A 72,089-nucleotide genomic window follows, 5' to 3' on the forward strand; every position below is an offset into this window, starting at 1 on the left:
TCATGGGCGAAACCTTCAGATAGACACAATCATCCATTTGAAATTCAAGCTCTCTTTTCCTAACATCTGAATAAGAATTTTGATGACTTTAAGCTGTCTTCAGCCTCTCCCTTATGAGTCTCATCTTTTCCATAACATCTATTACCAAATCTGGACCAATCAAGACTATCTCACCTACTTTAAACCATCCCATCGAGGACATATATTTTCTCGCATATAAAGCTTCAAAAGGAGCTATTTGGATCCTAGAGTGATAACTATTATTATAGGCAAACTCGATCAATGGAAAACAATCATCCCAAGTTCCTTTAAAATCAATCACTCATGCTCAACATATCCTCTAAAGTTTGGATCGTTGTTTCGGCATGACCATAGGTTTGAGTATGGAAAGTGGTACTCAACTTATACTTTGTACCAGGACCCTTTTGAAACAACTTCCAAAAGTGTGAAGTGAATTGAGTACCTTGATCCGATATAATGGACAAGGGAACACCATGAAATCTTACCAATTCATGAACATACAACTTAGCATAGTCTTCGGCATCATAAAAAGTCTTTATGAATAGAAAATGAGCTGACTTAGTCATTCTATCCACAACAACCCAAATGGAATCATGTTGCTTCTTAGTATAAGGTAAACCTGTTATAAATTCCATATTCACATTTTCCAACTTTCAAGTAGGAATTTTAATGTCTTCGGCTAGACCTCCTAGTCTTTGATGTTGAACATTAATTTGTTGACAGTTAGTACATTTAGCCACAAACTCCACTATGTCCTTCTTCATGCAATTCCACCCATATACTTCCCTCAAATCACGATATATCTTGGTGGAACCTGGATGAATTGAATATTGAAAGCTATGGGCCTTATTCAATATCAACTCTCTTAACCCACCAACAGTAGGTACACATAATCGACCTTGATAATGAAGCACATCATCTCCCCATTGGGCGAAAGCCTATAAGGATTTTTCTGCAATCGACTTCTTTAAATCGACTAACACTAGATCATGGTCTTATTTTGACCTATTATTTGCCACAAGAGATGATTCTGAACCATTATGCCCAAGAATACCTCAATCATTGGAATCAACCAACCACACACCTAGACGTGCCAATCTATGAACATCTTTAACCAATTATTTCTTAACTTCTTCAACATGTACAACAACACTACTCATAGACAATCTACTTAGTGCATCAGCAACCACATTTTCTTTGCCCAGGTGGTACAATACACTCATATCATAGTCTTTCAATAATTTAAGCCATCTCCTTTGCTGAAGGTTCAAATCATTTTGTTTAAAAACATATTGTAAACTCTTATTGTTGGTGAACACATCCACATGGACACCATAAAGATAGTGTCTACAAATTTTCAAAGCAAACATAGCCACCACTAGTTCAAGATCATGGGTTGAATAATTTAGTTCATGCACCTTAAGTTGCCTAGAAGCATAGGCTATCACTTTACTATGTTGCATAAATACACAACCAAGACCAACCCTTGAAGAATCATAATAAACAACAAAACCATCAGACCCATCCAGCAAGGTCAAAATAGGAGCGGTAGTGAAACGATCTTTCAACTCTTGGAAATTCTTCTTCCAAGCTTTCGACCATTTAAACTTCACCTTCTTTTGAGTTAACTTATTCAAACATGATAAGATCTATGAGAAACCTTCCACGAACCTTCTATAGTATCCGGCTACGCCTAAGAAACTTCTAAAATCCAAAGGGGACAATAGTCTAGGCCAATTCCACTGCCTTGATTTTCATAGGATCAACTATAATCCCTTCATCAGACACAATGTAATTAAGAAAAGCTACTTCCCTTAGAAAAAAATCACACTTGTTGAACTTGGCAAATAATAGTTTTTCCCTTAGAGTTTGGAACACAATCCTCAAGTAATTAGCATGATCCTCCTCATTCTGAGAGTTAACCAATATGTAAGCAATAAACAAAATTATAAACATGTACAAATATTGTTTGAACACTCTATTCATCAAGTCCCTGATTGTTGCGGCGGCATTTGTTAAACCAAATGACAAAACTAAAAACTCATAATGACCATACCTTGTTCAAAATTCCATTTTGGGAGTATCAATCTTAGAGAAATAGCTTGCCCCTTGAAATTGGTCAAACAAATCATTTATCCTCAGAATTGGGTATTTATTCTTGATGGTTACTTTTTTCAATTGCCGGTACTCAATGCACATATGTAGTGAACCATCCTTCTTTCTAACATACAAGAGAGCAGCACCCCATGGAGATATACTTGGTCTAATGAAACCTTTATCTAACAAATCTTTCAATTGATCCTTTAACTCTTTTAATTCCATCGGAGCCATTCAGTAAGTAGGAATAGAAATAGGCTCAGTACTCGGAAGAAGATCTATACCAAATTTAATTTTCTTTTTAGGAGGAACATCGGGTAGATCATCGGGAAACACATCTGAAAACTCATTAGCAATAGGGACCGACTCTAGAGTAGGGGCTTTGGAATTTTTATCCCTAACCCTCACAAGATGGTAGATAAAGCCCTTGGAAATCATTTTCTGAACTTTAACGCACAAAATAAATTGACCTTTGAACACAGAATTACTACTCTTCAATTCTACGATCAACTCATTAGGAAATTGGAACCTAACCACTCGGGGTCTATAATCAATAGAAATATAACATGCATATAGCCAATCTATACCAAGGATAAAATCAAAATCATTTATCTCAAGCTCAACTAGATCACATAGAGTAACTTTATAGAAAACCAAAACTGGATAACTTTTATAGACTCTTTTAGCCACAATCGACTCACCTACGGAGGTATATATGGAAAAAGGTTGTAACAACATTTCGAAGCTAACATAAAATCTCATGACCACATAAGGGGTAACAAAACAAACATTTGCACCCGAATAAAGTAAGACATCAACATCATAGTGAAAGACCCTTTACCTACTGATAACAACATCGGGATTGTCCTTCACCTCTTACCTACCATGAAGAGCATAAAATTGATTGTTGCATTGGCCACCCTTTAGTTTCACTTGGGCACCTTGATCAACTTGGCATTGAGGACGACCATCTTTGACCCTACAATCTTTAGAATTATGACCTGACTTAGCATATTAGTAGCACATACTCAATCCCAATAAACACTCACCCTTGTGATTCTTGCCACACTTCTTGTATGCGAGGATCACTTGATTAATAGGAAAACCTCTTTGAGGCTTAGGGTTGGACAGTCTATCCTTGTAAAACCATTGAGTAGTGGAATTTGAGGATTTTTGGCTGGAGTACCTTTTGTGAAAATGAGGACATCCACCACCTCTAGACTTAGCAAGAGAGAAATCACCACCATCAGTCCTTGGCCTCTTGGACTCCCTAGTTTAAACCTTTAGCTTCTCACTCTCTATTTTCTCCACATAAGTCATAAGTCTAGATATATCCATTTCCCAAATCAACATGATCATCTTACATTTCTTAGAAACCATATTCGACACACCCAACACAAACTTGCTCATATGAGTTCTTTAGTCGGCACCATGAATGGAGCATATTTTGACAACTGGGTAAACTTGAGGACATACTCCCTCACACTCATTCCACCTTGCTTAAGGTTGATGAATTGTTGTACCTTGCCCTCCCTCAACTCCAATGGGAAAAAGCAATCAAGAGACACCCCTTAAAACTCATTCAAATTCACAGGATCTGCCTCTCTAGGCCTCTCACTTTTTCATTGATCAAATCAAATTTAAGCAACACCCTTCAATTGATACGTAGCCAACTTCGCCCTCTCAACCGGGCTAACCACCATAATATCCACAATCTTGTGAATGCTATCAATGAATTCTTATGGATCCTCTTCCACCTTGGAACCCCAAAATGTTGGAGGGTTCATCCTCATGAAATCACGAACTCTTGTCACCACTGTACCCATATTTGGGTTCATAGGAGAAACCTCTTGAGCATTTACTTAAAAGGCAGCTCAAAACTCGGCGTTAGAGACTTGTTCATTCAAAGGATCGTTCAGAGCTTATTGCTCCTCCTCAACCACATTCCTTCTAGCGAGGTATCTTTGGGGAGGCATTTTATGAAAATCTCCAAGAACAAACATTTGAGGGAAAGACTTAGAGACCACTCTATCATTTGACATAGATTGTAAAAGTAGTAAGATTTCCCTAATATGTTTTGTACCCTCCTATTCATAGATGTGGTGTGCTTCACACCAATAAACAAGCCTCTACTTAATGCAACATGTTAGACTCCCTAGGATTTTTGTAAATTTTGTGCTCTGATACCAAATTTGTCACGAGCCAAACTAGGGCCAAGATAAGATACTGCGATCGGGATTACGAGGGATCGCATCCAAGCCATATTTGCATACATTGTATACATAAGGTAAAGAAACATAGTAAAATAATTGGATCTAAAAAATCTAGGGAATGGGTCTAAGGGATAGAAGTACTCAATCAATGTCTGGATGGACTACATCACAACATCTTCTAAACATGCCTCTACTTTAGTCTTTGAAGGGGGCTTAGGAAAAGCTCCTAGCTCACCTGAATAATATGAAAAAAGTCAAGAAGTCAATCAAAATGACAAGTCATGTCCTCAATGGAATGAGGACTCAACAACTCTTTTATATCAAAAGCACTCTAGCCACAAATTAGATGATAGATGTCCACTCTTACATTTTGAGGCAATGGAGGCAAAATATGTGTTAGTACATAGAAGGTAATATGTGAGATATGTAATAACAAGTAAGAGGACATCAACAATATGACATGAGATGCATGACCGACATGATGAACATGAATAAGGCTTAAAAGTATTTGAAAACATATGAAAGCTCATAGTCAATGCATTATAAATCTTCATAGTATATCTCATAACTCAACATTCAACTTCTATGGGATACGACCTATAACCGACATCATAAGACATGTGAACTACAACATGAAATCTGATGTAACCCATATCGAGAAGGGGGAGGCTATCTTGGCAAGGTATAATCCGTCATGGCACTCAAGTCAACTCAACTCAACTATGTTATATGTGAATCCACTAGCTAGGCCATGAAGGTAATCCTATGCAATCAACGTAGTTTAGAACTTTAGGCTGCTACTAATATTCCCTTGAATAACTAATAGCGTTATCAGACCAAACCCCACCCAGACCAAACCCCACCTAAAAGTCCTCTCGGTACTTAGTCAATATCTCAACGAAACTCATTATAACATGATCATAACATAATAGGTAAAGATAGTAATTGTCTATCAATTCATCTTTATAAAACATATCAAGGGTAGATCATTAACTTTAGCGATTCATAAAAATCCATAAATTCAGTGGAAATTGTTCTTATAACCATCTTTAAACATGATTGTGTGAGAATTATTCTTATCAAACCATAATAACTAGCTTTGATCATAACTTGATCATCATCATAACATTTTCATAAAAAAACATAAATCATAATTTTGAATCATTGAACTTTCCTTGAAAATCATTAAACTCATAATCAACCCATGAAAATCATCTTTAACTTCATAATCATAACTTGGAAATAGCTTTATCCTTGACATTCATAATTCAGCTCAAAATTATTTAATTCAAGTAGAAACATGCTTAGAATCATCATTGATAATAATTTAAAATAAAATTGAAACATCCCAATGCAATTCATAAAAAAAACTAGGGTTTATAAACTATTGAAAATTGAATAAGACTCTAAAAATACTCTGGGTCTCCATGGGGGAAAGGAACCCATGGATCAATCCCAAAATACCTTAATTGAAATCACTTATATTTGAGAAGAAATTTTGAAGAGAATCTGAAACCCCAGCTTGTAGCTTGGAGAAGAATCCTTGAGAGAATTATGTTCTTGCCTTAGGAAATTTTGAAGAGTGATTTTAGAATGAGGGAATTTCAAAGGATTGGGTACATATTGTCTTGAACTTAGACAAAATAGTGTCAAGGTTCATTAAATCCAAAATTTGACCATACGAGTTGGTTCCTACGAATCATAGGTGGGATGACGAATCGTCAGGATGACTCATCTTGTAGGCTTTGGAAAAGACCTGAAAATCTAGTCTTTAAAGTTTGTGTACGAGTCGTATCTATAAATCTTGTTTTTGACTACGAGTTGTCGTTTGCACTCTTCCTGCAGGTTTTGAAACTTACAAACTTAGAGTTTTTGAACCTCTACATATAATCCATGATTATGGCACATCATTATGATCATGAGTCGTTATCTTGACTCATCTTGCAGGTCAAAAATCCTACAAGTTTAATAGCCTCTGAAGTTTTTTAAATGGGTCATTCTTACAACTCATCAACAGGATGATGACTCATCCTTTTGATTCGTAGAACCTCTACTGAGGGTAATTCTGGGTTAGTGTGAAAGATTCCCTCTACGACTCATCTCTACGAGTCGTGAAACCTCTATGAAAGAGTAATTCTAAACCTGAATCCAGTCCACATTTCTGAAGATTTTTCTTTGGTTCCAACTTTTCATTTCTGGGGTCTTACACGACCCAATCCATCTGGTTGTGCGGATACCTACTCTAATATCCAGATAGGATAACCCTTATATAAATAACATGCGAAAGTTTAACAGTTATTAAATAGCAACCTAAAAAGTCAGAAATACACCAAAATTGGATTTTTAAAACACGAAGATTTGTTACCAAAAACATACTAACCACCCCTAGGATACTAGTCTTAACAGGTATAAGAGTTTCTAAAGATACACAGTATAAATAAAGTAATGACACAACTCCCACCATAAGGAAGGAAGAGTAGAAGTTGTTGGATAATCATCTTCGTCTTCACCTAAGAAACATCACTAATCCTGCAACCAGGCTATACCAAATGGCATAGCAAGACTAGTATCAGTACAAACAACATGTACTGGTAGTCATCATCCATCAGTTTGATATACACTGCATAATATAAAGAACTCAACATGAAAAAAACATACTCTTAAGGAAATACACCACTAGACCTTTATGCACAAGTCTTACCATTCCCCATAACATAATTAAATTTGTTCAAGCCTAACTCTTATCCCTTCTATTTGGTCCTCTGGCAACTCTAATACAGATCAATACAATCAGTAGGAAGGACTCATAGGTGAGGTTCAGAAACTTAGAGATTTAGGGTTCAAAAAAGTTTCTAGGAGGAGGGGTCCTTACTACCTATAGAAGCATTGATGACCCATACATTGGACTCGTAGGTTGGGTCATGAGTTTTGGAATTTTAGCTAAGTGTTGGGGTATTATACGGACCATACCTATGACCTGTAACTCTTTCTCCGAACCATAGACCTAAGTCATAGGTCTAAAATACAATTTCCAGTAACTCAACTTTAGGAGCACAGACCTTATGGCCCATAGGTCCCCACTCATAGGTTAGTCCTACAGTCTTTAATGAAGGGTGTTTTGGTCTTTTTCCATTATTTTAGCTATGTACCTAGATGTTTTTGGGATATTATATTAAGCCTATAAAATCCTAAAACCTTCAAATTATCACCATTCCCATTTATTTTCTCAAAATCTTTCTAAGGAATTAAATATTCTCTCCCAAAGGACTCTTTTTTTTCATCAAGCTAGGGTTCTAAGGTTCAAGCTTCTTTTTCAAATTTCATATTTGATCTTCATCAAGGTATGTGGGTATTCATCCATGGATACTTTTCATCCATGAATTCCTAAAGATTTCTCCCAAATTCTATGTGAAATTCAATTTAATTTGTAAGACCCTGGAAGTTGGATCAAATGCCTACCAAGAGACCCTTTAGGGTATGTACTCAGCTTCAAAGCTCATTGAAAGGGTTCGTGCAGGAGTCAACAGATATGGGAATTAAGGGGAAGGATCTATAAAGGGATCAACAAACCGTGAAGCCATCTTGAACTTGACCTTTCAAGACCCCTAAGTTGGGTGAGGACCACGACCCATGTTTAGCACCATGAACCGTGGTGGCCTCCATGGGATCCACCTCTCTAACCCAATCCAATCCCTCAGGATCACGATCATCACCATGACCTATGGTGAGCTTCACAAGCTGTGGTGGCCCTTTCGTGCAGGAGCCTGACTCAGTTTAAGTTAGGGGTGTTTAGGTCTTTTTTTATTTATTCATGAATGTATTTGGATGGTTTTTGGGTTAGATCTTATTCTATTAACTACACTAAACCCTCCTAACTCTCTCATTCTTACTCTAACATCTAAATTATAAAATCCTCTCTCTAAAGTTCTCTATCAAGGGTCTTCTTCTTCCTCAAGTAAATTACAAGAGAATTTATGGTAAAGTATCCAATTCATTGTAATTAGGGCTTCAAAGTGATCAAGGTATGTGGGAATTCGTCCATGGAGTCCCAAGGTTTTCTCAAAATCTCTTTTATGAATTCTTCTTTTAAGCCCTAGTTTTCATAGATTTGCGTTAGGTCTTCTTAATTATGACTTATATTATGATTATTGATCAAATTATGCATAATTAACATTACATTGCATGATTTCAGGTTGAATTTCAGTGACCTATGCCATATGATATTTTCAAGTATGTTTTTAAGGATTTATGATCATGAATTTCAAAGGATTTCGATGAATGTTTTATGAATGTTTATCAAGGCTTATGAATGACTCATGAAAGGTTATGAATGATGTTTTAAGAAAGTATCTATAGTGTGAAGGGTAATTCTCACACACTCGTGTTATTCAGGTAAAAGGATATTCTCACCAACTCATGGATTTTTATGAATCAATCATGTTAATGAACTACTCTTATGATTATTTTATGATAAGGATTGATATATATTTTATTTTCTTTCCTAATGATATTAATGGCTATAATTTATGACTTTCTATTAGGATAATGACTAATCACCGAGATGACTTTTAGTTAGGGTTTGGTCTGGTAGCCAAAGTAGATACCGAAGAAAATCTTAGTAGCAAACCTTTAGTCCCTAACTACATTGACCGCATAGGTTTATAATGTCAATATGGCTTAGCTAGTGGATCCACGTATAGCTCATGATTTTATGATGTTCTCACGGAGTCTAACTTGGTAAACTAGCCTCTCCCTTCTCGATGTGGGAGTTACATCAAATTCAATGTTATAGCTCTCATGGTCTTAAATATTGGTTAAAGGTCCTATCCCACACCTAGGTATATGAAACGGTATGAGTTCTCGTGATGATGTTTTGATTCATTGACCATATGATTGTGCTGTTTAATTGTTTTCAAGGTGTTATTCATGTTTTAAGATATTGGTCATGCATCATATGTTCATATTGATTATGTACTATTTTTATTGTTCATGCATACATCTCACATTGAATTCCATGTACTAACGCATATTTTTGCCTACATTATATCATAATGTAAGGTCTAACATTCACGCTCATCCTCACATTCGTGGAAAGAGCTTATTACCATTTCCCTTTGTGGTGAGTCCTCAAGTTTTGAGGATATGAAAGTTTACTTTTCCTTATATTCAAATGACTCTTTACTCTCTTATATTTGGTGAGCTAGAAGTTTGTCTTATGCCCCCATCTAGACTAGTAGAGGCATGTTGGATATCATGAAGTCTATGTTGTCTTTTCATTGCTTTTATTCTCTTAATTTATTTGTTATTAAAAAAAAATTCACTTTGTAGTTCATATCATTTTAGTGGCTTTGGTTACTGATGGTGGACTAGGGTCACATCCTCAATTGGGGGTGAAGGAGAGGGGAAATATTGGTAAGAGGGAGATGATTTTTTATAAGTTGAGAGTAGGATCATGGAACATAGGGTCTCTTACAGGAAAGTCCATAGAACTAGTGAAAAATATTAAGAGGAGAAAGATTAATATAGTCTGTGTTCAGGAGACTAGATGGGTAGGTTCCAAAGCTCAAAATATGGACAGATTCAAATTATGGTACTTAGGAGGCTCAAGAGATAGGAATGGAGTAGGTATTCTAGTCGATACGGATCTTAGGGAGAGTGTGGTAGACGTTAAGAGAATAAGTGATAGGATGATATTTATTAAGCTAGTTATAGGCAGGCTTATTATGAACATTGTTAGTGCATATGCACTCCATGTGGGCCTAGATGAAGAAGTCAAAAGGCACTTTTGGGAGGATTTGGATGAAGTAGTGACAGGTATACCTAGTACCGAAAAGATTTTCATTAGTGGAGATTTCAATGGCTATATCGTTACAACCTCTAATGGTTTTGATGATGTCCATGGAGGCTTTGGTTTTGGGGAAAGGAATGGCGGCAGGGTTTCTCTCTTGGAGTTTGCCAAAGCTTTTAAGTTGGTTATTGCTAATTCATAATTTTAAAGAGAGATAATCAATTGGTCACCTTTAGTATCATGGTAGCTAGGAACCAGATTGACTACTTACTCTTCCAAAAGGATGATAGAGGCCTTTGTAAGGATCGTAAGGTTATTCCGAGTGAAAATATTACACCCAACATAAGCTTTTGGTGATGGACTTGGAGATTAAGAGGGATAGGAGAAAGAAGACCCTTTATGATCGACCGAGGATTAGATGGGGGTCTTAACTCCCACCTTTTCTTGGGAGATAGTGGAGAAGTTGAATAGTTTAGGGACCTGGAGTAGTAGGGGAGATGTGAAAAATATGTGTGACATGACAACTGATTGCATTAGAAAAGCAGCTACCAAGGTTCTTGGGGTATCTAGAGGAATCTTTGGTGGTAATCAAAGAGATTGGTTGTGGAATGGAGAAGTACAAGGCAAAGTGAAAGAAAAGAAGGTTGCCTATACAGAGTGGTTGGAGTATGTGGATAAGGAGGATAAGAATAGGCTTAAAGATATCTATAGGAAGGCAAAGAAGGAAGCGAAGTAGACAGTCACTAGTGCTAAGACCGCAGCTTTTGAATGCTTGTATGTCGAGTTAGGAGAAAAATATGGGGCTAAGAAATTGTATAGGCTCGCCAAAATAAGAGAGAGAAAAGCACGTGATCTGGATCTAGTAAAGTGCATCAAGGACAAGGAAAGTGAAGACTTAGTGGATGAAACCTCTATCAAGCAAAGATGGCAAGCTTACTTCCATAGACTCCTAAATGAAAAAGGAGACAGAGAAATTGTACTAGGTGATTTGGTGTACTCTCATAGTCTTCAAGACTTTGGGTATTACAGGTATTTTAAGGTTGAGGAGGTTAGACATGCTGTTAGCAGGATGAGGAGGGGGAGAACGACCGGGCCCGATGAGATTTCGGTGGACTTTTGGAAAAGTACTGACAAGGCAGGTTTGGAGTGGTTGACTAAGTTGTTTAATGTTATTTTAAGGATGGCTAAAATGTCTGATTAATGGAGGTGGAGTACTATGGTTCTATTGTACAAGAACAAGGGTGATATCCAAAACTGTAACAATTAAAAGGGTATTAAATGACTAAGCCACAAATTTGGGAGAGAGTGGTAGAGATGAGGGTGAGGAGAGAAGTGTCAATATCAGAGAACCAGTTTAGATTCATGTCGGGGTGTTCAACTACTGAAGCAATCTATTTTATGCGGAGACTGGTGGAGAAATTTAGAGAAAGAAAAAAAGATCTCCATATGGTGTTCATTGACCTTCAAAAGGCTTATGACAAAGTTCTGAGGGATGTTGTCTAGAGGTTTCTAGAGGCTAAAGGTGTCTCGATGGTGTATATTAGGGCGATAAAGGACTTGTATGTTGGATCCAAGACTCGGATTAGGATGGTTGGAGGTGACTCAGAGCATTTTCCTATTTAGGTGGGACTACCTCAGGGATCTATGCTGAGCCCTTTTCGTTTTGCCTTGGTGATAGATGATCTGACACGGTCTATTCAGAAGGAGGTTCCATGGTGTATACTATTTGCGAATAACATAGTTTTGATTGATAAGACTCGGGATGGAGTTAATGATAGGTTGGAGATTTGGAGACAAACGCTGGAGTCTAAAGGGTTCAGATTGAGCAGAACCAAAATAGAATACTCGGAATGCAAATTTAGTATTGTGATGGATGAAGAGAGAAAGGAAGTGAGGCTTGCCATCCAACCTATCCCAAAGACATAAAGCTTTAAATATCTTAGATCCATCATCCAGAGTAGTGGGGACATCGATGATGATGTAACACACCACATTGGGGCAGCATGGTTGAAATGGAGGCTAGCCTTTGGAGTCTTGTGTGATAAGAAAGTACCACCTAAACTTAAAGGTAAGTTCTACAAAATGGTGGTTAGACCATCATTGTTATATGGAGTAGAGGGATAGCCAGTAAAGAACTCTTATATTTAAAAGATGCATGTTGTGGAGATAAGAATGTTGAGATAGATGTGTGGACACACTAGGAGTGATAAGATTAGGAATGAGGTTATTCGGGAGAAGGTGGGAGTGGAATCTATGGTCGACAAGATGAGAGATGTGAGACTGAGATGGCTTGGGCATGTGCAGAGGAGGGGTGTCGACGCCCCAGTTAGAAGGTGCGAGCGGTTGGATTTGGGGGCTATACGGAGGGGTAGGGGTAGACCAAAAAAGTATTAGAGTGAGGTGATTAGACAAGATATGGAGCTACTCCATATCACCGAGGACATGACTTTAGATAGAAAAGAGTGGAGGTCGCGGATTAGGATAGAAGGTTAGTAGGGATAGAATAGTATCTTGCCATGTGTCGGTTTAGGGTGGTCATAGGTCGAAGCATGCCTTTATAGTTGTGTTGCTATTGCCTTTGATTATCACAGTACTTTGCTATAATTAAAGTTATAGTTATTGTTCTTGTCTTGTAAATTTTGCATTGCATTTTATTTTTATTTTTATTTATTTATATTTATTTGATTTTATTATTATTTTTATTTTTTGCATTATGCTATATAGAGTGTTTTTTTTCGTACTTAGAATTATGACTTTTGAGCCGAGGGTCTTTCGAAAACAATCTCTCTACCTCCATGAGGTAGTGGTAAGGTCTACGTATATCCTATCCTCCCCAGACCCCACTTGTGGGATTTTACTGGATATGTTGTTATTGTTGTTGAAAGTATTCTTATTGAGACTTCATTTTTGCATCTATGTATTAACTTTATTTCTTTAAACACCTTTTGTATGCTAATTTATGATATGCTAAGAGGCTAGGTTAGGATCCTTTGAGATTCTAATCATCACGTCACACCTAGGGTCTAGTTTGGATCATAACAAACTTGGAATTAGAGCACAAGATTTAAAATGTCTTAGGGAGTCCAACATACCACATCAAGTACAGTATTATTTATCAGTGTAAAGCGCACCACATCTATGAATAGGAGGCTATGAGGCGTTTAGAAAAAACTTTAGTTCTTTCATGATCTTATCATGCGATAGAGTAGCACTCTAAGGTTTCTTTCTTTAATGCTTTCTCTTTGTGATTACGAAAATATGCCTCCAAAAAAATCCCTATCGAAGGAATATTGAGGAGGAGAAACAAGCTCCAAATGACCCTTTTAATGAGAACGTCTCTCATGTGGAGTTTTAGGCCGCGTTTCAAGTTTTTGCCTAAGCCGTAGCAGCTCAAGGTAATAAGGAAGTGGTAGATCACATGAATTCAAATGTGGATACGGTAGCCAGCCGGGTTCATGTATTCACTCGGATAGCACCTTCCGAGTTCCATGGATCTAAGGTGGATGAGGATTCACAACAATATAATTGTTTGATCAAGTATGTAAGTTATGTAATCAACAAACACTAGTAACTTTAAATTTATACTTCAGCAGGTAACCTCAAAAAAAATTATCTATGAAGGCAAGTCAATGTTTAGTTGAACTTAGAGTAGATCGTGAATGAAAATAGGAATACCCAAGAAACAAAACTGAAAGAACACCCCCTGCATTTATAAAAGCGTAATGAAGATAAGAAATCCTTTGTAACCTAATAGGTTGTACAATAATTTCTAGAGGAAAGACTTAATAACACGACAAACTGCCCCGAAAAGTTTCTTCATACAGTTTAAATAAGTGGCAATAATGACTTGTGGGAAAGCCTAAATTAGAGGAAAATAGCTAACTCTAAGTTAATAGTATAGCACTGTCTCAATCATATCTTTCATCTCAAAGGAGCAAAAAAGAAAATAATGGCAGGTATGTAGTTTCAAGCACACTATAACTCAGTATATTCCTTAATCTACATCAACAGTAACACTATTATTTGATATTCGAAGTAAGCTAAGAAGATAATACAAATTACAGGTAACCTAGGGGAGGAAAAAGGCCTCCTACTACTTCTTGTGGGATATATACCATGTGAATTTTCTTGTAGAGGTGATAAGATCCCACACTCATTTATTTACATATACGGTTCCAAGAGTAAAGCATCTGCACTTTCAACAGATAATAGCCTAATGACCAATAACAATTATAAGATACGAAGAACCCTTTTAGAACTTTTTCCTTAGGAAATCAAGAAGAACCTAGAATTTCAGTTTCGACAACAAAGAAGACTTGCTCGCAGAGGGTAACATTCTATAATTATGCAACCCCTTGCTGATGATATATATTATTATCATTGATGAGTTGGTATCCAAAGGCTTTTTCAAATACTGAACTCCAAAAGCCATTCTCATAATAATAGGAGATAAAATTCACAAAAATGATCTAATTAATATGAAAAAATAAGCCTAAATAATATGGATTAAAGAAGACAACCATATTTAAAATGATATTATTGTACTCTAACAATAATAACAAAATCTGGAACGATAAGCACTGAAAGGAATTCGAAAAGAATATTGACTAAGGATATCATTATATGACATACATAGGACCACGAGTTGGAGGAGTGTTTGGTGCAGATTTCTCAGCTATTCCAACAGTGATCTTAAAAGATGAACATATTCATGGTTAATTAGCAAGTACGGCATTTACTATATAATATTTTAAAAAATTAGTTTTGTTCAAGATCCTTACTGTTAAAGAAGCTCGGAGACATAATATAACTTGCAGGGCACACCTTACTAATAGAAATTTCACCTATCTTTTTCCACACACTTCTATAACTTTCAAAGGAAAAAATAAATACATTATGGGGGTAAAAAAATGCTTGTGAAACCCAACCAGTTACAAACTCTTTCTGATTCGTTCCTTCACATTCCCTCTCTTTCTCTCTCTCTCTCCGTATTCTCTCTGAAATCTTTCTCCACTACTTTAACTTGTAATCATGCATAAACATCACTACCAAATGTAAACTCAACTCTGAATCACTTAAATTAAACCCATTCCAGTTGTTTCCTCATTCCAAGTCCAATTAGGCAAAAAATCAATAACTTCGCACTATTTAAAACCAAAACAATGGTGTTTTACTTTTCCTTCACCCATAATTTCAAGTACTATTCTCTTCAAAAAAAACTTCAATCAAATAATAGAGGATAAAAAGTTTAGTATCTGCAAAGAATATTTGAATATTTTTTTGTTCATAGCCTCGGCTTACTTGATTTCTAACTTTTCAAGGCATAAAATTTATGTGAAGACTGAAAGGTAGTTTTCATCGAGATATCCGGTTATAAACAATTTATATTCTTGATAGAAGAACAAAATCACAAATAACTCTAAATAACCCATAAAAACGAGTTTCCAAAGCTATTGAGAGGAAAATGTCAACTTATCTTTTGTGCTTTCGACACCATAGAACAATTTATTACTTTCGCAAACTATGATTTTATGCACTTTTGACACCATAGAATAATTTGTTACTTCCGCAAAATATAATTTTATAGGAAAGACATATAAAAGAGATAAATGTGGAAAGAATAAATCCAAGCATCAACAACACCTCTCGCCAAATGTAACAGCTGGTCAATAAAATTTTGCAAATTCTTTTTGCTTTCTGATTAATTACTAGTTTTTCGAATTTGATAATTAAGAGGTCGATCATATTTACAGAGAGTTCTTACACTGTTGAACTTCTGTAATAAAGTAAGTGAGCCATAACTCAAGTTATTTATTTTATTGATGATTATAAATTACATGGATTGAACTGTTAAAGTTTTAAAACCAAGACCGAAAAAGCTCAAACAATAAATAGTACTTCATTGGAATGTTAAAAGTACTTTTTTCCTCTTTAGAAAATAAAGTATTTACCTATGTTAATATGTGAGTCTAAGTAAAGAGGATAGATATAGAACATAAAATATTCCCCCATCTACAGTAAGTCAAATAAAGTAAATTGTTGCTCAATTAGGAGACAACGTATATATTATGATAAGGTTCCTCTCATGTGATACTATTATTTGGACATTGTTCATTTAAAGCATTTTATAAATCCTAAATGTCGCCTCTTGTTCAATATGTAAAAAATATTGAAATAATCGGCTAATTATAAGGTAATTGTAAGTATATTTATATGATGGGTATTAACTGGTCTTAAATCTAAATTTGAACTTTCTAATACTGGTCTTAAATCTAAATTTGAACTTTCTTCTTCCCTTCCCCTGATTCCAAGCTCTCCTCTCTTCGGTGAATTGAGTGTGTTGACTCACAAAATTTGATTTCTTTCGCATGTAAGAACTGAATTGTTAATTACCAGAGTTAAAACTTTAGCAGGATGAAAGATATATGAAACGAAATTAACATTGCGGAGATTCTAAAGATTTAACATTCCAAATGAATCATCTAAGAAGGAGGAAAATAGACTTCAAATGTTATTTGCATAAATGATCTTTTCTGAAGCCTTGTTTCATTCAAGCATCCAAATAAAAATAAAGGGGAACCACAGGAAAAAAGATTTCTTTTAATTCAAACATATGATTTAAGAAAGGCACTTTCTCCGTTAACAATGCCCTTAAAGAAGAGAGGTACTTTCTCTCTTTGGTTCTAAAAAATCCAACATTAAACTAAATCATATGGCAATATACAATCATGTAATGAAAGAAAACATGGTCTTTACTTACGCGTCTTACTTCTTCAACTTTCTTATAAAATCATAATTTTCTTCACTTGCTATATAAAAAAAGAAAGTTGGTAAAGATTGAAAAAACAAACTCTAACTTTGGCTAATTCTGAGGAGGGTCGAAACTCTAAGCAATTTGAAAAGAAAATAGATAGATGTAAATACCTTACTTGGTCTGAGGTCATTTTGCGGTAGTTGAAGCAAGGACTGGAAACTATATCCGCAGATAAAGCACATCCAGAAGGAATCCACGATGACCCTATGGCAAAGAAGGTTGAATCGATAGTCTCTTCTTCTACGGAACAACAATAACAACCATGTTTAAATTCATATGAATTGATAAAAAATGGAAGAGCTTCTAAGAGAAAGAGACGGACGCAACAGCTAACATTAACGCAGATGACCTGACTTTTTAGCATTAGCTTTTAATTCAAAATTCGTCATTTTTTATTTACTTTCTCTAAATAAAGCAATTTATTTATTTTTAAAAATGGAATAGGGACTGAAATTTTGGGTTGTGCCACATCATCGGGATGAAGATCCTATATATATATGGTGAGAAGATCCAAAATGCAAAGTTGTATTACCATTTTGCTCTTATACTAAATTAAAATTTAATTAACTATATAAATAAATAGTCTTTTTGTACAAATATATACGACTAGACAGTGTGTCTAGCAGTTATATATATATATATATGGTGAGAAGATCCAAAATGCAAAGTTGTATTACCATTTTGCTCCTATACTAAATTAAAATCTAATTAACTATATAAATAAATAGTCTTTTTGTACAAATATATACCACTAGACAGTGTGTCTAGCAGTTATTTATTTATTTATTAATAATAATAAAAATTAAAAAACACTCAATAAGAATAAGTACAAGTAATAGGGGTCTAGGCCTTACCTTACAAATCCTAATGAGGTACCGAACCTCTACTAATTAAAAATTTTGAAGAAAATAAGAGTAAGAGAGAACTAGATATTCTATGATCATCACAGAGTTTATAATAAACTCCATTTATTATGATTTATAGATGAGGACTCTAAGTAATGCAAAATTATAAAATCCAAAAAGAAAGTTGAGTTATCAATCTCAACTTCCTTTTACAAATGTATAAACTAAAAAAGATGGATTGGCCTTCTGGAGGAACGTAGAGTATGTTTCTCCAACATTCTTCTTCAAATCTGTTCAATAACACTTGATAGCTCATCATTTTTTGATTTATTGAATTTTATTGAAGTTTTTGACATTATCATATGATTTTGCTTTGCCAGACGCATCGGTAGGTGCCTTGGAATAAACTCTTCAGTTACCTTACCATCCCAACTATTCTTTTCTTCCATGCTTCTTTTTGTTGTTACGTTGTTGCCTAGAAGAAATATATGTACTTTTAGTTGCATTTGTGATAACATTCAAATATACTCCTCAAAAGAAATATAGATAATCGTTAGCAATATATTTACCCAACTAAGTGGTCGATCCAACAGGGAATAGGTTAAAACAAATCTATTAACTATCACTTTTCAGTTGTAATTTCTACTTAGCAAAAAAAACGTGCATAATATAAAAAGGGGGTTGATTTTACTTTAGGAACAATTAATAAATTAATGACAGGTAAATAAGATTTAGTTTGCAAACAATATGAAGACTAGGCTATAGTAATGTTCCCCATGATATATAACTAGATAGACAAATTGTATTCATGATATCGTTCAATGTATTGCATGCAAAATCTAGACAATTAGGTAACATCTAATTCACCTCCCAGTCCTTGTTAAACGTATTTCATTCATCTCCTCCCTATTTCAGAATGTATCTTTTACTAACTCTTGCCCTGGATCTCAGAGAACTATCTCCTCCTGATCTAAAGTAACTTAGACGGAGTTTTGTTTTTATGAGTTTCTGTCGTGATAATCTTTTCTTAATCACTACCTCCCTCCTAGGAAAGCAATGAATATGGATAGGTTATCAATGCCTGCATTCATCAAGAAAGACTTTTAGAAGAATAAAATCACAATACATGCAAAAACAAATCTCAAAAATCAATCCTACGTTTGACTATTTTATTATGTTGTCATAGTTCCCAAACCCTAGTTGTTGGATTAGCCTTGCATAACTATGAGAAATATATCATTAAAAGATGAAAATCATGTGAATAAGGCTTACAAATATGAACGAATTGAACTTGCAATTTAAGAATAAAACCTTGATTCAAATCACCAAAACAAGAACCAAAAGAGACCAAGTATTGTGTTCTTGGCCCAAATTTGTCCACGCGTGTGTTTGATGAAGGAAATCTCTCAAAAATAATGTTCTAAGTCATGCATGTAAACACAAAATAATAGGAAAAACGTTCCCCTAGACATAGAACAAAGTGGTATATTTATAGAAGTTGAAACCTAGTCCTAAACTAACAAGGAAACCTAAAAATGTTGGGCTTCGAGTGATCACTAGACGGCACCTACCACGGCTAGTGGCGAGCACCGCCACTAGTGATGAGGCCTCTTGGTGCTTGCCTTGTCCATTTGATGACTATCTTTCCAATACAACACCCACCCCATTCAGTAGTGAGCACCACGGCTCCTGGTGGTTACCCTTGGTCCAAACACGCTGCTCCAAACTCCAAATGTTTTGTACAAGGTTCTTCATGGCATGGTGAAGTTTGTTCTCCGCTATCTCCTTTCAAGTTTCCACAAAACCTCACCAAGATCAAGTCAATCTAACACTTCTTGTATACTTTGTTTTTTTTGCTGCTCTATTATCCACACCACGATACCACCTTAGTCCAAAATCAATCAAATTTCCACATAAACTAGTCCAAGGATCATCAACTCAAGCACACTTTAATTTTTCTAAAAACTAAAAAAAACGCATATCAAACTAACAAAGCGCACTTGAGAACTTACAATAGTTCTATGTTTTAGGCATTGTAAGTTCGTATTGTGGCGACATATCAACACCCTCAACTTAGAATCGTTGCTTTTCCTCAAGCAATAACAAAAAATAAAACCAAACGACTAGAAAATACAACACCTAATAGGAAATATATAGCAGCCCTACAACATAAACCACATGCCCAACTTAACTTATGCAATGCATTCATGTTCTAACCAACTCGCAAGCATTATTTCATGCCATCATACTATTCATAGTTAACCAAACTAATGCAAAGAGGCATGTACTAGTCAATGTAGTATCCAAACAACACAATCACAGTACCCTCACCACAAAGAAGTCTCTCACACAGTGTATATAGGAAAAACAGAGACTGGAAGAAAATTACTCGCACATTCAAAAGAAGTTCAAACAATGAAAAAGTACAAACCATAAGCTACCCTTATTTTCAACACTTCAACACTTGAACAGCCTTTTTAGGATCACAATAGGACTTTTTAGGCTTGTAATGTAGTCTCAGGCTCAATAGGTTATATTTAGGATAAAAATGACTACTTTTCCCCTCTAGACGCTACTTTGACTTAGCTATTTGTTTTCAACCTCCTAAATTCTTGTTGTTCCCTTATGTACTCATTCTTCTCGGGAGTGGTTTCCAATTTTGCTTATTCGTTTTTTCTTTCTTTATTACTCATTTTTGCACTTATTTTCTCTATCACTTGTGGCCACAACCCATGCTTTTGTTTTCTTCTCATTAAACCATTCTTTACATACCCTAACATTTCTGTTTCTCATTATAGTAGCCACCCTCAACTTAGGTTTTTGGCCTGAGTTAAGGTACACATTCTCCTATTAGGGACCAGGGCCGAGATAAAGGTTCACAGACTGCTTCTCCCTATAGTAGCCACCCTCATCTTAGATTTTTAGCATGAGTTGAGGTACACGTTGTCCTTGAAATGAGCAGAGCCAAAATAGGGATTCACAAACAAAAAGGGAATGTTATTGGGAATGTCAAAGAAAAGGTCTATTCAGGCTCAAACTTTTGGTTCAAAGGGTACAATATCATTTAGTCGATTAATTTTAGGCTAAGTGACTAAATATCAACAAATTCCTACAATCGTGTCCTAATGTAGCTATCCAATTATTTCTGAGAGACTAACCAGGCAAGTTCTAGCTTACAAATGCATTAATCAAACTGTATAAATTTAGCTCACACACACATGACACTGAACTTATGTTATTTAGTACTAATCAACAAAGTCATGACCAGCATTTGACCAACAAATCACTATGTACAATGTTTCAAAGATCCTCTAAAATCAGTTATAATATTTGAGATGCAATCATACAGTCATTCAAAAAGTTTCAACAGGGTCCATTGTTTGCACTTTCACGGGCTACTACAAACTCCTATAGACACTTGTATTAACATAAACAACCTATACATGCTAGTTTTACTAGATAGTACACCTTCATAAAAAACAAATGTGGCAAGAAAAACTCTAAAAGGGTCAAGATACCCCACTCCCCATCAAAATTTATGCATTGTCCCTAATGTACTTAAAGAATCCAAAGTATAGAACAAAAGAAGCGATCATATATGTGATGCCCTAGGCATCAGTAGTAGGCTACCTGCCTACTCAGACATCATCAAGTATCCACATGGGTTGCCTCCCATGAAGTTCCTGATTTAATGTCACAGAATGACATCCTTGAACTGCACTACTTCTCCATTCTTGGGTTCTAAACATTTTCACTAGGAAGTGCATCATTCTTCCTTTGATTCACCATTGCCGATAATTGCCCTATTTATTGCTCCAAATATTCGATAGAGGTTGAGTATGACTTTACCACTTGGGACATTTTGGAAATGTTTCCCTTTAGCTCCTTGACACTAGCTTCTGTAGATTCTGTCTTCTACAGCACTTTAGTCAGTATCTCCTTCATCCTTAAGTTACTCGCTCTAGTTCGACCCCTATCTTTGTTTCTAAGATGTACTTAAATACCAATCCGATCATTTTTGTAGTGATCCTTGTTATGCCAGTTACCTTGACTGCGGTGTCCTGCCCTAATATCTATCCTTTTGAAAGATTCGACCTTGGTTTCCAGAGTTGTAAGTCTGGAAACCCATCTAGTTGTTCACATATTTTGCTTATTTATCACTGGTTAGTTCATCATAAAGACCTATAGCATCCATAATATTTACCTTTTCCAAACCTCCAGCTAGCAATCGTATGGTCAACAAGTCTATCTGAGTCTGTATGTGAGCCATGTCTTGATCACATTTCTCTTCTCTCTTTCTTTGCTCCGTTGACCTCTCAAATGGTAATCCAAAACCTCTTATATCAGTGTCTCTAGTGTACCAGGCTTTGTTATTCATTGCAAGCTGATCCAAAATTGATGTGGCTTTTTGAAATGTCTTGGCCATGAATAAACCTCCACAAGCCGTATCAATAGCTGGCTTAGTCACAATGTTACACGATCTATAAAATAACTCATTTAAGTGCTCGTCTGTCAGATTATGATTGGGGCATTGCTTAAGCTTCTGCTTGTGAGTATTAATCTCATTCTTTATTTGCATCTTCTTGGAATATGGGAAGAACCTCTCCAGAAATGCTTCCCTTAGCTCTCTCCAAGTTGTTATAGATTCATGTGGAAGCTCATTCAACCACTTCAATGCCTTTCTAGAAAGAGACAATAGAAACAGACACAATAGTACGGCTGATTGGCTAACCCCAAGGATTTTAGATGACTTACAGGTGGCGATAAATTTCATCAAGCATTGGTTGGTATCATCACTTGCTGCTCTTCTAAATGATCCTTTTAGGTTCAACATTTACAGCATGGTACTAGTGATAGTGAACTTCATAACTTGTAGTAGTGGAGGGAGAACTATAGCTCTAGTAGCTCCCGCGCCATCTGTATCAGCATCATCATCAACTAGGGAAAAATTAATAGGTCTCTTATCTCTGCCCCTCAATACTTTATTAAGTTCATTCATGATGCCAGTATCATCCCTGACTTGATTTTCAGCAAGCTCTATCAGCCTTTGTCCCTCACGCTTTTACATATTGATATTTCGAATTGACCTTTGCAGTTTAGGATCATAGAGAATTAGTGGTTCATCATTATGGAGGGTGTTAGGAATTTACTACCTATTCCCTTCAAAAACAAAAACAAGAAATGAAAAGTAAAATTAAGAAATAGAACTACAAACTAAATTAGCAACTAATAGAATATTTCAAAGCCGTATTCCTCGGAAATGGCGCCATTTTTGATAACTTTCAAATATTCGAAAGAAATATAGACAATCGTTAGAAATATATTTACCTAACTAAGAGTAGGGGTCGATCTAGAGCCCGTTTGGATGGGCTTAAAAAAGTAACTTTTATGTATGAAGTGCTTTTAGAATTTTGAAGTGCTGAAAGTTATTTTTATAAATAAGCAGTTGAGCGTTTGGATAAAAGTGCTTATGATGTGAATTTTAGGGTTAAAAAAATAAAAAAGGTAGTTTGGGAATTTAGTTAAGATATAAGGGATATAAAAGTAATTTCCATGGTCAAAGAAAATGACTTTAAGCACTTTGAAAAAAAAAGTTAGGAATCCTAACTTTTCATTTTTGACTGACTTTAAGAACTTTCTGGCTTAAAGTCAGCATTAGGCAAACACGTCCAAAAGCTGAAAAGGGGCTTTAAGTTGGTTTTGACCAACTTAAAGTCAATCCAAATGGGCTCCTAATAGGGAATAGGTTGAAACAAATCTATAAGCTATCACTTTTTAGTTGTGGTTTCTACATCCCAAAAATAAATGTGCATAAAATAAAAGTGGGGGGTTTAGTTTTGATTTAAGAAAAATTAATAAGGTAATGACAAGTAAATAAGATTTAGTTTGCAAACAGTATGAGGACTAGGCTAGGGTCATGTTCCACATGACATATAACTAGATAGATAAATCATATTCATGATATTGCATGCAAAATATAGCGAGTTAGGTATCATCTAGTTCACCTCTCAGTCCTTCTTAGACATATTTCATTCATCTCCTCCTTTTTACAACTCAAGCCTAGGGCCTAGACGTGACACGGCTAATGAGACACCCGTAGGTACCTCACCCAAGCCTCTTAGCATTTATTAAGCATTTTATTGGTAATGATACACAAGTCAAGCAGAAAACAAAAGGGATGTAGGGACTAAGGGGCTTCACATTTAATAAGAGTCACATAGAACATAACATATTTTTCTATGTCCAACCATACCTTCTACATTAAAGACTTGGCGGGGGCTAAGAAATGTCCCTAGATCACCCTCAAAATAAGTGTCAAGAAATGCCTTACTAAAAGTCTTAAGGTTCTACATAACATAAGCTTAGAATAAAAAAGATGTTATTCCCGAACCACAAGCAATCTTCAAACTAATTCGAGCTAGTCATGTGAAGGAGGTCGAGGGACAACGTTGGTTCCTACATGGTGATAACATGTAGGCAACAGTATGCATTAGTACTTTGAATGTACTCAGTATATGAGTATGCTATGAAATGAAGAACATAGGGGAGACATGAGTAAGCAATATGCATAAGTGAATGCATGCATTAGACATCATCATATGAAACCTTAAAATATTCATTTTATGAGGAAGTGACCATAACCGACATTTAAGACCATGTGAGCTATTATATGGAATCCAATATAACCTCCTACGTTGGCACGGGGAGACTACTTATCGGGTAGGACTCCGTCAACTTTACATTCATTCTTTAACTTTAACTTTAATATTGGATGGCTACAAAGGCCTAGCCAACAAGGGCTTCTATGGTGGTTCATAATTAATGCAACATGAGACTTTACTTAAGAACCCCTTCGGTCGAGTCCCCATCTACATGCTACATTCGGTGCTAGGTCAAACCCCATAGAATATTGTTTGAACATCAATATAGCAACTTTAACATTAGAACATCAATCAGTGGAATAGCTCATTTAAACCTCTGGTTTATAATATCATCATGACTGTCATGCCCTATTTACCGTTCTACTAATGAACCTTGATTTATAAGAAAATTAGGTCTACAATCAGTGATGGTATTTCGGGTACCATGCTAATCAGACCTTCCTTTTTAGAAAAAATATTCAAAAGCATTGACGGTCTATAGGGATGCCATACATGTCATATCATAAACTTAAACATTTTATTTGATTCAATGTGAAAATTTTCCTTTCACATTGAAATATTACTTTGGCTAAGAAGCCCCTTCATCAATCAATCATTTCATAAAGACTCCCCTTCATAAGCATTTACTTCATAACATTCATTTGGAGTCAAACTTCACTTCAACTTTGTTTTATCATAAGAACTAGGTGGGTTCATTTCATAAAGACCTTCAAATACATTAAAAGAATACTTGTATGCATGAGAGTGATATAAATGCATCAAATCAAACCTCTTAAAAACAACCCACCATATGCACTTTAAAACTACCCTTCAAACCTTCATATAAGAACCTTGATAAACCATCCATTTCATGTAAATAAGAATCATCATAAGCTAATATAGGTAAATAAACTTCAAATATTCAAGAATTTATGCATTTGGAATCGTAGTATGAAAACCCATAAAAAAACTCATCACTTGAAATTGAGAGTCAATATATATATATATATATATATATATATATATATATATATATATATATATATATATTAATATGAGTAAATAAACTTCAAATACACCATAATCTATGCATTTGGAACCATCATGTAAAAACCCATAGGATTTCATCATTTCAAATTGAAATATTAAGTTGAGAAAGCATTTGGGCTTCATGGGTGAAAGAACCCATTGATGAAAACCCACATACCTTAGAGTGAAACTTTAAGAAGAATTGGAGAAGTCTTGATGTTAGGCCTTTAATTGGGAAGCTTGAGTCCTTGAGTTTGAGAGGATTTTTTTTGTAGGAGGAGATTTAAGAGTATAAGAATGTTGTTAGGTTATAAGATTTAGAAAAAATGATATTTTAATGAGTTTCGTCGGCCAAATCAGCGAGTTGGAGGTCTTCTCGCCAACCTATTAGGCGAATAGCCGAATGGTGCTTTAGCTCGCCCAATCCAACAGTTTCTGAAGGATTTTGGGCACTATTCATCGAGCTAGGTTGTGGTTCTCCGAACTATTCGGTGATTCGCCAAATTGGCTGGTGAGCTCGCCGAATTGTCCTATCCATACGTGCTTTGGTAAATCGACCATAACTTTCTACACCAAACTCCAAATGAAATAAACTTGGTGGAGTTGGAAAGAAGACTCAAATAAATTTAATTTGATAGCTCATGGGAAACTAATTCATTATATAATAGTATATATGGGCATTTGAAATTGACCCTATTTCAGACTTATATAAAAACTTAGCCTATGGAAATTCTTTGGACTTGGCTTGGTGTTAGAGATCCCTTATGACCCTAAACCACATCTAATACCCTTCAAATACATAGGAATTTATCTTAAGTCATATTTAAAATTAGAAGTCATCGGGTTCAAGACTATATGCCTATGAAGAATGATTCAGATCTTGGCATAGAAATTTTTGAGGTGTTATAGTCCTAGTCTCAGAATGTATGCTTTACAAACCCTTGCCTTAGATCTCAGAGTACTATCTCCTCCCTGTCAGAAGTAACTTAGATGAAGTTTTATTCCTCTGAATTTTTGTTGTGATAATCTTTTCCTAATCACTACCTCCCTCTTGGGTAATCAATGAATACAGGCATGTTCTAAATGTGTGCACTCATCAAGAAAGACTTTTAAACAAAGAAATTCATAATACATGCAAAAACAAATCCCAAAATCAATCCTACGTTTTCCTACTTTGTCTAATTTAACTTCAAATTTAAGAATAAAACCTTGATTCAAATCACCAAAACAAGAACCAAAAAAGACCAAGTATTGTGTTCTTGGCCCAAATCTATCCAGGTGTGTGTTTGATGAAGGAACTCTCTCAAAAGTAATGTTCTAAGTCAAGCAATGTTACCTAAAATAATAGGAAAAGTGTTCCCGTAAACCTAGAATAAAATGGTGTATTTATAGAAGTTGAAATCTAGTTCTAAACTAACTACAAAACCTCAAAAAGTTGGGCTTTGAGTGATCACTGGACGGCACCCACCACGGCCAGTAGTGAGCACCACAGCTCGTGGTGAGGCCTCGTGGTGCTTTCCTTGGCCATATGATGGTTGGATCTCCAATATGGCACCCACCACTTCTAGTAGTGAGCACTACAGCTCGTGGTGAGGCCTCGCAGTGGTTGTCTTTGCATTTTGGTGGCCTGCTTATTTGTGTGGTACCCACCATGGTCAGTAGTGTGCACCATGCCATGGCTTGTATTAGTTTCCCTTGGTCCAAACATACTACTCCAGCCTCCAAATATACTGTACAAGGTTCTTCATAGCATGGTAAAGTTTTTTCTCTACTTTCTCCTTTCAAATTGCCATAAAACCTCACCAAGATCGAGTCAATTTGACACTTCTTGTTTACTTTGTTTTCTTTGTGCTCTATTCCCCACCCCATGATATCACCTTAGTCCAAACTCAATCAAATTTCCACATAAACTAGTCCAAGGATCATCAACTCAAGCACACATTAATTTCCCTAAAAAACTAAACAAAAATACATATCAAACTAACAAAGCACACTTGAGAACTTATAATAATTCTATATTTTAGGCATCATAAGGATCGTATTTTGGTGACACATTAATGTACAAAATAAAAATCCACCATATCCTCTTCCTGGCCTTCCTCAAAGATTCCCATCATCTAGGTTAGCAAATCTATTTTGGGGAAAAGTACTACTACCACCAACCTGTAGTTTTTTGTTAGTGTTAGTAGGTGTAAGAGAAATCAATTTTTCAAAACTGGAACTCTTTAAATGATCACTTATAGAGTTTACCGTAAGACTTCTTTTCCCTAACTGTCTTTTTTGCAATTTTTCAGAAAGATGGCTCCAAGAAGACCACCATTTCCAAGGGGAGATAATGTTAATAAAGCCTAAGATCCTCCGGCTCCTCAGGACAATGGTCCTTTACCGGACCAAGTGACTAATATAGAGTTTTGAACCGCTATTACTATGCTAGCCCGCATGGTCACCAACCAAGATGTTGTGGCTCCTCCTAATGTTCCTACTCCAGCCTCAAAAGTAAGGGACTTTGCATGAATGAATCCTCCGAAGTTTCATGGCTCAAAAGTCAATGACGATCCTCAAGAGTTCATTGATGAGGTCTACAAGATAGTGAGTATTATGGGGGTAACTTTGGAAGAAAAATTGGAGTTGGCGGCTTACCAATTTAAGGGTGTTGCTCACATATGGTACACTCAATGGAAGTTGGAGAGGGTGGATGAAGGTCATATTAAATGGGAAGCTTTCAAACTTGCTTTCCTTGATCACTTTTTCCCTTTTGAGTTAAGGGAGGCGAAAGTGTTGGAGTTTATAAATCTTCGACAAGGCAATATGGGGATGAGGGACTATGTCCTTAAGTTTACTAAGCTATCCAAGTATGCTCCTTTAATGGTTGCCGATCCACATGCCCGAATGAGTAAATTCATATTGGGGGTGTCCGACTTGGTTGCTAAGGAATTTCGTACCTCTACGCTTGTTAAGGAGATGGACATATCATGGCTCATGACTTTTACTGAATAAATTGAAGGAGAAAATCTCAAGGAAATAAAGATGAGGGATTCTAAGAGGGCCCGGTATAAAGGTGGGTTCTCTAATGCTAGGATCGTTGGTAGAAGTGGACGCTCTCATTAAGGCCAAAGATCGGGGAGGATGTTTTCTAAGGATAGGGTGCCATACCCTAAAGCTTAAGAAGAAAGAGGTGTAAATGCTAGTAACCCTTCTTTTCCAAAGTGAGAAAAGTGTGGAAGAAATCATGAAGGAAAGTGCTTGATGGGAATGGGTGCATGCTATGGATGTGGCAAGATAGGCCATAAGTGATCCGAGTTCCCTCTTGTTGCCAACAAGGGTATAGACGGTTGTCCTATAGGAGGTCAAGTGCAATAAGGCGCCCAAGCTCAACCTAAGGATGGCCAATGCAATAACCAATTTTATGCTCTTCATGCTAAGTAAGAGGTTGATGAGGCCTCTGATGTGGTCACGGGTATGTTATGAGTCTTTCACTTTGATATTTATGAATTACTTGATCTGGGTGCCAACTTGTCTTTTGTTACTCGTTACATTGCTATGAGATTTGATGTGTGCCCCAAAGAGTTAATAGAACCTTTTTCGGTTTATACTCCCATTGGTGGTTCAATATTAACCAAAAGAGCTTATAGAAATTTTCTCGTATGGGTCTTGCACAAAGTTATTCCATGTGACCTAGTTGAACTTAACATGACTAATTTCGACATCACTCTTGGTATGGATTGGTTACATGTTGCTTACGCATCTATATGTTATAAAACTCGTGTGGTTAAGTTTAACTTCCCTAATGAGCCTATTCTTGAATGGAAGGGTAATGATTTAGTGGTTAAGGGTCAATTTATCTCATGTATTAAGGCCCAAAAATAATTTCCAAAGGGTGCATTTATCATATGGTACGAGTTAGGGACATTGATTCCAAAACTCCTACTCTTGAGTCGGTCCCTATAGTTAATGAGTTCTTCGACGTATTTCTCGATGATTTGCCCGATATTCCTCCAGAAAGGGAGGTTGAATTTGGCATAGATCTCCTTTCCAATACCCAACCTATCTCTATTCCTCTTTACTGTATAGCTCCGGTAGAACTTAAGGAGTTGAAAAACAATTGAAGGATTTGTTGGATAAGGGTTTTATAAGACCAAGTATTTCACCATGGGGTGCTCCCGTGTTATTTGTTAGGAAGAAAGATGGGTCACTCTGAATGTGTATAGACTACCAGTAATTAAATAAGGTCACCCTAAAGAACAAATATCCAATCCCAAGGCTAGATGACTTGTTTGATCAATTGCAAGGAGCAAGCTACTTTTCTAAGATTGACCTCTGCTCTGGTTATCATCAATTGAGGGTAAGGGAGTGTGATATTCCCAAGATGGCTTTTCGAACAAGGTATGGTCATTTTAAATTTGTAGTAATGTCATTTGGGTTGAAAAATGCTCCCGCTATATTCATGGATTTGATGAATCATATTTTCAATCCATATTTGGATATGTTTGTAGTGGTGTTTATTGATAATATCTTAATTTACTCTCGAAATAAGAAAGATCATATGGGTCATTTGAGGATTGTGTTGCAAACATTGAGGGAAAAGAAATTATTCGCTAAATTTAGTAAGTGTGAATTTTGGCTAAGAGAGGTTGCATTTCTTGGCCATGTGGTGTCCAGTTATGGGATTAAAGTAGATCCAAAGAAAATGGAGGCAATTAAGAATTGGCCTAGACCATTATCTCCTTCGAACATTAAAAGCTTTTTGGGCTTAGCCGGATACTACAGAAGGTTTGTTGAAGGGTTTTCATCTATTGCTTCGCCTTTAATAAGTTGACACAAAAGAAGGGAAAATTCCAATGGTCAGAAGAATGTGAGAAAAGTTTCCAAATATTGAAAGCTCGTCTTACGTCAGCTCCTATTTTGACATTGCACAAAGGTTCAGATGGGTTTGTTGTTTATTGTGATGCTTTGCATGTTGGTTTGGGTTGTGTCTTGATGCAACATGGTAAGGTTATAGCATATTCCTCTATGCAACTTAAAGTACATGAAAGAAATTATCCAACCTATGATCTTGAACTTGCGGCGGTTGTGTTTGCATTGAAAAATTGGTGTCATTATCTTTATGGGGTGCATGTTGATGTGTTCACCGACCACAGAAGCTTGCAATATGTGTTTAGTCAAAGAGACTTGAACCTTAGGCAAAGAAGGTGGCTTGAACTCCTAAAAGACTGACATGAGCGTATTCTACCATCCAGGTAAGGCAAATATTGTAGCCGATGCTCTTAGTCAGTTGTCTATGGGTAGTGTTGCATATGTTGAGGAAGGTAAAAGGTAATTGGTCAAAGAGGTCCATAGATTGACACATTTAGGTGTGTGTTTGGTTGATTCCAATGATGCAGGCATTCTTATACATAATGGTTTGGAATCGTCTCTTACGGTAGACGTCAAGGCCAAATAAGATAATGATCCAATTTTGGTCAAATTGAAGAAGTCGATTGTCGAAAAATCCATTGAGGCTTTCTCCCTAGGAGAAGATAGGGTACTACGTTACCAAGGTCGGTTGTGTGTTCCAAATGTTGATGGAATAAGAGAGTTGATATTGAATGAGGCCTATAGTTCTTGGTATTCAATTCATCCGGGATCCACCAAGATGTATCGTGACTTGAGGGAAGTGTATTGGTGGAATGGCATGAAGAAAAACATAGCGGAGTTCGTGGATAAATGTCCTAATTGCCAACAAATGAAAGTTGAACATTAAAGGCCGGGAGGTCTAGCTAAAGAAATCAAAATACCTAAATGGAAGTGGAAAGATGTGAATATGGACTTTGTCGTGGGTTTGCCTCATACTAGAAGACAACATGATTCTATTTGGGTCATTGTGGACCGAATGACCAAATCGGCATATTTTTTACCGATCAAAACTTCTTATAGTGCCAAATATTATGCTAAGTTGTACATTCGTGAACTTGTGAAACTTCATGGTGTTCCTTTGTCGATTATATCGGATAGAGGTACTCAATTTAGTTCACATTTTTGGAATTCATTTCAAAAAGGTCTTGGCACTAAAGTCAAGATAAGTACCGTTTTTTATCCTCAAACCGATGGACAAGCCGAGAGAACAATTCAAACCTTGGAGGATATATTAAGGGCATGTGTGATTGACCTTGGAGGAAGTTGGGATGACCATTTTCCATTGATTGAGTTCGCCTACAATAATAGTTATCACTCTAGCATCCAAATGGCTCATTTTAAAGCCTTGTACGAGAGAAGATATAGGTCTCCGGTGGGGTGGTTTGAAGTTGGTGAGATGGGGTTGATTGGTCCAGATTTGATAATTAATGCAATGGAGAAAGTAAGGCTCATAAGAGAAAGATTGAAAATGGCTCAAAGTCATCAAAAGTTCTATTCGGACACTAGGAGGAGAGAGCTTGAATTTGATATAGATGATATGGTGTATTTGAAGATTTAACCTATAAAAAGGGTAATGCGGTTTGGTAAGAAAGGGAAGTTGAGCCCTAGATATATAGGACCAAATAGGATATTGAATCGCATTGGCAAAGTAGCATATGAGTTAGACTTTCCACTTGAGTTGGCTTTGGTTCATTCCGTATTTTATGTGTCGATGTTGAGGAAGTTTGTAGGTGATCTAAATTCTATTGTGTCAAGAGAGAACGTGAGTATTGAAGATAATTTGACTTATGAGGAGGTCCCAATTGATATTTTAGACCGACAAGTGAAGAGGCTGAGAAATAAAGATGTTGCATCTGTCAAAGTGTTATGGAGGAATCAACAAGTAGAGAGTGATACATGGGAAGCGGAATCAGACATAATGAAGTGATATCCTTATCTCTTTCCTTTCACTCAAGCCTAAAGGAACTAAGTTTCTCATGATCAAATCAATTAAACTTATACGCATCAATTCCATATGTCATTCATATGCATGCATGATTCATGAAAATGATTTTTCTCAAGGACTATGTCTTATGTTAAGTATGAAGTTTACATGTTATATGCATTTTCTTAAGTGTCCTCATGACCATGTTGGGTTTTTAAATTCTTTTTCCATGTCTTTCCTATATTAGCTGAATCCCATTCGAGGACGAATGTTCTCAATGGGGAGATATTGTAACGTTCCTCAAAATGCACAAGTGTCTTAAGAAATACCTTGGGAATAGGCTGCTCATGTAATGCGTTATCCTTAACCTTTTTGGAAAATTCAAGTTCAGAATATCAATCATGGGATCAAAACCTACGGAAAAAAGGTCTTGGTGAACTTTTAGGACCCGTATATCGGAAGATAGATTTTTGAAGAAACTACAAGAAATAGTAAGGTCCGCATCGCAGACCTAGCAAGGATTTTCTGGCCGAGTTGGGTTTTTAATAAGGAGGTTTTAGACTTTTTCCTAATTATTAGATAATGAACCTAGACGTTTTTAGGACCTAATGCAACTCTATAAATTGACCTAAACCTTTAATTCTATTCATTCTCCTACAATTCACATACTCAAATATTTCTATCTCTACAAAAGACTCCCAAAGACTCCATTGAAGACTTCAAGTAAATTCACTTAAGCTCTCCATCAAAACTCTCAAGTTCTTCCAAATTATTTGGAATTTTTACTTAAGGTATGTGGGTATTGATTCATGGATTCTTTCATCCATGAAGCCCAATCTATTTTTCAAGGTTTTCTATCAAATTAAAGTATGGTATTTTATGAATTTTATGATTTCTATCCCTATTACATGAATTATGATTCAAAATATGATCATGAGTCTATTTTGATATAAATTGATGGTTATTGCATTGAATCGAAGAATTTTCCCATGAATTCTCCCATTTTGATCTCTAGGATTCATGATAAAAATTATGAGTATTTTGAATTATACTTTCAAAGGATATTGTCTATATGAATTATGTATGGGATGATATAAAGTTTATGATCATGCATGTTTTCAAGTAAATTACATGATTTTCAAAGTCAATTGATTATGCAATTGAGTTTTACTCTAAGCTCAAGGTATGAATTTCATACAAGTTATGAAGTAAGGTGACTTAGGTCCATATGTGGTGACCTAAGGCCTAAAAGGTGACTTAGGGCCCTATGTGGTCACCTAAGGCCTAACGATATGAATTATGCAAATATGATTGTAATGATGAAAGGACAATTCTCACATTACAAGTATGTTATGAAAATGAGCTACTCTATTATTTCAAACCTATGATTATGACTATGATATAAGTAATTATGATTTCTATGCTATGCATGTATTCCGTGGGATTTGACTTAGCACCAAGTGGACGTGAGGTGGGGGACCTACCAAAAGCCTTAGTAGCATCATCATGTCTCATAAACTATGTGCCACCGTAGGTTGCCTTCATGGCTTAGCTATTGAATCCATATATAGTGTATGTATGACCCGCCTAGCGGTATAGAGTCTACCTTGGCAAGTAGATTCTCCTTTTCTTTGTTGTATGGGAAGACAATAGGATTCCATGTTATAGATCGCATGGTCTTATTATCGGTTATGGTACATATCCCACATATGTATGATCTCTTAAGTATGTTATGATTTTGAATTTATGCTTTTAAATGCTTTGGTCAATATGAATTTCTCATGACTTTACTTATTCCATCTTATCATGTGTTTTACTTGACCTTTGCACTCCATGATTTACGTTGCATGTCACGCCCTCATACTTAGTACATTCCAACTCACTAATGCATACTTTTGCCTACATTGTCTCATAATGTAGAGGTTGAGGTTGAAGATCATACTCATCTACGTGGCTAGCTAAGCTTCCCTATTCAGCGGCGTTGTGGGGAGTTCTCATTTATCGGGGACTAGTTGTTGAGTTAGTTACTGTTTCCAAAGACTTTTGTTATGTTTTATATTGAGGGTGAGCTAGGGACATGTCTTAGCCCCCGCCCATATTCATGAGTAGAGGCATATAGTTGGACAGAAGTTTCGAGTCTATGTTGTCAAGTGACATTCTTCATTTACTATTCATGGTTTAGACTCTCTTATGATGTTTTCACTTTTATTTTACCTTGTGCATGCTTATGATATGTACAAGAGGCTTGGTTGGAGCCCTTCGGGGTTTCGATCGCCGTGTTACGACTAGGCCCTATTTCGGATTGTGACAATTTATGATGTTACGAACATTTTTGAGTTTGAGGATAGACAAACTGCTTTACTTTAATTCTTGATTTCATGGAATTATGATTATACTTTTGTTCGTCGAATTTTAGCTTTGCAATTCAATTCAATATTTCAAAATTTCATATTCATTCTTGGAAGTGCATGATTTATTTTAACCAAATTATCATAATTTTTTCTTAAATAATCATGAGTAGCTAATTCTACAACTAGGATTGTGGAAACCATGAATATTTAACAATGTAAACCAAATAACTAGTCATACTTGAATAGTGTGCTTGTATTTATTGTTTTTCCTTAGTTTTGATTGCTTTTTAACAGTTGCAAATGTTAGAACTCGCCTTATTGCTACTTTCCGGACCAAGGAGGTAACAAATGGGAAAAGGGATTATAAAATGGAGATTTGAGGCTATCAACACTCATCTAATAGCTTGAATAGACCAAGGGATAGCTAATATGAGATCACTAGTAAGGGTTAGTAAGGCATACATCCGTAGACTGGTCAAGTTGTGTGGTGATAATCACTTATTTAGGGGGACCAACCACTTAGGTGAAATTAACCTACCAGTCATGCATGTTACACACTAGACAAAGATTACTAATATAAGGTTCTACTGAGTTAAGGATTCATGGAGAACACATATACCCTAGTTTCATCTTTTATTGAGTAAAAGCACATTAATCTATGGAAGAGAATTCATGGCAAACACTTTTGACGAAGCTGCTGAGAGACTTGATGGTGTTGCTAAAACGAATAGATCATGGAGTAATAGGGACACTGAAACCTCAAGGAGCACCTCTGAAGTTGGGAATAACAAAAATACAAATCTAGAGAACGAGAAATTACTCTAGGAAATATCACAATTAAGAACATAGTTTAAGTTAATATTCAAAAATATTGGATCAAAAAAGTCAATGCAATAGACCACCAAGGCAGAGTGACAATACACGATGATTTTGGCTATGAGAAGGATGCATACTATGTGAATGAGCAGATGGATAGTTTCCGGACTAATACACGATGATTTTGGCTATAGATCGATTGGTATTGATTATCTTGGATGGCATTCCGACATATCTAATATGGCTCATATTCATCCCTGCATGTGTGAAAGAAAAAATATTTGGTAAATTGACTATGGTTAATAAAAATGAGCTTCAGAAAGAAGTCATTGCCGCAAAGTATGGAAAGAAGGAACATTGGCCTGTAAATTTTTACTTATGCCTAACAAGACAACTTTATGAAAGTAGATTTACAATATTTGCGGAGATTTTAGTAGAGATTATAAGTTTTAAAATGGGGGATGGGAAGCATATTGATTTTTTGGTGGATGCATTCGCTTGAAGTTTGTAGTAATCACTGATCAATCTCCTGAAGTATACAATGTAGCAGTCAATAAAGGTGTCATGGTAGCTGATTGTTTTTCTGAATAGGTCTAGCATCTTCAGTTTAGACTGAACTTTAATGTGAAAGTTGAACAATATAATTACTTTACTGAAAACTCTATAATATGTGATGTTGGAAGAAAACAAGATAGATTTTGAGATTTGATTAGAAAGTAAGTCTTGACTTTTTTTCTTATAGTCATAGATATAACTTACTTTTAAAGCGGGTTGATGGTTAGGAAGATGAATGGACATAAAAATAAATTTTGAAGTCAAATGTTCCATCTAAAGTTTCAAGATTCTACTATGCAATAAATGGCTCTTTGGAGGGAATTTTGTGGCAAACTACAACCATACATTTTTGCTCTGCAGGTTCACTTGACTATTTGCCTCACTTCTTGAATTTGATTTGGAAGACTAACCCCATGTGCATCATTTTAAATACATGACTTGAAAGCAACATGAGGTCCTTTAGAAGAGAAAGTTGAACACATTTTTTTTGTTTAATTTAAATGCTTATAAAAATTGTACTTCTGGCGCCATGGAAACACATTAAGATAGAATGATGTAGTTTTTTTTTGGGCTCTTTGAACACATAGTTATATGTTTTGCGACTCTGTATTGTATTTTAGCGTCTCTTGGCACTGACAATAATTTTTCATTATTTTTGAAAAACTAATATATAGAGCCTTTTAATTTCTAATGTTGATCTGTATCTATGAAGAAATGCTATGAATCGCTTTGTTTACTTACCTATCATTTTTATGTGTTTGAGTCTCTTTACTTGCCAACTTTCATATTACTTAGAATTTAGAGAGAGAAAAAGAAAGGAAGATTTGACACAAATCAAAAAAAATGGTAGTAAAGAATTTTTATTTTCATTATTTTTTATATTCTAAAATTGAAAAAGATCATTCGTAAATTTAAAGGGTCATAGATCCCCGCGAAAAATGCGGGTAAATTTCCTAGTGTGTATATATATATATTACTTTTTTTTGTTTGTTTAATTTTACTGAAATAAATTTATTTATGGAGAAATACACTAGTACATACATATATTGCAAGAATTGGTGTCATATTTACTCAATCATCTAAAATATATAAATAAAAAGGGGAAAAAAAGAATTAGAACAAAAAGGAACTAACTAATCAAATGCTTGTTTGGGGGCGAGGTAAAGGGGACCTCTTTTAAAGCTGTATGGCTAAAACATTAAATGTGATTTATGTTGTTTACTAAATTATGTTTCATTGTGCTGTGTTGTGCTTTTTCAACAAACAGGCAAATCGACTGGAGGCTCTTCCAATGATTCCAATTCACTAACTCCATTTTCCACCAGGAATGACATGGCCAAACCCCAGGTAATATGAACATCCAGGTGACAATGCATTAACCAGACTCCTATTCAACATAAAAAATTGTAAGTCCCAAAAGTTAAACAGAAAGAATTGGCTTTTGTTAAATGTGATTTAAGTAACGTATATTGATTGTGTAAGGATGATTTACGCTATAGTGTAATTTAACATGTAACATTTTATCACTTTATCAATTAATGTGTATCATAGTGATTTACCTTTTATACCCACAATGCATAAAACTTGTTTTGTAAGAATATAAATGTTTGTGGCCCTTTTCTCACCTGGATTGTTAGCAACAAATCTGATGACTGACCATCCATTGGCAGGTACACTTGCCGTGTTTCTGATAGGTGGATCAACAAGGTTGAATTTCGTTGTATCAGTTTGAGGATTAAAGTTCCCAAAGCCCTCCGCAATAATGTGAAAATCATATCCATGAAGATGGATTGGGTGGTTTTCACCTGTGACGATGCTCGTTCCTTGTAAAACAACTTGCACTTTTGCCCCATATTTTAGCTTATAAACTTTAGTTCCTGGAACAGGTTGCCAGAGTGATCGACTTACATTACCAGTGTAATCAAATTTCACAGGTGGAACTTCTGGGAAATCAATTGAGAAAACTCCAGGTATCCCTTGGTGATGTGCTTGCAGAATGGAAAAATTGGGTGGTAGCACAAAAGATATGTTGTTCATACTGGCAGTGAATCGAGTTCCATTTGGACCTTGACAACTCATGGAGCTTGAACCTGGTTAGAAATAAAGCTTTAATGTTACAAGTAGATCAAGTTCTCCGTTCATTCATCTTTCTAGTTAACCAATATGTGTTTTTGAGTCATTCTAGAATGTTTATTAGTATAGTATTAATAAGTTAAATCTCATCCGTTTGCCAAATTTGCTTCTGTGGATGCTGGTTAACACACCCCTTGATGAGTGATGTAGTGGCGATATAAATGCGAGCCTAATGTGTCATTTTGTTAAAGTCAAATCGTTCATTATATTAAAACAGTGTGCTTTATAGGTTTATTTTCATTTTTCATCGCCTTATAGAGATTAATATACTTTATGAAGAGATTATCTTATAATTCAACACACCTCTAGGGCAGTTGTTGAGACCTAGCCCAACCGTGAAGAACAAATTTTCATCAATTTCAGTTGGCACCTCCACTTTTCTTTGGCTTCTGAAACTAGTTGAGAAGGTCGTGGCAGTGGCAGTGTCATTAAATGCTGGTAAAGATGGGAAAATTGGATTGATCTTGATCCCCTGAACAGAACAAGGAGTATTCTTGTATTCAAGAATAGCTGTGCTAGTGGTGTTGTCAAAAGGTCCTTGAGCACTTGCATAAGCTCGTACTACTATGTAGAATCTGCCTGGTGGCTGGTTACCATTTATTAGGACATCAGTAGTCTGCCCAGGACCTAGCATAAGCACTGAGGTGGTGAAGGGTTTAACATAAGAGGCGTCTGCTGCAACAACTGTTAGCTTGTGGTTTGCCACAGTAAAGAAAAGCGGCTGGTTGAGTGCAGCATTGATAACTCGAAGGAGGTTGGTGTCACCAGAGTCCACAACGACTACAGTAGTATCTGCATAAAGGTGAATCCAACTAGATGATTCCTATGAAAACACGATAGCTCATGTTACTCTGAATCCAAACTAATGAATGTTTGGATGAACTAGTTAGTTTGACAAACGACCCTTATACTGTGAGATAAATATATGCCATTGCGTTTAACATTAGTATCACACATGCTTTTTGTTGACTATTTTAGGAGGTATATTGTTTGGTATATATTCAAGAGTTTAATTAATAAGCATTGACAATGTATGAAATGTTTTCACCAGTGTAAATCACTTATAAGAAGTAATCACTATGCTATGTAGTAAGTACTATAAATGGTAAATTGGTAAAAATGATAACTAACTGCTATCATACGTCAATTATACTGCACGAGTAGTGTAAAAAATCTTTACGCTATCAATTTATGTAACTCAAAGCATACTTGAATGTTCATCATAGATTGGAACTTACCTTTACTCGAACACCTGTAGAGATCACCCGGTTGACCATTAATGGTGTATGCATCAGATACATTAGGAGCTGCTCCTGTTCTCGTGGCTTGCCTTACGACGTCAATAGGATTTGCGTCCCACCACTCACCTAATCACAAAATGCCAAACCATTATTTCAATGAGAAACTGCTCAACTAGTAAGTATTCATTTTCAGTAATTTTCTAGTGTTTCATTTAAATGGAAAGGAATCGATACCAAGCAGAATGGGTGTCTCTCTTCTGGGCTTAGAAAATGGGTAGAATTCTCCTTCTTTTGGGTAGATGATTAAAGCGCCGTAAACAGTGGCCCTGAGCCATGAGCTGTGGGCGTGCCACCAAAGTGTGCCTTCCTGTCCTTGAATTCTGAAGCGGTAAGTGTAACTCCCTCCTGGTCTAATTGGGCACTGTGTTATAAATTCTGGTCCATCAGCCCATGCTGTTCTTATTTGCTTGACTCCATGCCTTTCCAAATGCAACAAAGTTGTAAAAACAACACAAAAGGACATCACATATGTATGATATCGTTACATTCAGTAAATGGACTTAACATATATATATATATACTGACAGATGACAGCTTGAAGAATTTTTGCACTATCAATATATGTCTCTTAACGTGTTGTTGTAGCATTTAAGCAGCTTATTTTTCAAGTTACTATGTCTTATTTTATTGGACGATTACCTGTAATTATCATTTAGGTAACATGATAGTATCGGATTTGATATTGTCTGTGAACTATATAAAAGTTAAAATTCATCATATATATTTAAATGTTATAAGTTCATTTGCATTCTGAACTTACCAGTGAATGGTTACATTGTACCGAGCTCTGTTGACTACGTTGATGACTAAGGTATCACCATTGTTCACTTCCAAGGTTGGTCCAGGAAATTGTCCATTCACAGTTATGGTGTTACGGATCTTGCACAACCTCTTTACTGGTGTTGCTTGAATCTGTCCAATAACAACATAGCTATAAAAAATTCATCTCTTTTCTTTTTTAAAAACATGCTTTTTATTACATAGGGGCGTAGGGAAAGGAGAAATGGGGGAGGGGAATCGAACCTTCACCATCAAGGTGAAAGTTCATGTAGCCAAGATCAGCATCTTCCAGTTCTAATTAAAACCTCAAAATGTTAATTAGAAAGCGATAAAGAGATTAAGTGAGACGAGAAAGGCATACAACAAAATCATGGTAGTGTGTTTCTGCAGTACTTGCATTTACGAAGAGAAGCAAAATGGCGATGAAGAAGAAATAACACAAAGTGTTGGCAATTCTATTGCAGCAATGATCCATTGTGTTTATGCTCTTAAATTCTGTCAAATAATGGAAAACACATCCAAGCAGTAAAGACTTGAGAGTTGAGGCTTAATATATTACTCGTCATCCCAATTTATGTGATATAATTTGATCTGAGACGAAATTAAAGAAAAAAAAATTGAAACTTGTGGTCTAAAATAAGTGATAAATACTTGTGACTTTCATTAAGGGTAAAATGAACATTTTAAAATTAAACTGTTACTAAATATAGAAATGTGTCATTCTTTTGGAAATTAAATAAAAGGCTAGTGGATTGTATAAATTGGGACACATGGGAGAAGAAGAAATGAGAGAGGGTGGTTTGAGGTTTAGAAGATTAACTTTTGATTCAGCATGAAGGAAAGCTTATATTATAGGGCAAAGTGTAGTCTAATTACCCAGTACAAGTTGGTGCACCCACTATATACATTTAGTGCACAATTTTCATAAATGCTTGTTTCATAAGTCTCTTCTTGATGTCACCATATTAAGTTTTCAACTTCACATTATCTAGGCTTTGTTTCCAGAACATAAAAACTCATGATGTATCATATTTGATTAAAGGAAACTTCTCCTATTATCATTAATTAATCTTGACTTTTTTGGGGGCGGTAATACTAAAAGCTAGCTTCTTTGACCTAAGTAAGAAGGAAATATACATAGTATATGTATATTCAAAGTTCAAACCAAAACATGGAAGAAACACTCTAAATTCCTTAAATTCCCAACTAGAAAAGGAAAATAAACCCCTCTAATTAATTTGGAGTGTGTTTCAATGAAGGATTTACATTAAATGTCATCTGGTGATACATACATAATGTGATTATTTGCTCTTTGCACTCTCTTTTATAACATGATTTGCAAGCAGCAATATGTAGCTTTAATTATTTTCTTAATCATCATGGAAATATGGAGGAATTTTAATTGTTGATCAAAATATTTCTACTACTAATTATCTTATAATGCTTGGTACAAATGTATGCTAGACAGGTCAATGTATGCTGTATACGGAGTATTTCTTTACACAAACCGAACGGATTACTCAAGTTTCTATAGTACTGGAGTAGTAATTTTTCTTTCCTACAAACAAGTTTTTTTTAATATTGACCAATTTTATTTGTACTATGTCATATAGACAATCCAGCCAAATTGCTCCGATATTAATTAGTTGAGTTGCAATTTCCCCATTTCCACACTGCAGTTCTCTCTTCTGTTTTCTGGAAAACTCATATTCACAATTAGTTACGAGTGGTTGTTATTTATGAACACTTTATTATATCTCTGTTTTTTTAGTCAAACTTAGAAATTACGCAGCCTAACTATTTTGATGTACAGGTAGAAAGCGAGAGTTTTGCGCAAACAATAAATCTTTATGTTATTTTATTGAAAAAATTATCTGGGAAAATAGTTTTTAATAAATAACTATTAATTTTAGTGAATTATGCATGCAATATAAATGTATTATAAGTGTTTTAAAATATATTATACTTGTTTGGTAAAAAATTGACACAATGTATTATAATTGTATTAAAGTATGCTATAAATATATTATCCATGAATAAAATTTGTATTATATGAGTTCTATAAATTATATTCGCTAATATGTATTAAAATTATATTAAAACTGTATTATAAGTGTCCAATAAAAAAATATTATTACTATAAATGATAAATATTTTTTTAATATAGTATAATTACGTAAGTTTCCTATTTTATTCTTGGACTAATTATTCTTTTATGAATTTGTTAATGTGTATCATCACAAGCCAGCCCACTCCAACTTAAGGGTTATCAGTGGGGCGGGACATCCCGGTTCATGTAAGGGGTAGGGGGATGAGATGGGACAGGCCGAGCATTTGGGCCTGATGTCCTGGCCTGGTATCGAACCGGACGGGTCCATCCTGATATTCCACCAATTTTTAAAAAAAATATTTTAGGAATCACATAGTATAAAGAGTTAATTACTATTTTTCTCTATTCTTTTTTAATTTATAGAAATTCCTTAAAAAATAGGATAATTTAAATATATTAATTCAGTAATTCGGATATATTAATTCAATTTTGGATACAAAAATTACTAACAAATTAGGATTTTTAAGTATGAGCATGTAACATTTAAAGCATGATACATTGAACATAGAGATAATTTAAGAATCAGAATTAATGTATCAGAATTACTGAATTAATGTGAATTAATATATCCGAATTACTGAATTAATGTATCCGAATGGAAAGAAGAAATTTTTGATATTTTTTAGAAATGGGTGAGAATAATAAAAAATATGATACATAAGAGAGTGTGATTAGATGATTTTATCATTTTTTTATGGAAAAATTATCTATCTACACATCTTTATTTATCATATTTTCTATTATTCCCTACCATTTCAAAATATTTCAAAAATTCCTACTTTTACCCAAAATTCAATTACATCGGATACATTGTTTCTCTCTCCTCCAAACCCACATTTCCCTCTTTCTTTTTTCCATCTCTCCAATTTCTTTCTATTTTCACTCCCACAATCTTAGCAGATAATTACAAGTTTGAAATTCAAATTAGTTTTCTCTCCAATCAATCTATTCCTCAATAGGTAGTTTTTCCTTTTCTTCAATTTACAATTCATTTTTTTTTGTATATTCAAAGTCCTGATAGATATGGATGATACTCCTTCTTTTAGCATTGATGCTGCCCAGTTAAACGTAGCTAATATTGATTGAGATGATTGGGCTGAAAACAGATCCAAATAAGTGCACGATCAATTATATCAATTAACAATGGCGAATCTAAATGTTGATAAAGAGAAGTCGACAAAGGATGTGTCTCCTCCTTCTAAACTTAATGGGGAAAAAAATCTAAAAAGGCGTAGAAAAGCTAGATCTGTAATTTTATGGAAAAGCCCTACTTTGCCAAAGGTTTGATTTCTAATGTATCTATTGATTTTTTACTTTTTAAATCATGTATAATCTGTACTTTCCAGCGTTATGATACATTACAACTTATAATGTAATGTATCATGTTCAAATATTATTTTTGATACATAACTCTAAATTTTTTAATCAAAAATTTTCATGTATCATGTGTATGGTTCTATACTAGATACATATTTCTTCAACTTTAAATAAAATTTGGTACTAGATACATTCAACTAGTATCATTCACAAACTTAGGGTTATTTTTGATATATAATCCTAAGTCTGCCAATCATGAAATTCTATGTATCATTTGTATGGTTCTGTACTAGATATGAAAATGCTACAAAATTAAGTACAAGTTAGTACCAAATACATTCAACTAGTATCATTCACAAAGAATTATTAATACATAATCCTAAGTCTGTCAATCATAAAATTATATGTATCATTTTTTGGTTCAGTACTTGATACTTAACTATTTCAAATATAAGTAAAAGTTTGTAACAGATACATTCATTTAGTATCATTCACAAATAGGGCTGGACGTTCGATATTCGGTTCGGTATTTTTAAAGTTTAGATTCGATAATCGATAATTCAAAGTATATACCAAATATCAAACTTTCAAACTTCAGTTCGGTAATTCGGTAATCGGTAAAATAAAATTCGGTTCGGTACGATATTCGGTAATACCATATTGAAGTTGAAGTCCACACGAAATATGTCAGTACATCATATTCACAATAGCAACAATAAAAGATGTGAAGATTTTTAATAAAAAACTAAACAATGTTGATGCCTTCTTAGAAATGCTCATAGTGATCTCATCTTTGCCTTTGATATCCCTTTAGGTACAGGTTCTAACAACCAAGCTGAAATTAAAGCTGCTATCTTTGGGCTTTCCTGGTGCCTTCAACTTGTGTACTCCCAGATAGAGCTGGAAGTTGACTCTGAGCTTCTCATCAGGTGGTTGCAACAACAAGCAAAACCTCCTTGGTCCATTAAAGAGTTGCTGGAAAAATTGAACAATATCATCAACCAATTCCATGTTTTCAAATGCAATCACACATTAAGAGAGGCCAACTTCATTGTTGATGCATTGTCCAAGCATAGTTACAATTGCACCTCTCCAGAACTTTACTTCACCAATCAGGACCTTCCCAAAGAAGCTAGAGCACATTTAGAACTAGACAAGTTGGGTATAGCTAGCTTCAGAAGAAGAAGGCTCAAGAGGATCAAGAAACCACCTTGATTTTAATTTTGCTTTGCTTCTCTATTGTCCTAATTACTCTTCAACTTGGTTGTCTCTAATTCTAGTTATAGATAATTTGAAGTGTCATAATTAGGATCCTTGTAAAGGGGAGAGTCTCCCTCATTTTTTTTGCTTTCCTACACTAGTATAGTTTCTTTTTGCATGCATCTTCTATGCAGGTACCTACAACATCACTTTGAAGCTACAGCCTGATGTGAAGGATCACCCCTCAGATTGATTATCTTACAGTTGCAGAGCTGCAACATCCAACTCCAAGCAACAACTTACTGAGCTGCAACAAAGTGCAGACATGCACTTGTGTTATTCTTGGAGATCTCCAAAGAGCAACATCCTAGAGTTCTTCAAAAAACTTCACACTTCAGACCTGCAGCACCACCGAAGCTGTTGCAGTTGAGCTTCTATAAGTGCAAGATGCAACATACAACGACCTACAACAACAACATCCAACAACAACAACTCCAGAGCTGCAGAGCGATATTGGGGTAGATCAACACATCATCCACACCTGCAGCTCCCTACAACAGCCATCAAAACAACAACAACCTACAACAACAAGGACTTCAGTTCTATTCTTTGTGCAGATATCATACAACAACTTACACCATCTTGCAGCTACACCCTACATACCTACAACATCTCAACAACAACACCTGCAGCAGCTACACTACAGCAGTAGCAATTGCTAGGAGCAACACACAACAACAGCACTCAACAATAACATCTGCAGCAGCTACACTACAGCAGCAACAATTGCCAAGAGCAACACACAACAACAACAACAAACAACAGCACTCAACAACAACACCTGCAACAACTACACTACAGTAGCAGTAATTGTCGGGAGTAACACACAACAACAGCAATAAACAACAACAATCAACAACATACAACATGCAACACCTTGAAAATGCTTCCAGATATTGCAGGTTGCAGTAATTTTCAGCATTTGTAGAGTCCATGAAGTTGCGGCCTGAATTAATAGTTTGAGACATTAGTCGAGCAACCTTGAAAAAGTTAGTCTACTTGAATTATTCTTATAACACATTACAATCAAACCTGAACCAAAATCTGCTTTCACTGTTTTTCAGCATGAACAATGCAGTCAATATCATCCATAGCTAAAAAAAATTAAAATGGGTCAACAATTAAACTAAGTAAAAAAATATAAAAACAAAATACAAAATCTAAAAAACATACCAAGTTCATGTTTCATAAGATCATTAAAATCTTCTTCAATATTTATGGGATAAGGCTCATTTCGACGCCAATCTTGAAGATAAATAACAACTTGCACCAATTTTGGAGTCAAAGAACTCCTAAATGAATCAAGAATACGGCCCCCGGTGCTAAAGGCACATTTCGATGTCAAACTAGAAATTGAAATTGCCAACACATCACAAGCCATCTCGGAAAGAATTTTATATCTAGGAGAATGAGCTTTCCACCACGACAAGATATCAAAATTTTCGTCATTATCATTTGGCTATAGTTCTTCACTAAGATACTTTTTCAACTCCGACTTACCACCCAAGCCTGTACCATCTTATTTGTTCCTCTTCATTTGGATCTTATTTCTCACTTCTGTTGATTTTGTGCTAGTATTAGAGATAGATAAATCCGATGTCTGACCCGATAAATCAGAGAGAGAAGATGAGCGTCGAGATACATTAGAGAATTTTGCTACATACTCTTCAAACATAGATTTCATGTAAGTCACCATTTCATCTTTTATTTCACTCCCCTTTTCATCTCCAAACATATCCTCAAGTGCGTCGCCAACATACTCAAGTTTGTTACGAGGATCTACGATAGAGGCAATAAAAAACACTTTATTCATTTTTTCAAGAGCACCCCAATACTTGACAAACTTTTCTTTTATTTTTTCTCCCATTTTTGCCAAAGAAGGATCATTGTCTTTCATACACTCTCTTAAATGATTGTGAAGCTGAACTATATCTTCAAAGTGACCATTAGAAGTGACGTAGAGTGAACCTGGAACCTTCTCAGTTAGATCATAAAATCTTTTAAGAAATATTATCATATTTCTCACCTTTTGTCAATCATCACTTTCAAATACACCTGCAACACTTCCATCTTCACAAACATGATTAGCAAGATAAGTTGACAATCCACCATCTTCAAGATCAAACCTATCAAATGCACTCTCAAAATATTGTGCGGCATCCAACATCAAGTAGGTCGAATTCCACCCGGTTGAAACATCCAAACATAATGACTTCTTACTGTCTATATTTTTTAGTTCACAACATTCCGCAAATTTTCTAATCCTTGCGGGAGATTGTCTAACATATTTCACCATTTGCCTAACACGTTTGATAGATGGACCAACTTCTTTCATTCCATCTTGCACAATAAGATTTAAAATGTGAGTCATATATCTCACGTGAAGATGGTTACCACATTTCATGTTAGATCCCCAATTAATCATTTATTTGTGTAACTCTTTCACCATGACATCATTAGAAGAAGCATTATCTACAGTTATAGTGATTATTTTCTCCAATTTCCAATCAAGCAAACACTTACTAATACAACGGGTCATTTCATCACCCTTATGACTAGTAACAATCTGAAAGTTTAAAATTCGTTTATGCAAGAGCCAATCACTATCAATAAAGTGTACTGTCAAGCACATATAATTTATTCTCTATATAGAAGTCCATGTGTCTGTGGTTAGACAAAATCTCGGTGATGTTTCTTTTAAATACTTTATAAACTTTTGTCTTTGTTCACCAAAAACTACATAACAATCCCTAATCACTGTTCTACGGGAGGGAACTCAGAATAAATGTTGAGTTTTTTTCAAAAACTTCTTAAAACCTTCCTTTTCAACAAAACGAAAAGGAAGCTCATCAAGGATTAACATCTCAACTAAAGCCCTCCTAGATACCTCTTGATCAAAAGTCCAAATTGCCCCATCACGCATTTCACCTTCTAATGAAAAGTTTAAATTTGATTGTTTGTACTTGGAATTGAAAGTGTTAACCTTATTTGGATTTTTAGGACAAGTTTTCAAATGTTTATTCAGTCCACTTGTTTCATTTTTAGTTGAATCAGCCAAGAGAAATTTACCACAATGCTTGCACTTTGTTTTATTAATTCCATCTTCTATGAGCTTATCATAATGCGGTCAAGCAGCAAATCTTGATTCTATAGCTTTTCTCTTCACAGTCACTGAATGTTGTTCAACTTCTAGTGTTGAATCAAGAGACTTAGTAAGAGACAGAGGTGTGCTTCCATTGACATTGGTTGTTTGATTTGTTTCATCTTCCATCTAAACATATAAGAGATTACAAATGTTATAAGACATAAATTGGAAGTGTAAAACAAAATTAAAAAATATAATACGGAAGCTATTAAAGAAACTTAAATAAGTTCTATCTTCTAAATTGCTATATTATGTTTCTCCTATGAAAACAAGATCCATTAAGCTGAACTAACTATTCATATTTAAAAGGACACAGAGGATAATCATCTTCATATTTCACTGGGCATGTTAAGGGTAACATACTTCTGAAGCGAGAAGCCTGGAGCGAAGTGCATGCTTTTTTCAACTGAAGCACAATTCAATATATATAAAAATATACTTTATTAAATTTGCATACAAAAAAATAAAATTGGATCTCTCTTTTGGCTTGATTCCATTGAATAAAAAAATAGATTTTACTACAATCACAACAAATAAAAAAGCAGAACATAGAGAACAATTACAAAACTGACAGCATATTGCAGAACAGTGACAAAAAAAGAGTAGAACAGTGAAAGAAATTACAAATCAGAGAAAAAAGTTGTACAACAAAGGGGAAAGAGAGCAAAAAATAAAAACTAAATGCAACAAGTCGAAGAACTGAAAAGAAAAAACAGAAAAGAAGAGTAGAAAAAAGAGTAACCCCAACCCCAGCAGTAGTTGGGTAGCAACAGAGAAAATAAAGAAAAGAAGAAGAGAAAAAATAGAAAAAAAGAGGAGAAGAGAAGAAGGAAGAGGAAGAGAAGAAGCGAAGAGAACTTACCTTCAAGAATTAGCAGCAATCGAAGAGCAAAGAAAAAGAATTCACAGTGGTTGGTCACCAGAATCATTCATTCATTCCTAGGCTAGGACTAATTGAGAAAGTTTCAAGAAAGGTGTATAATATGTTTACTTAGGGTTAGGGATTTGGGCTGGACATTTTACTAATATGTTTATGGGCCTTTACTCCTTTAGGCCCTACAGAATTGAGAATACAATGGGTTGGTCATTTACTCATTTAATTTCCATATTCGGTATTTATCGAATACCGAATGGTATATTTGTAAATATCTAATACCGAACCAAATTATCGAATATCGAAATAGCTGGTTTAGTTCGGTAATTCGATTTTCGGTATTTTATGCCCAGTCCTATTCAAAAACCTAGGGTTATTTTTGATACATAATCCTAAGTCCGTGAATCATAAAATTCTATGTATCATGTGTATGGTTCTGTATTTTTACATAATTGATGCAAATTTAAGTATAATTTAGTACCAGATACATTTATCTAGTATCATTCACAAACCTATGGTTATTCTTGATACATAACCCTAGGTCTGTGAATCATAATTCTATGTATCATTTGTATGATTCTGTACTTGATACATAACTGCTGCAAATTTAAGTACAAGTTTCGTTAATGTAGGGTATTAGTATGTGATCAAAAAAATTCCATCTTTTGAGATAGATTGGGAGAAGAGAATTTAGGAAATCTGAAAAGAAAAAGATGAAGAAGAAAATTTGTTATGATTTGAGATAGATTTTGGAGAAGAACATTTAAAATTTGTATTATTTGAAGTTTCTAAAATTTTGGGAGAGATTGATATCAATTTTTTTTGCATGATTTATAGAACTAACATTTAATTTTACCTTTAATTTTCTTTTTAAATGTAACAGTCAAACCGTCTAATGTATCACAATTAATGTATTCGGATGGCTCCTATGTATCCGGATATGTCAAATTTGAAGGGATTTTTGTAAATTAAAAAATGATAGGAATAAGATGTAATTTGCTCCTTACACTATGAGATTTATGTAAGTTATTATTTTTAATATGTGTGTGTATATATATATTTAAAGGAAAAATTTCAGAAATAACAAACATATTAAGCTTAATAATTTCCTATGGGTATAGTTTCCTTAATTACTCTCCATAACTATATTTATATCTGTTATGATCATTAATGTTTGTATATCTCGTTGCAGTATAAAAATTGAGATTTTTCATTTATATATCTCACTGCATTATACAAATTAGGCTTTTAAAGAGACTGTATATATTCGTTCCCATAATATTCGATTCCATATGTGTATATTCGCTTCCATATTTATATATTCGCTTCTAGATTTGCTTTAGAGATTTGTATATTCGTTTTCAGATTTGTATGAGCCTCCAAATTTGTATAATAGTAAATTTCATTAAATTATAATTAATTCGTATAATTAATTGAAACAATACCCTTATCGCATAATTATAGTACTAATAGTTTGCCAATCCGCGTAATTTTCCCTATTTAAAATAGGGCTGATAATCAGTGTTCTGGCTGTTGTGTAAGACTGTTTATACCTTTTCAGAAAAGGCACCTGTCGGACAAGGTTGCAACCATTCAAAAATCGGTTGGGAAAAACGGAGGGAAATTTTAAATTAATCCGGGAAGAAACGGGTCGCGGGTCGCGGGTTAAAAATTTAAAGAAAATTTGGTCCAAAAAGATTATCAATCAATCAATTGACCGAAGCCGAAGCCGAAGCCGAGCGACGACGACGACGGCGCGAGGGGAGACCCTCTTCTTGACCCTTTAGCAACATGAAGGAGTGCTTCTATTTTTAAATAGGAGACTTTTCATTTCCACCACCTATGTGGGACCAAAGCTTATTTAATAAAATAAGAGAGAACATATCATTTCCTCTCCACTTCTTTTTCCTTCAATTTCCCATTCAACCTATCAATTAAACCCAACAAGAACATGAGAAATGTCTCCTAGAAAAAAGTGGAATCAAAAGATTGGAATAATGTCACAGCTGCCTCTCCACACTTATAGCCTCAAATTGTTAGTCGAAAAAATCGTGTGGGCGTAAACCAAGTTAGAAGTTATAAAATAGGATTAAAGGCAAGTATATAAGGTCCAATCACGTTTTCTTTCTAATTCAGTAAGAAGAGATGGTAGAAACAAATAAAGTAATATGAGATATCTTCTACTCTCATGCAAGAGTTTATTTATAGGGCAAAATCTCTTAGACGTTCCTGAGAAAAGGGTAGTCTAGATATAATATAAAAAAAAAAAGCCACTCTAAATTGTACTTGAGAGTTATCAAGTGCCTCAGATCTGACTCTGGTTTCGAGATTAATTTTTGTCAGACTTGGAGACTGTTGCAAGCTATCTTTTGATGACTTTCCTTCGGGCGGGGGTTACACATAAAGGATGCTTAGAGACCGAATTGGCTGTAGTGTAACTACTTACCAGGTCGCTATGCTCCTGAGCTAGTATTTTCATCTCAGTCCGGGGCTCTGGGCATCATGGTCATCCCTGATATTCATGTCGTGCTGGACGATACTTAATTCTTTAAACAAGTTACATTGCAGTGGACAGTTGCAAATTCTCCATCCATTTGGAAATGTATTATTCCTAGATTTGGTCCACAAGATTCATTTTGTCCTAGTGCCTCTAGAGCCCTGATGGCAATTGATCTTTTGTAGCAGCTACCCAAATCAATTGGGCTTGGCTTCCCGGAGAAAGACACCAATTAAAGGATTTTTGGCAGGAAGATTAATAAGATATTCTCAGGATCGTGTCAATTCTGTCTACATCAAGTGACTGCAAATATACGCAGAAAGGGATCTAAGAAACAAAGAGCAAGTGATCAACTGAATAACTTATGCCGAAAATATTGAGACCTTAGAGTATGCTCCCCTGCTTCTATATATGTTTTTACTTTTGCGTTAATAAATTCAACGAAACTTGAAGGTTATAGTAAAACACATTTTGAGCTACCGTGTAAAAGCTTTAAAAATCATCATACACAAGGAAGAACAAGAAGGGTGTATTATCCATCTCGGTAAAACTTGAGCAGAGTGACTCTGTTGTCCGTTTCTTATGATATTGGTCACAAAAACAAGCATTCCTTTCTGGTGGCACCGCGACTTCACAACAGATTCTTAAACAAGTGTGTTCCTACTAAGGATATATATGGATTTCATGGTTGCACAGTGAGTTCTTCAAGTAGAGACAGTCAGACAGGCACATGTATATATTGACTCTTGTCTTATGACACAAACAAGGATGAGCATTTGCTTAGTTTACTGGTGAATGATGACTTCCTTCACAGATGGCCTTAATGCACATATCTTGATTTCGTAATTAGTTGTACAAGCTGACAGCCCATCCCAATTAGGTGTTGCTGCATCTGTCTTGACATTAATATGTCTCGCAGCACCTCTTGCACTGCTATTACTATTATAAGAAACACCAATATAACTTGTGCATTTTCGACACAAGAGTTTAGTGTGTCGTTGAAATAAACCCCACGAGTTTTTGGATCTAAAATAGGGTGAGCATCTGAGTTTACTTATCTGAGTAAATCTGCTCTCGTCAATGCATAGAAATGAGAGAACCCCTCTCCTCATTGTTTTCCCATATTTTGATCCAATGACTCTGGTATTGCGATTGCAAGAGTTGAGGTTCAATTCATATCCACAGGACCCACAACTGCAACAAATAAAAGCAAATTGTAATTAGAATCACAATAGTACTCTCCATTTCATCAATTAGAGTTTGTCCTCCTCTTTTCTTTTGGCCAAATACTTGATGTAGAGAATGGCATAAGAAAAGTAAAATTGGGAAGATTTTCTACTACCAAGATTGTTAACTAGAATGGAAAGATTTAACTAAAGAAAATGAAATTACGAAAGGAAAAGGAGGATTTTGGACAGAAAACTTTGTTATGGACAAACTTCTTAAATTGCTTGAATTGAATTTGGGTTAATTACAAATGACCGTCTCCTTTAGTTATATAAGTATAAATATATACTTGTGTAGAGATAATTCTAAATATTATTCTAAATGCATCTTACAAGCAGTGACGGATCCAGAAATTTTATAAAGGGGCTTAAAAAAAAATTAAACAGGCTAATAAAAAAAATGCGCTTAATCGGATTCAAACCCGCGAGCTGAGATAAGCTATGGCAAAATATTGAATCCCATTTGCCACTGAGCTAGTCCTTTGACTTATGCTCAGGGGGTTCAATGTTAAATATATACACATAAATTAAAATTTTTATCTTATATATACAGTGTAATTTTTTAACGAAGTAAGTTCGGATAAACCCGCTCAACTACACGTGGATCCGCCCCTGCTTAGAAGAACAATCTAGATAACTGTAGAGAACCTTGAACTTTTAAATCTATCTTTAAGGTAAATGTCCAAAGATACTACAATGGTTCATTCTAGAAGCTTTCTTTAAAATCAAAAATCAACATTAATGTTTTTCATTGAAACCTTGCGCTTTGCTACCACAAACCAGAAGATATGAAATCCAATTCCGAGAACAAGTATCAGATATTAAACTCAAAATGATCCAGATTTGTAATTTTCATTTCATGTTGGTTGTACATTGTGTTTTAATACTTGTACCTTTTCATATAGCAATTATAAATTTGAAGGTACCTGTAAGTGATGTCTCTTTGAGCATCATTGGTTAGAAGATGAGAGGAAAAGGGAAGATGAATGTCGTGAGGCTGAGGTGAAGAGCAGCTCAAGAAATCTGTCATCTTCAGGAGAAGCTAAATGCAAAATACTTCAACTACCGTGTAAGTGCGCTGGTTGATATATATTTGTGACAGCTAGCGTCAAGCCGCCCCTAACGGTAACTAAACACCACAATTTTATATTTGTGTCTTATTATTACTACTTGGTCACCTCTTAATTTTGATTTATTTTTTTCGGTTAAATTTGGTTTTTTTTTCCTCTGGTCATGGATTCATGGACTTATAAAGTTTGTTTGGATTGAATTATTTTTAGTGTTTTAAAATTAAATAATTTTAAAAATATTTAAATAAATTAAAAAAATACTAACACACACTTAATTTTAAACTAAAATATTTTTTTTTTTAGAAAAAGAGTATATGTGTTTTGACTTATAAAAACTAAAAGTCAATCAACACAAGCTCTTAGTAAATGTTTCACCATAGGATTCGGGGATTAAATTTAAATTTTTAATTAAAATTGATATTTGTTTAAGAAATATGAATAAAACCTTCAATTTCGATTTTAAATTTTCCAAAAAGTATGAATTCAAATTGTGATTTTAATTAAATTTTTTTTGTAAAATATAAAACTTTGACTCATGAATATACAAAGGAAGATGAATGTGGTGAAGCACAGCTGAAGAAAATCTGTTATCTGCAGGAGGAGCTAAATGCAAAAATACTACTAAGGTTACGTGCGGTGGTTGATATATGAAAAACCTACTCCCCCATTTCATTTTACTTGTCAAATTTATGTTCAATATTAATAGATTATTTGTACCATGTAAAATATTAAAAAAACTTAATCACTTCTATTATTGATTTTTAGACAAGTGGATATTTATAAATCATGTTTATTTGAACATTTGTAATTACATATAATCACAAATACTTATTTATATATGAAATATGAAAATACATTTGCTCATGCATCATCTTAGAATATTTTGATACCTCATTTATAAATTATAATAGGGCAGTCCGGTGCACTAAAGCTCCACCTATGCGCAGAGTTCGGAAAAGGGCCTGACCATAAGGGTCTATTGTACGCACCCTCACCTTGCATTTCTGTCAGAAACTATTTTCAAGGCTTGAACCCGTCTTATTTAGTAAAATTATATACGAGCTTGAAATTTTTTGATAATTTCACAAATTATAAGGGTCCATATTTATGAAAAAAAATATAACTCCAAAAATTCGAACTATATATCAAAATAAAGTTTTAACTTTAAATTAACCTAATTTCAAATGACCGAATGAAAAGACTGACCTTTAAGAAAGAATTCACGAGTTTGTTTTTTCTTAAAAGCTAAAATAATAATGTTTATATCACATTCCTTTTTATTGCTGAATATATTTGAACTAGCTAGTTAGGATAGCCTGTGGTATGGACCGATCCAATAGTATAGCAATTAATTATAATTTTTAATAATATGTGAAATAATATTCATAGTGAATATACTATTTCATTATTATAAAATTAAAGTGAGTTAGATAACAAGTTATAAGTTATTTTTCAAAATTGAAATATAACCTCAAATTAAATTCTTGAATTTTCATGATCAAATACTAATTTTTAAATAAAGTAAAAATTATTATGAAAAAATGTGAATCGTAATTTATATAGAGAAATGGATAATTGAGAAGTGAAAGAAATGATGATCACACAAATAATTTTTTGTCTTTTTTCGTGTAAAACAAAAAGAAAACACACAATTGCTACAAGTAAAATTTATTGTCCTTTGAATTTGTGGGTAAATTTTAGAAAAAATTATCTAAATACATAATTTATTTTATCATATTTTTTAAAATTTTATATCATTTGAAAAAATTATAAAAATTCCTACTCTCTCCTATTATCGGATACATCACTTTATGCGATGTATCGATCGGATACATCACTTTACGTGATGTATCACGATGTAGGATATATCACTTTAAGTAATGTATCAGAACGTACGAGATTTATCGGAACGTTGAGTGATGATCCAGATTCGAAATGTGATGTATCAGGACATTGAGGAATGTATCCAGAGCCTAGATGCGATGTGGCTTTTTTGGGATGTATCCGAAGTCCACTAAATTTAAAGAATTTTTATAATTTGAAAAAGAGTGGAGATATGATATAATTAGCTCTTAACACTATGTGATCTGTATAATCCCTCCTAAGTTTTACCATTGAAAATAGTAGAAAATTATCAAAATCTCCATCCATCCACTTTTATTTGTCCACTATATTAAAAAAAAATTACTTTTATTTTTTACTTCTAGCATACTAAGATTTTTTTTTCCATATTTTAGCTTCAATATTAATTACTTATTTCTCAAGCTATTTTTCAAGATCTACGATTATATATTAATTAATATAAATATTATAATAAAATCCTCATAGTAACTATTAATTTTAAAAGGTTGTTAAATTTTAAAAAACTAAAAATAAACAAGAAATATTAATATAGATGGATTCCACAAAACATTTTCATAAGACCCAACTTATGAATGATACTAAATAGATTAGATGAGTGGCGTTCGTGCCAGCATGGCCCCAACAAAAGGTGAAATATAGATACATTATGTTATGATATATAGGTTATAAGTGCAATGAAGGTGTCATTGACATCTTTGTAAGAGTGTTGGGTTTATTTGAAGTAGCTTCATCAGAAAGTTATGACCTGAAGAAAACAAAGTTAAAATTTAGTTTAAATTATACATAGGCGATAAAATAGAGTTGAGCGGAGGTACAATTGCTCCATGTCCTAAGTAATAGTAATACCCTGGAATTGAACTCTACCAAATCCTGGAAAAGCATAATCAAGGGTAAAAACCTTCAGAAAGATGATAGTGGAGCATTATTTAACTAACTAAAAAAATGCAAAGAATTCGCCAGCAGTCAAAAGGGAGCTCATCAAGTTTCCTTAACAAAATGCACATTAAACAGGAATAGCAAGCATAGAGACCAGTTCTCCCATGATCATATTTGACACACTTATAAATGCCGTGAAGCATACACAAGGCATTAACAAATATTTAAAAGAGAAAATTTTCAAAACAACAATATTTTAGTATTTAATAGGACTCTCTAGCTAGATTTCAATATTAATTGAAAATAATAATATTTTAAGTTGCTATTTCGCTTGATTCTGTAATTTTTTTTTTAAAAGAATACAACTAATTAATAAATAACAAATTGGAGAAAAATATGTGAGAGAAACTTTCAACTATGATAATGTTTTCCTGAAAATATTTATTTAGTTACGTTTCCTTTTAGCAGAGCAAAACAAGCGACTTAATTCTCTCTTTCTCCATTAACGAGCTTAAATTATTTTTCTCAACCTCTATTAACGAGATTCAACTCTTGAATAATGCAATTCGATTGATAAAATTTGTGGCTAAAAAAAGAAGATCTATATTGACAAATTAAAATCATGCTAAAATCAATCAGGTATTTCAAATTCAATTTTTGTTTGAAATTCTATTTGTTTTGAACCTCCAAATTTTGTTTGAATCAACAAGAAGCCTACTATTACTTCTACGGAAATTCAGACTGTTATAAGACCTTGTTTTGTTAGGTGAATTGGCTAAGCATGATGTTTCTGAAGGAACTAAGGTTGTGACTAAGTTTACTAGCAATTAGTGTTTGAATTTGGATATCTTTTTGAATTTTCGATCAATGTCAAAGATGGTAGTTTTTAATGTTTGATTTGTAATTGACCTTAGTAAGATTACTGCAAATAAATCAATGCTTCACTCTTTTAAAAAGAAAAATAAAAATTATTTGAATGTGTTGTTGTGAATTCAATTTTGTTTCGAATTTAATTTTGTTTCAAATTCTCTCAGTTGATGGTGAAGGAAAAACAAATATTGTATGCATTGTGTAAATCTTATTTGATATAGAATTTACTTCGTCATGTTTTTTTTTATAAATCAGAACTGGAAAAAAATAATTTGGATACAAATCACCTGTTGAGTCCGTTACACTTTGTTTGGAATACAAACGAAATATAGATAAATTTTGATGTGTATCTTATAATTGTATCAAATCTATATCTTGAATTACTATCCCATCAATTTTGGTCATATTAAGAACAATTTAACATATGCATCCTGATATCAAATTTGTATTCTGAATTTACTATTCCATCAATTTTGGTCATATTAAAAATAATTTAACATATGCATATTAATCAGTTGTGCAGTGTGGATTATCAAAACAAATCAAATGTTGAATCATTTTGAATATTTGTATATTAATCATTTTGGAATATAAAGTAATTGTAAAATATTTTATTTTGGAATACGATGTGCTTTAGATACATTTTTTTAAATCTTATTTAAAGTGATTATGATACATTTTGTTTTTTGATACGTTTGAAATATTTGTATATTAATCATTTTGTTTGTTGATCTGATTTTGAATACAAATAAGATGTTGAATGGATTTGAATATTTGTATAATAATGGTTTGGGAATACAATGTGCTTCTTTGCTATTAGAATACAATTTTTGCCTTATTGTAATACTTTTTTTTGGAATACAATTAGATACGGGGAGCATTAGTTTTCTGATCATGCATTCGGGTAGATGGAATGAAGATAATTGCTATGCTGATTACACGACAGAGGCTATTATGACTAAGGAGTATGGAATATTTCAAAATTTAGTGGAGGAGGTTGCTAAGCAAATTGGTATTAATTCAAGATATAATTGCATGAAGCTGAAGTATAAGATCAAAGATAACAGTGCACCTTTGAAAATACACAACGAGATGGATATACGTGTGTATGTGTCATTGAAGAAAGATAGCAAAGATTTATCAAAGTATCCTATATGTGTAACTGTTTTTGTGTAGGATGTTGAATTTTTTTGAAAGAAATCATCAGAAAGAGGGAGTTTGTGATAGATATGTGAAATTTGAAGTGATATAAATATAAAAAACATATAAATTAAAATGAATAAAATTTCAAAATGGATACAATATTCTGACAGGAAACAGTTGTTATATATATTTAATACATTTTTTTTTGAAAATATGAAATCTCTTTTGGCATAATCTTGGAGTGAATACAAACAAAAAAGAATAAGATTAATGAAATATGCATGATTTTTCAATTTAAAATAGATAGATATACAAAAGTCATACGTATCAAAGTGAATACAATTGTAGAGAAATGATACAATTTTCTGGAAAGGTAAACAATTTGAATACATAATTAAATTATTTAAAGAAAAAATACAATTTTAATTATTCTGGAGTTAATACAAATTAAAGAGAAAATAAAAAAAATACAAATTAAAGAAAAAAGGCTACAATTTTCTGAAAAAGCAACAAATTTGATACGTAATACAACCATTTAAAGAAAAAAAATACAATTCTAATTGGTTTGGTAAAAATATTTGTATCCATATACTTTGAAAAAACACGAGTATTCGTATGAATACAAAAAATAGAGATACTAAATTCTATAACTATTCGAATGAAGGATTAAATAGATACAAAATTGCCTAAAAATATAAAATACAATTCTAATTAACATTACTTTGGAGTGGATACAAATTAAAGAAAAAATAAAAGAAATAAATACAATAGGCGGAACCCATCGGTGGCCCCCTAAAGTTGACACCAACTTTCACTTAGACATCTCAACTAGGCTTTGTTTATTTTAGACACCTCAAGTAAGATTCCGATGTGTCATTTTGACATTTTTGTGTCAATCAACCAAATATATAAAGTGTGTGTAATGCACTCGCCGATAAGTGTCAAAAGTGACGAATTAAACGAAGACACGTGTCATATATATATATATATATCAAAAATAATTCTCAAATAATGACTTTTGAGTAGAAAAAAAAGACCAATAACTTGATGACATGTGATATTTTTTATCCAAATAATATTTTTTTTAAAAAATAAAATTAACAACTTCTATTACCCTCCACACCCTCCCAGTGGTCTCTCCAGCACCACCCACCCCTCCCATCGTCTTCTCCAACCCACCCACCCCAACAGATCTTCATCTCCCCCCTACTCCAATCCTACCCATATCAATAGGCCTCTAAAAACCCAACAATGTCGTACCTCTTCCACTCCAATCACTTCCCTTTTTACCGACATAATTTAAGAAATAGGTCAAATTAAGCAACTGGGTTAAGATAAACCCAACAGTTCCACCATGAAAATCCAAGAAAAACTCATTCTTGAAGACATCAACCTCGGTGACTGCATTTCCGTCAACGAAACTTGTCTAACGATAGCTGATTTCGATACCCAGAAGTTGGAATTCAGTGTTAAGTTGGCTCTGGAGACACTAAGGAAGACTTCTTTGATTGAATTGGGACAATAAAAGTACAATTTTTTCTTCTTTACTTTTAAAAATTAGTTATTAATAAACAGTGGAAGAAAAAAAATCAATTATCGTATGTGCAAAAGAATCAGAATACGTGGAGAAAGATTTGTGGATCTATAAGTTACTGGATTTAATTAAAAAAATTGATTATATGAAGATGACTTTAAAATGATTTGTAGAATTTTAAAAAATTTTGTCGATGTTTTCCAAATTATTTCGAGGATGAAGAAGAAAATAAAACAAAAAAAAAGGTGTTTAAGCTTGAGGAAATCTCGTGGCATTCGAATTCACTTTATATTTGGCTCAAATCTATTTCACCATGGATAAAAAATGATAGCTAGAAAATGGAGAAGAAGAAAAACAAATATTTTTTTAAAAAAAACGCTCTTCATGCGCTCAAAATGGATGCAGCACACGCAATGTGCCAAGTCAGCACAAAGTGTCAAAATGACACATCGAAACCTTACTTGAGGTGTCTAAAACGAACAAAGCCTAGTTGATGTGTCTAAGTGAAAATTGGTGCCAACTTTAGGGGGGCCACTAATGGGTTCCGCCAATACAAAATAAAGAGAAAATGCTATAATTTTTTGAAAATAAAGAGAGAAAAAGATGAATATATGTGGGAAGAAAACATAGAATCTTATCTCTACAAGAAATAGGGGGAAACAGAGAAAAAAAATTACTTCACCCATTAGTTAATTTGAATTTAGAGAGAGAAAGTATCATATAATTGAAAGAAGGAGGGAAAAAAAATCAAATTGTGCATAAAATGTGGGATAAAAATTAGATAATTTAGGAAGAGATTTAGGATACCATTAATTTGCTACTAGACTAAAATATTGTTCTTTTTACTAATATTTTTTAAAGTATAATTATTTTCAATGAATAAATTGTAAAATTTGACTAGTTAACTAATTTTTCCTATTTAGAATATGAATACTATATTGTGGATCACATGAAAATCGCATCATTTTTGCATCTCAAAGCTGAATATTACCTACGAATACTCGCAACATGGATACATAATAAAATTATTAAATTGTATTACAAGCTCACACATGTAAAAGCCTCCATTATGGTGCATCTCACTGCAGTGACTATCTAATAAGCAAACAGATCGACACAAAAATCACTATGACAGCTATGCACATAAGATCCTCTATGAAATAGTCATACAAAGCACATACACGTAAAACACTGCTGTAAGACCTCACAGCCATTAATATAACAATTATATCACCACGATTAAATATCTTAAACACCAGAGAAAGTGCTTTGAAGACCTAGAAGAACAATCAATTTTCTAAGCATCAACAACTTTTAACAACTTAATTTTTTACCCTCAAAAGGCCAAAACTAAACCGCACACAAAGTATTAGATTTGAAATATTCACATAAAAGCAACCTATTTCCCTAACCTACACTCATTTTAAACCAATATGAAATATCAATGCAATTTCAATTCCTACTAATCTGGGAAAGCACGAATTACATGAAATAGAAATAGTCAAATGGCAAATCTTTGAGCATGGTACAAAATCATATAACAATCCATAGCCTCAACTAATGTAGGATTCTAACAAAGTGTTTGTGTTGTACACTTTGAAGGAAAAAATCAATCTAAAGGTGAATTGAAAATATATATTTTTCGAAAAAGTATTAAACTTTATAGAATAAGTAGGCTCTCAGTTCTCCTTCTTTCCTTTTCTTTTGTTTAATAAGTGAGAATGAACTAATGAACTAATGTATAGGCTATGCAATTTCTTTTTCAAAACAAAAAAAAAATTAAGTTTAATACATGAAGAGCGGACCTCTTTAGAAGCACACAGTTTACTTTAACTACAGATTCACACTTCAGATTTGGCACATGAACCTCAATAACATCTATCTCATGACACCCTTTTGCATCAGCCTCCATCGGAAACAGAAACAAAAATCTCACCAAAAAAAAAAACTCAAATTTTTACAAGAAAACAGAAAAAGAAATAGGAATTCTTGATTCCAATAAATTAAAGATCACATTTTTTTCAGCAAAAATCTAATCTTTACACAACCCAATATAGAAATATCTAAAATAAAGTAAGCGTCCCAATTCTTTTTCAAGATGCGGGCACTAAGAAAATAAATTACTTAAAAATAAAAAATAATACGCTAATTAGCTGCAACTTTTCAGCAAAATCGTGAAACTTCTAGTTCAAACACATGCAAAACTAAAATAGAAAATCTATGTATTGAACTCCATGAAGAAGCTTGAAAAGCTTTCTCAGAACTTTCATCAAACACTTCATGTGCAACTTCTACTCCTTCACCTTTTAACTCCAAAATCGAGATAAATAGAACTAAAGTGATCAAACTAAACTATCACCATAAAAGTCATAACAGAGCACAAATTGAAAACATTAATTTCAATATATAACCCAAAATTTAAAATAAAATGAACAATCAAAACAATACAAATTGAAAACTTACCAGTTGATGGGTACAGTCACGAAGAAGTCAACAGTAAAAGATTTTAACTTTTGTATTTGCTAAATTCAGAAATAAATTTAGTGAGGCAGATGAAGAATTCATAGAAGTGCGGAGAAGTTTTGGCATACAAAAATAGAGAGGAGAGCAATTCAGAGGTGAAAAAGATAAAATCAAACACTGCTTAAACAAAAAAGAGCTATAAAATAACTAAAGTGGTCCATAAAAACCACACATATCGAACCACATGTGTACTTCTTCACACTTCTATATAGTAGTAATATGTTGACAACCTTTTGCATGGAATCATTCATATTTATTAACCTGTGAATAATACAAACACGTATGTTGACGACCTTTTGTCTAAGATCATTCATATTTATTACTTTTTATTTTATTTCAAATTGAGTGACCTATTTTGATTTGATTAGAAATTTAAGTAATTAAAAAAGATTTTTAAATTTTATAGTTTAAAATTAAAAATTTGTTAAATAGATCAAAAATATTTTTTAATTATGTAATTTTAAATATGTCATATGAAAAATTAAAATTACTAAAAAAAACAGAATTATTTTTTTAAAAATAGGTTAAAAAATTAAAACAGAGAAAATTGTAAATTTTCTCTTATTATATAAGAAGAAGTTTGGATGCTCAAGCATGCATGCCTTCGCTGATGTCATTTTTTTTTTTTTTTTGAGTTTATCTTAATATAATGAGTGTACTATTTTCTTGAAATTATGAGACCCGTTTTAGCTTTGACCTTTAATTTTAAATTCATATTCTTTATTTATAGCTTTATTATTTTGAATGTCATTAATATTTGTGTAAAAATTATAATTATGACTTTGAGCAAAAACAATAACTGCTGATGAAGAAAAATATTTTAGTTGTGAATATTTTATTGTGCCTTTTCACATTAAATTTGCGAGAAAAAAGAATGAAATAATTTGCTACTATACAAATATATATTTATAAAAAAAAAAAAAATATAGTCTCGTTATTCTTCTCTATTCATAGGTGTAGTAGTGCATTATGATCTCTTGCGCTTTGACTTCTGATTTCTGTTATTTCTGTTATTTCTGTTATTATTTATTACTTTCTATGCTTTGATTACTCAATTTTACCTGTGACGCTTTCATTATTTATTTAATCGTTATTTGTTATTAGTCTTTATTTATTTGTATTTATTTGTCATTTATTCGTTATTTGTTTGTTGTTTTTCTCATAAAGCTTTTAATTTTCTATTCTTATCTAACATTTTTTTATGCATTTATGCTTTTACTGAGCCGAGGGTCTCCAGGAAACAGCCGTCCTACCTTGGTAGGAGTAAGGTCTGCGTACATTCTACCCTCCCCAGACCCCATGTTGTGGGATTTCACTGGGTTGTTGTTGTTGTTGTTGTAATTTATTTTAAAATAAAAATTTTAATTTATCTAATCAATATCATTGTTATCCATTTTAATAATATGTATTAATTATTTATTTTATACTTAATAAAATAAATTTGAAATCATTTAATTTATACTACTTAAAAATAATTTTATAAATAAATATTGGATCCGTGCACAAGTATAAGTAACTCATGAGTGAGAGCATTTTAATTTATAATTTAATTTATTAATAGATAGACAAGAAAAGAAAGAAAAAAAATTCTTAAATGCACATTTTATTTATCATAATAACTAAAATTCCTTACCATTTAAAAAAAAATTAAAAATTTTCTCCTGAATACGTCACTTCCCTCTCGTTGATACATCCTTATTCGTTCTCGAATATATCCCTTCTCCTCGAATGCATTCCTTCTTTATGTATCCGAATGTTTGTTGATATATTCGAACTTTATAGATTTTAAGGAATTTTTATAATTTAAAAAATATAAAAATAAGAGTTTAATTTAGGTGCACTGTCAGTGCATAAGTTTTTTTACACTATCAGGTAATTTTAAAGATAATTATGATAATCTTTTCAAGTAGTATTTATACCTTTTCAAAAAAACTATAATTCTAAAAATATTAAATATAATGTGAATCCTAATTATACTGTAATTCAAATTGCTTCTTAATTTTTAGATTATTTTCTTTCCTAGTCCATCACACTATTGTAGGTATTGACATGACAGCCGCAGCATGATGGTGTTGCAGTTCTTCCCTTTTCATATTTTTATTTCTTCCATTTTCTTAAATTATTCTGTTCATCTTCTATTTTTTTATTTCAAAAAATTCTAATTGATGAAATTCACATTTATAATAATAATAATTATAATATAATGTGTAATTGGGAAAAAGATTTGAGAGGGATGAAAGATGTAGGGAATTATCCAAGAAATTTTTCGTGTTTAATAAAAAATACAATAGTAAAAAAATAAAACGAACACTTCAAAAAGCACTTAATTTTATGGGACAATACCAACAAATCCTAGAAATAATAAATAAAATAAAAAATTTATCTAATTTTTTTTTTGATTATAGATATAAAAAAAGAATTGAAAAAATGTAATTTTTATGAATTGAAAAAAGAATGCACAAAAGACTTCATAATGAAGGAGAAAGAAATGGATATATATGCTTGTACAATAATTAAAGGGAAAAGTACAAGATGGTGAGGAGGACAAAGGTGAAACAGAGCGAAAGAGAAGAAAGAAAAAAGGGCAGTCCGGTGCATTATGATTCCCGTTATGCGCAGAGTTCGGAGAAGGACCTGACCACAAGAGTCTATTGTACGCAACCTTACCTTGCATTTCTTTCAGAGGTTGTTTCCAAGGTTTGAACCCGTAACCTCCTGGTCACATGACAACAACTTTACCAGTTACTTTAAAGCTCCCTTCAGAAAGAGAAGAAAGAGAAAAAAAATAATTATGTTTATTTTTTTTATAAATAAATAAATTAACAATATTTGATAACCTTTGATAGTAGGTCAATATTATAAAAATAATACACTAACACTACATTAAAATTAAACTCAAAAAATAATATAATTAACTGTTAATATTATATGATTTATATAAATTACACGAGTCCTGCATGCACCCCTGCATGCAACCCTGCTACAATATGACTAAGGTCTGTTGTAGCATCCTGTAGACGAAAGTTGAAGGGTTTCGTTAAGTGGATATTGTTGGCTATTATCTTCTCCAGATGTCGATAAGCCTTTGCTAGTCTCTTTTAGCTAAGCATTCTGTGGGACAGCTCGCGTGTAAGCATAGTATAACTCTTGCGGACGCGTGTCATTCTTCCTGCCGCGTCAACCTCCACACGTCAACTGCTTAACCCCATTATCTCCTTATAAATTATGAGCAGCACACTAAAATGTTGTCATAATATATCAGGTGTTTGTTGCAGTAATAAGTAAATCGTGAGTTTGTTTCGTTTTGCAAACGAAAGAAATGGCGTCACAGCAAGAAAAAAGGTCTGAACTCGATCGAAGGGCTAAGGAAGGAGAAACTGTAGTTCCTGGTGGCACTGGTGGCAAAAGTCTTGAAGCTCAGGAACACCTTGCTGAGGGTAATATTTCTTAACTTAATTTACCACCAAAATTGATCGCATTTTCTTCATCTCGTATTTACTCTTGTATTTGTTTTTCCTGCTAGGGAGGAGCCGAGGAGGGCAGACGAGAAAGGACCAACTGGGAAGTGAAGGCTACCAGGAAATGGGACGCAAGGGAGGTCTAAGCACGGGGGATGAGTCCGGTGGTGAGCGTGCGCAGCGAGAAGGGATCGAGATAGACGAGTCAAAGTATAAGACCAAGGGTTAAGCTAGTTGATAGTTTTTCTTTTGCAGCCAAAGTTCCTTGGGTTAATAAAAGGGTCGTCTAGCTAGCTTTTCTTTCTTATGAGTTATGTGTCCTTGGTGCTGCTTAGGATATATGCTAAGTCTTTCCAGTCCTCTTTAGTCGTCTAGGTTACTACTAACACAATGGGGACCATGTAGTTTAGACAGGCCATCCGTTTCTCTCTTTTGTGTGTATTTCGTCTTTCAACTTGAATGGCCTAGCAGTCCATTTAGTTCAATCTGTTCTTCATAGTTACCTTTTCTAGTTGCTTCTCACTAGCACGGATACGGTGCTTGCTTTCCTTTAAGGAAAAAAAAACAGATTAAACCTTTTACGCTCCGTGGGAAGAAGACAGCGCACTACAATTGCCAAATTAATGATCAAACCTTCCACTAAATAGCGAGCGGGAAAAGATCTCCACAAAAATCTATGCAGAAAGTAATACATGTGACCCAGACGTTAAATCAATAAGTAGGCGGTGTAATCCAAAAAAAAAACTAGCCTGGAGATTCATTTTAGAAGGAAGTATAAAATCTAATCCCTCGACTCTCAAGAAAATGAGGTTCGGCTCAAAAAAGCTTAACGTACAGAAGGTAATTTGTAAAAATGAGAAGGCGCGGTATAAAATAAGTTGGATGCAAGCGTGTCGAGAAAATGCGGTGGAGTATAATGTATGATCAAGTAGTATGGATGATATATGTAGTAAGTCCTTTGCACTGAGACATGATTGGGACCAGAACTGACCTTCAGAATTAGCTGTCACGGCTGTTGACTTGTTTCAGATGTTTGAAGACGCAAGAATTGAACCATTTTGAGAGCCCTTGATGGGTAACTTGTTTGGTTGGAGATGAACTTTTTGAGTAAATCATTATCCTAGTCGCGACCTAAATCCGGAAAACTTAAAGACGGCGAAGGGTACTTGACTAGTTTCTGTCCATGACGAGGCTCCTCTCCAGTAGTAATCCCCTCCAGTTCTTTCATTACGGATTTAGATGGGCGACAATTTAATCCCTTGGCTAATTATAGTTAATTGACAAGATATTCCCACAAATTAATAGGAATTAGAAGATTGGAGCTGGTTTCAAGTTGATTGCCATAACCGGTAATCTCGCTTTACATTAGAACTTTTATCACTACAGATCTGCCACCATTTCAACATTATACAGGTACATAGACTTGCCCATGGTGATTGTGCCTAGTTAACTCCAAACCCATATCTGCCACCATTTTAACAAAGAAACCCAATCATAAAACAACCAATTACCAATTCAGTAATTTTGTTCTGTTATAAAATGTAAAGACTTATTTATGTGTTCTTGAAGAACACTGTACAGAACAGAGAAGTACAGAAAGGAGGAGGAAGAAGAATAGAGAGGAGGAGAGAGTTGAGAACAGAGAAGTATAGAAAGAAGAGGAGGAAGAAGAATAGAGAGGAGGAGAGAATTGAGAGTGAATCTATGTTAAGAGTATTATTTCACTTAATCAACCTATATACGTGTGTATATATATAAGTAGAGCTTAGATTGCAGGCACTGAAGTTGTTAACTAACTACTTAGCTGTTAAGATCGTAACTAACTTAACAATTTTCTTGGCTCTAACATTTCCTTCTCTTCTTTTGATCCTTTGTCCTTCCAACACTCTCCCTAAAGCTAGGTATGAGGAGGTGTGAATACATTTAAAATACCTAGCTTGGAGGACAAATGCTCATGATGTACTTTAGTGAGGATGTCTGCAGGTTGTTCTTGTGTGGGGATGTATCTGGTAACTATTAATTCTTGCATAATCTTTTCTCTTATAAAGTGGCAGTATGTGTTCTGTCCTTTCGTGATATACCCAATTTGCAACAGTTTTTATAGCTGCCTTATTGTCCTTGTGAATTTCCACAGGTTTGTTTCCTTTCAGGCCCAACTCCTTCAATAATTCGCCAAATGATTTCAGATTAGAGTAGTAGCAATACTCATGTACTCAAGACTCTGCAGAACTTCTTGACACAAAAGTTTGTTTCTTTGATTTCCAAGTAATGAGAGAATCACCAAGTTTAATGAGGTAACCTGTAATTGACTTTCTTGACATAGGGCATGATGCCCAATCAGCATCACAACAATCACAACAATATGCAGACATTGTTAGATCACTCTTGCTTGATAGTAATACTCCTTTCCCTGGTTGTTGTTTCAAGTAACTTACAATCCTTAAGGTTGCTTCCATATGATATTTTTTAGGATCTTGTAAAAACGGACTTAAGGTTTGTACGCTGTAGGCTATCTCAAGCCTAGTCACAGTGAGATATAGGAGTTTACCAATAACTCTTTGGTGTGAGCTTTGATCTGTAGGAGGATCCGTAGTATTGCTGATTCCCAGATGTTCATCATACTGTCTAGATGTCAGCTGAACATTGATGTCTACAGGTGTCACAGCAGGTTTAGCAGCAACTAGGCCTGTTTCTGAGATCAGTTCTAGTACATATTTCCTTTGATGCATCAGAAAACCTTCCTTTGATCTTGCAAATTCTATGCCTAGAAAGTACTTCAATCCTCCCAAGTCTTTTAATTTTAAATACTTGTTGTAGCACTTCTTTGGTCTCTTTGATCAACTCTAAGATGCTACCTTTAATAAGCATGTCATCCACATAAACCAAGACCATTATCAATCCTTTCTTTGTTTTCTTAGTAAATAAGGAGTGATAAAATTTACTTTGTTGAAACTGAGCCTTTAGTAGTGCTTCTGTTAGTTTAGCATTCACTGCCTTGGTGCTTGTTTCAGTCCATACAAGAATTTCCTTAGCCTACACACTTTATTCTCCCCGTGTCTATGAAATCCTTGTGGAAGGTCCATGTAGATATCTTCATGCAGATCTCCTTGTAAGAAAGCACTGTACACATCCAAAAAGCATTGTACACATCCATTTGATATACATGCTATTGATACACAGCTGCCATTGTTAATATAGTCTGGACAGTTTTCAATTTGACAATAGGAGAAAAAGTTTCTTGATAGTCAATTCCTTCTTTTTGATTATATCTCTTTGCAGTCAGCCTTGCTTTGAACCTTTCTACTTCACCTGAAGCCTTATACTTAATCTTGAATATATAAGAGTTTTTCCTTCTGGTAGAGTGACTATTTCCCAGGTATTATTATTGATCAATGCATCTGTTTCAGTCTGCATTGCTTCAATCCATCTGGGATTTTCACTAGACTCTTTATAAGTTGCTGGTTTTGTTTCAACAGAAAATGCAGTCAGGTAAGCCTGATACTTAGATGACACCTTGTCATAGGACATGTACTTTGAAATAACATATGGTGTATTCTGATGAATGGTAAGTTAGACAAAATCCTTCATCCATATAGGAGGATTTCTTTCTCTAGTTGTTTTTCTTGAAGGTTCAGACATAAATAAATTCCTATGAGAAACATTTTGTCTTTCCTGAATAGTTGACATAACTTGTTGCTCTACTGTAAGTTGATGTTGAGTTTGAACTAGTGTAGGAATAATTACACTGGAAACTTCAGTTTAGGGGGTTGAGTACATGTAAGAATCAACAGAAGTCTTAGGAAAGATATGACTAGTCTGTTGAGTATCTTGATAGAATGGAAAAGTGTCTTCTCTAAACTCAACATCCCTACTTACAAAGAGCTTTTTTTCTTGTAGATCAAACAAGATATACCCATTTTATGTAGCTGAATATCCTAGAAGAACTGACACCCGTGACCTTGACTGCAGTTTGTCTTGTTCTTGTAGATTTTTAGCAAAACACAAACAACCTATGACTTTTAAGTGTGTGAGCATAGGCATTTTATCGTATAACCTCTTATAAGGAGACATATTTCTAACTACAGTGCTAGGAATTCAATTGATAAGATATACTGCAGACTGAACACAAACACTCCACAACTTTATAGGTATATTACCTTGAAGCCTGATGGCTCTGGTGACTTCTAGTATATGCCTATGCTTCCTCTCATCTACTTCATTTTGCTGAGGGGGGGGGGGGGTATAAGCACAACTGGTTTGATGTATAACACCTAGAGGTTTGAACATAGCTGCACACACTGAGTTCATGAACTCTGTATCATTATCCATTCTTAACACCTTAACTGTCTTGATAAACTGAGTCTTAACATAAACAAAGAACTATTGTATAACCACACAAACATCATACTTCAATTTAAGTAAAAACACCCATGTCATTCTAGTAAAATCATCCAGAACTGTTAAAAAGTATTTGTGACCATCAAAAGTACGAGTTTTGTAAGGACTCCATATGTCCATACGAACTAAATCAAAAGCAGAAATAGTACTAATACTGCTACTTGGAAAAGTCTGTCTAGTTTGATTTGCACAAGGACATACAATGCATTTATTAAGACTTTTAGCTATTATATCTGTATTGTAAGCAACACTTTAGTCAAGGTAGAAGTAGCCTCATGTCCAAGCCTCCTATGTCAAAGTTGAATATCCTCTGCAGACTTGTCAGCAGTAGTGACGAGCAATTCTTCTGTTAGCCTGGTATAACTGATTCTGTAGGATGTATAGGCCACCTTCTTCCTTATCAATCTCCTTCACCTTTTCACTGTAAAAATCCTGAAATAAATAAAAATCAGGGAAGAATCTCACTGAATACTTCAATTCTCTTGTAAAACCCCGGAAATGTGGAAGGTCCTAAACCAAGGAACGAAGGATGAATTCTTAGAAAGTGCAGAAAACTGGCATCAAAAGCTGACCACAGAAGCCATCACGGGCCGTGGTAATCCTCACGGACCGTGGTGAGCAACAGTGATAGAGATTCATAGACTCAGACTTGCAGGGAATGAACCACAATGGAGGACCATGGACCGTGGTGAGCACCACAGACCGTGAAGCCCTCCATGGTGACCTCTCCCCAAGACCCTCAGGAAATTTTCTAAGGCAAGATCCACGGGCGACCACCACGGATTGTGGAAACCTCCACGGGCCGTGGTGTGTACTCGTGGTGGACACTCTGCAAGTCCACCTGTAGGACTTGCACCACAGCCACCTTTCACGAACCGTGAAACGGTTCTGTGGTGAAACTTCAGAGGCTATCCTCCAGGCCTTTTCAAAATATTTTTTTCAAGTCCTTTACCACGGAACCCCACCACTGGTCGTGGTGAGAACCACGGACCATGAAGATTCCTCGTGAAGCTAGTTCCGGGCAAATTTTAAGAGGGACATTCTGGTCTTTGCCTGCATTTCAAATCAAAATGGAGTCGTTTTGAGGGCTGAATTCTCTCATCAAAAGACCCTAAGCCTTTAAAACCCTCATTCTTCACACTTAGACTCGAGAAACTCAAATCCTCTCTTTTCAAACTCTCCCAAGAACTTCAAGCCAATCCAGAGTTTCATCTCAAGGCATCTTTAAGTCTCCATTCCTCCTCAAGTCTTCATTATGGATTTTGTTTCCCCAAAGTATGTGGGTTTCATCCATGGGTTCTTCCACCCATGGGCCCCAAATATTTTCTTCAACTTGATATTTCAAACTCTAAATGATGAATTCTTATGGGCTTTTACATGATGACTCTAAATGCATAGATTAAGATATATTTGAAGTTTATTTACTTATATTGATGCATTTTGACTCTCAATTTCATGAAAGGAACGATTTGTTAAAGTGCCTATATGAAGGCTTAAAAGTGGTTTTGAGGTGTATATGGTGGGTTGTTTTAAGATGTGTATTTTGATGCATTTCCATCACTCTCATGCAAGTAAGAATTCTTAAATCCAATTGAAGGTTTTATGAAATGAACCCACCTAGTTTCTTTATGTTAAAGTAAAGTTGAAATAAAAGATTGACTCCAAATGAAATCTTATAAAACAAATGTTTTATGTTACAGGAGTCATATGAATTGATTGGATGA

General features: G+C 34.2%; 5 protein-coding genes across 5 annotated transcripts; 2 read left to right on the forward strand and 3 right to left on the reverse strand.

Moving 5' to 3' along the window:
- Positions 1-9,901: 9,901 nt before the first annotated feature.
- LOC129899922 (uncharacterized) lies at positions 9,902-10,321 on the forward strand. The gene has a single exon (XM_055974918.1). The coding sequence runs from the start codon at positions 9,902-9,904 to the stop codon at positions 10,319-10,321; it is 420 nt and encodes a 139-aa protein (XP_055830893.1).
- Positions 10,322-37,015: 26,694 nt separating this feature from the next.
- On the reverse strand, positions 37,016-40,987 carry LOC129901671 (laccase-12-like). The gene is made up of 7 exons (XM_055976919.1): positions 40,563-40,987; positions 40,182-40,333; positions 39,596-39,840; positions 39,359-39,487; positions 38,424-38,912; positions 37,613-38,077; positions 37,016-37,374 (listed from the first exon to the last, which is right to left on the reverse strand). The coding sequence occupies exons 1-7, from the start codon at positions 40,674-40,676 to the stop codon at positions 37,244-37,246; spliced, it is 1,725 nt and encodes a 574-aa protein (XP_055832894.1). The 5' UTR covers positions 40,677-40,987; the 3' UTR covers positions 37,016-37,243.
- Positions 40,988-51,353: 10,366 nt separating this feature from the next.
- LOC129900823 (uncharacterized protein At4g08330, chloroplastic-like) lies at positions 51,354-53,668 on the reverse strand. Its single transcript, XM_055975891.1, has 2 exons — positions 53,557-53,668; positions 51,354-52,598 (listed from the first exon to the last, which is right to left on the reverse strand). The coding sequence occupies exons 1-2, from the start codon at positions 53,658-53,660 to the stop codon at positions 52,190-52,192; spliced, it is 513 nt and encodes a 170-aa protein (XP_055831866.1). The 5' UTR covers positions 53,661-53,668; the 3' UTR covers positions 51,354-52,189.
- Positions 53,669-65,748: 12,080 nt separating this feature from the next.
- LOC129900604 (em protein H5) lies at positions 65,749-66,452 on the forward strand. The gene is made up of 2 exons (XM_055975615.1): positions 65,749-65,946; positions 66,033-66,452. Exons 1-2 carry the CDS (start codon positions 65,829-65,831, stop codon positions 66,194-66,196), a joined length of 282 nt encoding a protein of 93 aa, XP_055831590.1. The 5' UTR covers positions 65,749-65,828; the 3' UTR covers positions 66,197-66,452.
- Positions 66,453-68,180: 1,728 nt separating this feature from the next.
- On the reverse strand, positions 68,181-68,696 carry LOC129899923 (secreted RxLR effector protein 161-like). Its single transcript, XM_055974919.1, has one exon. It carries the CDS (start codon positions 68,694-68,696, stop codon positions 68,181-68,183), a length of 516 nt encoding a protein of 171 aa, XP_055830894.1.
- Positions 68,697-72,089: the final 3,393 nt, after the last annotated feature.

The sequence above is a fragment of the Solanum dulcamara genome, chromosome 8 (genome assembly GCF_947179165.1).
Source record: "Solanum dulcamara chromosome 8, daSolDulc1.2, whole genome shotgun sequence".
Classification (NCBI taxonomy): domain Eukaryota; kingdom Viridiplantae; phylum Streptophyta; class Magnoliopsida; order Solanales; family Solanaceae; genus Solanum; species Solanum dulcamara.

Coding starts and splice junctions, on each gene's coding strand:
- LOC129899923 (XM_055974919.1), bottom strand. CDS start 68,696: ATGCATCAAAGGAAATATGTACTAGAACTGATCTCAGAAACAGGCCTA.
- LOC129900823 (XM_055975891.1), bottom strand. CDS start 53,660: ATGACAGATTTCTTGAGCTGCTCTTCACCTCAGCCTCACGACATTCAT. Junction 52,599..53,556: donor CAAAGAGACATCACTTACAG/GTACCTTCAAAT, acceptor TATTTGTTGCAG/TTGTGGGTCCTGTGGATATG.
- LOC129899922 (XM_055974918.1), top strand. CDS start 9,902: ATGGACAGATTCAAATTATGGTACTTAGGAGGCTCAAGAGATAGGAAT.
- LOC129900604 (XM_055975615.1), top strand. CDS start 65,829: ATGGCGTCACAGCAAGAAAAAAGGTCTGAACTCGATCGAAGGGCTAAG. Junction 65,947..66,032: donor TCAGGAACACCTTGCTGAGG/GTAATATTTCTT, acceptor TTTTCCTGCTAG/GGAGGAGCCGAGGAGGGCAG.
- LOC129901671 (XM_055976919.1), bottom strand. CDS start 40,676: ATGGATCATTGCTGCAATAGAATTGCCAACACTTTGTGTTATTTCTTC. Junction 40,334..40,562: donor CACACTACCATGATTTTGTT/GTATGCCTTTCT, acceptor GTTATTGGACAG/ATTCAAGCAACACCAGTAAA. Junction 39,841..40,181: donor TACAATGTAACCATTCACTG/GTAAGTTCAGAA, acceptor GCATTTGGAAAG/GCATGGAGTCAAGCAAATAA.